Genomic DNA, 72,089 nt, shown 5'->3' with positions numbered 1-72,089 from the left:
GTGATCACTGGTTAGGGAGATCACTGACTCAATGTGATCACTGGTTAGGGAGATCACTGACTCAGTGTGATCCTGGTTAGGGAGATCACTGACTCAGTGTGATCACTGGTTAGGGAGATCACTGACTCAATGTGAACCTGGTTAGGGAGATCACTGACTCAGTGTGATCACTGGTTAGGGAGATCACTGACTCAATGTGAACCTGGTTAGGGAGATCACTGACTCAATGTGAACCTGGTTACGGAGATCACTGACTCAGTGTGATCCTGGTTAGGGAGATCACTGACTCAGTGTGATCCTGGTTAGGGAGATCACTGACTCGGTGTGATCACTGGTTAGGGAGATCACTGACTCAGTGTGATCCTGGTTAGGGAGATCACTGACTCAGTGTGATCACTGGTTAGGGAGATCACTGACTCAGTGTGAACCTGGTTAGGGAGATCACTGACTCAGTGTGATCACTGGTTAGGGAGATCACTGACTCAATGTGATCACTGGTTAGGGAGATCACTGACTCGGTGTGATCCTGGTTACGGAGATCACTGACTCAGTGTGAACCTGGTTAGGGAGATCACTGACTCGGTGTGATCCTGGTTACGGAGATCACTGACTCAGTGTGATCCTGGTTAGGGAGATCACTGACTCAATGTGAACCTGGTTAGGGAGATCTCTGACTCAGTGTGATCACTGGTTAGGGAGATCACTGACTCAGTGTGATCACTGGTTAGGAAGATCACTGACTCAATGTGATCACTGGTTAGGGAGATCACTGACTCAGTGTGATCACTGGTTAGGAAGATCACTGACTCAATGTGATCACTGGTTAGGGAGATCACTGACTCAGTGTGATCACTGGTTAGGGAGATCACTGACTCAGTGTGATCACTGGTTAGGGAGATCACTGACTCAGTGTGATCACTGGTTAGGGAGATCACTGACTCAGTGTGATCCTGGTTAGGGAGATCACTGACTCAGTGTGATCACTGGTTAGGAAGATCACTGACTCAATGTGATCACTGGTTACGGAGATCACTGACTCAGTGTGATCACTGGTTAGGGAGATCACTGACTCATTGTGATCCTGGTTAGGGAGATCACTGACTCGGTGTGATCCTGGTTAGGGAGATCACTGACTCAGTGTGATCACTGGTTAGGGAGATCTCTGACTCAGTGTGATCCTGGTTAGGGAGATCACTGACTCAATGTGATCACTGGTTAGGGAGATCACTGACTCAGTGTGATCCTGGTTAGGGAGATCACTGACTCGGTGTGATCACTGGTTAGGGAGATCTCTGACTCAGTGTGATCACTGGTTAGGAAGATCACTGACTCAGTGTGATCCTGGTTAGGGAGATCACTGACTCGGTGTGATCCTGGTTAGGGAGATCACTGGCTCGGTGTGATCACTGGTTAGGGAGATCACTGACTCGGTGTGATCCTGGTTAGGGAGATCACTGACTCGGTGTGATCCTGGTTAGGGAGATCACTGACTCAGTGTGATCACTGGTTAGGGAGATCACTGACTCAGTGTGATCCTGGTTAGGGAGATCACTGACTCAGTATGAACCTGGTTAGGGAGATCACTGACTCAATGTGATCACTGGTTAGGGAGATCACTGACTCAGTGTGATCCTGGTTAGGGAGATCACTGACTCAGTATGAACCTGGTTAGGGAGATCACTGACTCAATGTGATCACTGGTTAGGGAGATCACTGACTCAGTGTGATCCTGGTTAGGGAGATCACTGACTCAGTATGAACCTGGTTAGGGAGATCACTGACTCAGTATGAACCTGGTTAGGGAGATCACTGACTCAATGTGATCACTGGTTAGGGAGATCACTGACTCAGTGTGATCCTGGTTAGGGAGATCACTGACTCAATGTGATCACTGGTTAGGGAGATCACTGACTCAGTATGAACCTGACTGATAAGTGTGGCTGGAGTTGAAAAGTGTCATTTGTTATGGTGTTTTACAAATTAACAGCATCATTAAGTTTTAGCTAAACTATAGGGCTGAACCAGCAACATAGAGGCAAGGCATTAGGTCACAAACTGAAACATGAATGCCAGCTACCTTGGGACATTCAGGACTCTCAGGTCGCCAGAAAGATCATCAACCTTTGTTGGTATATGGCCATCCTTGGCAAAATGGGTGAAGATGCATGTAATTTGCTGAATACAACCACACACAGACCCGAATCTTACCACCGTTCACGCCAGCGGGCTTTTCTCATCCCACACAGTGAATGGAGATTTGGCTGGTCACCAAATTCTCTGACCTCGCTGCAGCAGGATCGTGGCGTGAACGGGTGGTAAGATTGCACCCATAGTGTTCTGGAGCTGGTATAGTCACCCCAGCACCTCACACAACCATTTCAGACACCAGAATTGATTGTTCAAATCAATTTTGGTCAGCGCTGGAGCACCAGGATTCAACAAAGACCTCTCTAAAACTGGTGAAATAGGTTAACTCAAAATATCTAACACAACTGTTCTGGCTCTACTAGTGATTCAGTCAAGAATTTAACTCAACGTCATATCATTGCAAGATACCTGCACCTGAATATGAATAAAATTATATGAAGTAAAATACAATCTGTGAAAGTAATTTTGAGAAAACTCAATAACCCTGTCTGCGATAGTAAACATGCTTCTGGGGAAAAAGATGATCTTAAACCCTAGTAGATCTAGGTACAGAAGATTCTAGAGTGCTCCAAATAAATAAGACATTAACAATGAAACTAGTTAATGATTACATTTTAGCAAAACAGAATAGCAAAGTAACTGAAAACAGGTTTGTAATATTGCACTATTCATGTACCCAGAATGGGGTCAGAATGATTAATTCCACAAACAGCTTGTTTTGTTGGTGCAAAGAACTGGGTAAAAGGTTGCAGCTGATTTGTTGCTTCAATCATGTAGATTCTGCATTTGATTTTTAAAGCTTGGCTTTGAGACAATCTGAAAGCTCTTGTCCACCATTGGAATGCTGAATACTTGGCTTTTCAATGATCGTTATTAACTCAACATGAAAATGTGATTGGAGAGTCCAAATTGTATTGAAAGGGTAATGTAATTGGAACGTGGCATGTTAATATGACGAAGGGTGACATGGTGGCACAATGGTTAGCACTACTGCCTCAGCACCATGGACCCACGTTCGATTCCCAGCTTGGGTCACTGTCTGTGTGGAGTCTGCACGTTCTCCCTGTGTCTATGTGGGTTTCCTCTGGGTGCTCTGGTTTCCTCCCACACTCTAAAAGACGTGCTGGTTAGGCGCGTTGCCCATGCTAAATTCTCCCTCAGTGTATGCGAATAGGTGCCGGAGCGTGGTGACTGGGAGATTTTCACAGTAACTTCATTGCATGTCAATGTAAGCCTACTTGTGACACTAATAAATAAACTTTAAACAATTGGAAATATGACAACCAATACACAATCCAATTTGGGAAGCCCTGTACTAGTCTCCCTCCCAATTCCCCTCATGCCCTCTCTGAGTTCATCTCGAGTGTGATGCCATCTCCTGCTCCCATGAACTCATTTCTAGAAAATGGTTGACTGGCCAGCCTCACTCCTGGACATGCATGCTAGCAGACATTATATGTTCCTTCTCCTCAGATACTGCCCCCTTTCTTTCAAAACTACTCTCAACGATCCCGCTCAACAATGGCAACAACTTCCATTTGTATTGTGTACGTTATAAGAAATCAGAGTGGGATTAGGCTATCTGGCCTCTCGAGCATGCTCTACTCTTCAATACAATAATGAACAGTCCCCCGTATAACTTCTGTAGATCAAAAATCTGTCTAACTCGACCCTGAGTACATTCAATGACCCAGCCTCCACTGCTCTCTCTGGCAGCGAATTTCAAAGACTAACGACACACTGAGAGAAGCAATTTCTCATCATCTCAATCTCAAATAGGAGACTCCTGAATTTGAAACTGTGTCCACCCTAGTTCTAGATTCTCACATGAGTGAAAACAACCCTTAGCACCTACACTGAGCTCCGGCATCTACAACCCCCTCAGAATCTTTTATATTATAATAAGATTACCTCTCATTCTTCTAATCTGCAATACTCTAGTTGCATCTCATCAAGGTACAAGTGTAGCAAGGCTTCTCTTTATATTCCATCCTTCTTGCAATGGCAACATTCTATTTGCCTTCCCAATTAATTGCTGTACATGTCAGTTAGCCTTTGGTGATTCATATACAAGGACACCCAGGTCTCTCTGTACTGCAGCATTCTGTAGTCTCCATCCATTTAAGTAATATCCCAGAAAATCTCAGCAGGTCTGACAGCATCTGTGGAGAGAGAATACAGCCAACGTTTTGAATCTGGATGGCCCTTCGTCAGGGTTAGAGCAAAGAATTTCAGATGAGATTTATACTGTGAGGTAGTGGGTGATTGGGGGGGGGGGCTCTCAATTGGACAAAGGAAAAGTAAATAGTGATGATGAACGCTGAGAAAGGTGCTAAAAGTGTCTATTACGCGATTGGAATGTGTGAATGGCTGAACAGAGGTACAGATTGTTAAGGGACTAACTGAGGAATGTGGCAATTGCCCTGAAGGGCATCGTGTGTGTGTGTGTGTGTGTGTGTGTGTGTGTGTGTGTGTGTGTGTGTGTGTGTGTGTGTGTGTGTGTGTGTGTGGTGCGAGGGGGACAGCGGCGGGTTGGTTGTTGAAGACAAGCTGGAGAGCAAATCTGGAGAAGCGGAAGAAGGATAAAAAGTGATAAAAATAGATGACTGAAACAAAAGAGGAAAACAAAATAAGTGGAAATGGGGTGAAGGTAGAGGGGATGGCTCCCGCTCTGAAGTTGTTGAATTCAATGTTCAGTCCGGAAGTCCAATTGGAAGACGAGGTGCTGTTCCTCCAGTTTGCATTGGGGTTCGCTAGAACACTGCAAAGGGCCAAGGACGGACATGTGGAAAATAGAGCAGGCTGCTGTGTTGAAATGGCAAGCGACAGATAGGTCAGGGTGCAGCTTGCGGACAAACCGAAGGTGTTCTGCAAAGCCGTCACCCAGTCTACGATTATTCTCTCCAATGTAGAATAGACTGCATTGGGAGCAGTGAATGCAATAAACCACATTGAATGAGGTGCATATGAAGCCTACTTCACCTGAAAACAGTGTTTCAGTCTGGGATGGTGAGAAGGGCGGAGGAAAAGAGGCAAGTGCTAGACCTTCTGCAATTGCATGGGAAGGTGCTGTGGGAAGGGGTGTTGGGTGTGATGGAGGAGTGAGCCAGGTTGTCTCGGAAGAACAATCCTCATGGACAGGGAGAGTGACAGGAAGAAGTGGCATCATACTGGAGTTGGAGGAAATGGTAGAGGCTAGTGAGGTGAAAAGTGAGGACAAGGAGGACCATATCCTGGTTCTGGGAAACAGGGGACAGGGTGAGAGCAGTGGCCCAGGGAATGGGCCAGACACTATTGAGACTAATTGGCTCTATTCTCTTTCCACAGATGCGGTCAACCTGCTGAGATTTTCCAGCATTTTCTTCATTTTGTCTCAGATTCCAGCATTTGTAGTATTTTGCCTTTAAATAAGTTTCTGTTTTTCTATTTTTTCCTGTCAATGTGGATAACTTCACATTTGCCCACATTATACGCCGCCTGCCAAATTTTAGTCCACTCACTTAATCCAGCTACATATCTTTGCAGGCTCTGTGTAATCTCCTCATAACTTGCTTTCTTATCTATCTTTCTATCATCAGCAAATTTGGCTACAATACAATCTACCCCTTCATTAATACAAATCCGAAATAAGTGAGGCCCCAGCACAGATCCCTGTCACACTCCACTGGTTAGAATTGCCCATTTACCGTCACTCTCTCTTTCCTGTTAGTTGGCCAATCCTCTGTCCATGCAAATATATCACCAACACCTTTGATGTAGCATCTTATTGAATGCCTTTTAGAAATTAAAATACACTACATTGACTGGTTTCCTTTTATCCATTTTGCTTTTTACAGCCTTAAAGAACTCTCAGAAATTTGTCAAACAAAATTTCTCTTTCACCAAAACTATGTTGACTCTGTCTGATAATTTGATACCAAGTCATATTTCAAGAGATTGGATAAAATGACCAAACACTTGGTCAACAAGGGAGGTTTTAAGACATGTCTTAAAGGAAAAGAGAGGTGAAAAAATTTAGAAAGGGAATTCCAGAACCTAGGACCTTGGCAGCTGAAGGCACAGCTACCAGAGGTACAGCAATCATAACCGGGAATGCTTAAGAGGCCAGAATATGTGGATATCTTGTGAGCTGGTTTGCGGGGGTGGGGGGCGACATTGGAGGGAGACTTAAGGCTAGAGCAACTACCAGATTTGGAGAGGCTGTGAGCCATGAAACAATTGAAAAACAAGCATAAGAATTTTAAACCCAAAGCATTACTCAAAGGTAAGCCAATGTAGCTTAGCAAGTACAGGGGAAATGGGTGAGCTGAACTTTGTGGGTTTTAGGACCAGGCAGCAATGTTTTGGATGACCTCAAGTTTGTGAAGACTAAAAGCACTATTGACTAAACACAAATTTTTAAGCAAATTATACCTTCAACAAAACTATGTAAATACACTTTCTGGGTACAGATTACACTGTACTTTGAGCAGATAGTCAATTATTCCAGAATCAGTCCAGACAATTCTTAGCTTCTTGGAGTTTACTTCTGCTCTTTTTGTTTCTCAGCCGGGTAGCTCCTAAGCCTTGAACTGCTCTTATTGGTTTTGCCTCTCCCTCTAATTAAAGCTAGCTAAATCTTCTAGTGTCATTTTAATTCCTCACAAATTTGTTCTTTCCGATCTGAGTGTGAGCTCTCACCTGCATTCCTGCATGGTGAACCATAGCATCTCGCTGCTCATAGCTGCTCCTCCTCTCCTGGATTCTAGTGGACAAACCTGTTATATAGAGTGTTATTTCAAATAAGCCTGTAACCCAATTGCCCAACAGTGTCCTCTGTACTCTTTCCATCTCAATACCCACCACCACAGAAATGGCGGAGCACAAATACCTTGTATTCAGGTAGTGATGCTAAGGGGCCAGCCTTGAAATCTCAACTTTCTTTCACCTTGGAACTAAATGGACAATTTCAAGAACAACAATGTACAACCCAACATTACTGGAACTTTGGAGACTCATAATCTATCCACTCTCCCCCTGGTGTTTTGGGAAACTGCTGACTCCAAGCTTGTCTATATCAAGAGAACTGCAGCATCCAACCAAAGGACTAAGTTCCAGCATCATGTGAATATTTGTATTTTCTGTGCTAAAACCTGTGGCAAGGGTTTTTTATAGGGAAGTTTGTTTGATAGAAACATTTCATATATTTATTAAGGGTTATACAATATCATGGTTACTTTTCTTTCTTGTTTGTAATTGGCAAAAGTTATTGCTATAAGTTAACTATATTCTTAAACAAACTTTGTTTGATAAAAGCTCCTTAGTGGGTCAAGTGAATCAAAGTTGAAGTGAAACATCTCATGCTCACTGTCCAAATTCAAATTGCAAAATTTATGATTCAGGTAGACTGCACAACACACTTTGGAGTTTCTGACCTGAATTTGGGGCTCATCTGGGATTAAAATTTATATTTTTTTTATTGATTTGGGATTATTGAACTCAAGGACAGTGAGTGGTGTTTTGTTTTCCGTTGTACTCGAGTTTAAATAGGGACTGCCTTGTGGAATAATAGCTCCTTCAGAGGTTAGAAGTTCCTGGCTACGGAAGAAGTCCCATAGGGTGGTTTACAAAAGGTGACTAAAACAAAGCTTTTGAGATTGGCAAAAACATTGCAGTTGACATTGCCTGATGGTGTAAAGAAGGCGGAGATAATTGTGGTGATAGGACAGCATTTAAAATTGTCAGAAACAGTCAGAATCATTGGAAATGGCTAGAATTCAATTACAAATGAAACAGCTTGAACATGAAAAAGAATTAAAATAGTTGAATTAAAAAAAGAAAAAAATGAACCTGCTTGAATTGCAGGCAAGAGCCGAAGAAAAAGAGAATTTGAACTTCGGAAACTGGCAATAACAAGCGAATGTAGTAAAGGGAATAGTAGTTTGAGGATAGTGGTGAGGATGATGAGAAAAAGCAACAGCTTCATAGTCAAAGGCTTTGTGGGATCTATTTAAATGTGTCCAAGCATTGCCAAGGTTTTTCATTTCATTTGAGAAAGTGGCTAAACAAATGAAATGGCCACAGACCATGTGGGTATTACTGATTCAAACTAATTTGGTAGGTAAAGCTAGTGAGTTGCTTGCATCACTATCAGAGGAGGTATCTGGAATTATGATGAGGTGAAAAAATCCATCTTACGCGCACATGAGCTAGTGCCAGAAGCCTACTGACAACAGTAGGCTTCTAAGGAAAAAATATAGGATTCAAAACATAGGATCAAACAGTAATTTTGATAGGTAGACAAGGAATTGAAAATTGACGTGATGTATGAAGCCTTTAGAGAAAGGATTATTTTGGAGGAGTTTAAAAATTCACTTCCTGATGTAGTGAGAATTCATGTGGAAGAGCAGAGCGTTAAAACTGCGAGGTTAGCAGCAGAAATGGCAGATAATTATGAATTAGTTCATAAATCAAAGTTTGGTTTCTAACGTCGGTTACAGCCTGTGAGGGATAGAAATTGGGGAATAGAGAAATCCTCAGGTGGTAAACGTAAAGGAGTTCTTGTAGGAGATAATAAAGAGAGTGTACCTCAGGTTAAAAAAGAAATCCAGGAGCGTGGAAGAGAAATGAAAAGCCTCAGATATTTTCACTGTAATAAATTAGGCCATACAAAGTAGCAGTGTTGGTGGTTTAAGAAAAGCACTATGAAGACTGAGGTGGTAAAACAGGATAAGCCAGTGGGGTTTGTTAAAGTGGTATAGGGAAGTTTGTTTGATTGGAACATTTCATATGTTTATTAAGGGTTACATAATATCTTGATTTTTTTTCTTTCTTGTTTGTAATAGGTAAACATTATTGTATATGTTAACTGTATTCTTAAATAAACTTTGTTTGATAAAAGCTCCCTAGTGGGTCAGGTGAATCAAACTTGAAGTGAAACATCTCAAGCTCACCCTAGCCAAATTCACAGTGCAAAGCTTCTGGTTCAAGCAGGCTGCACAACACACTTTGGAGTTTCTGACCTGAATCATAATATTGTCTCCAAACATTGCAAGTTCTTACCTGTAAAACAGTCTGGCCTCTCTTTAATCTCAATCAATCAAACCACCAAGCTTGCTGTCAGGTAGACTTCAGCCTAGGTTGAATGACCACTTCCATTTTATCTGAAATGTAAAGAAACAGTCCCAAAACATCACACTATCCTACATTCTATTTTTGTCACAACTAATAGAGCAGATTTGAAGAAACAGTGGCATGAGTCTGAAGGATAAGCAGTTGGAAACAGGCCTTAAATAGTTACAGGAATACTTGGATTTGTGAGCAATTGGTGGAAAGGTTACTGCAAGAAATGATAGAACAAAACCCAAGGCTTGTTAAATTCAGAATGAGAGCAGAAAGCACTTGCACTTTTTGTTCTTCCTATTATTTTCACTATTGAGATGAGCAACCAGTTAAAAGATTCCGCTCGTTGAAATGAAAACTTCTCACATCATTAAAAACATCAACTTTCTTTGTGATATTAGTTAGCAAAGCTAAGCAGGAAAATCCCAAGAAAGTCGTGCAATGTTGTTCTGAGGAATCAGATGATCACAGAATCCTTACAGTGCAGAAGGCAGCCATTGGGCCCAAGAAGTCTGCACCAACCACAATCCCACCAGGCCCTATTCCCGTAACCCCACATATTTACTCTGCTAATCCTCCTGACACTAGGGTCAGTTTAGCATGGCCAAACCCGCACATCTTTGGACTGTGGGAGGAAACCGGAGCACCCGGAAGATACCCACGCAGACAGGGGGAGGATGTGCAAACTCCACACAGACAATAACTCAAGCCGGGAATCGAACCAGGGTCCCTGGCGCTGTGAGGCAGCAGCGCTAACCACTGTGCCACCGTAGCAATCTTAAAGTTCTTAATTTATTTTTTCATGTATGAATTATTTGATTAAATTCTAATTTGTTCATTTGAGACTTTCACCATTTTGGAAACATGAGACAAGTTTGGTAAAATAACTCACAAAATCTTTTAAGTTGTAAATTTATACCTGTTAAAGGCAAGGCAGATTAGCACATTCTGGCTCTTGCATTCCTGTTCGGCCTTGGTGCAGATAGCCACTCAATCTCTGCTCGCTCTCTCTACTTCCCTCTGGACAGGTGACATCCTCAAACACAACTGTCAAAATCAAAGAAATACTAGTAATCTTAAACCAAAAGCATGATTACCACTACAGCATATAACTATATAAATTTACAGCAGAAAAAGGCTATTTCAGCCTAGTTGGTCTATGTTGTTTAGCTCCAGAGCAGCCTCCAACCACCTGACTGCATCTTACCTTATATATATAACATCTTATCTATCCCTTCCTCTGTGATATGTTTATTTAACTTCCTTATCCTACATTGCATTTTGTAAGGATGCTTTTAAAGCATGGTTGACCAACCCTCTTGGATTGGACTGGACTCTGCAGGAATTGAACACCAATCTCCAAGACACTGCTGTCTGCAACCCTGGAGGAAAATCATCACGACATAATAGGCTACAAGATGAAGGCAGGTAAAATCACTGGCACCAATGCACCCCTCCCCGATGAGCTCAACATTTCAAATTCATTCTAAGCAAGAGATCAGTGAGAGCACGCCCTCCATCCTGGAAGCATCGGATGAATCTGTGTCTGAGGTCACATTGCTGACTTCAGAGCAGCCTTCTCAAAAGCCAACCCATGGAAAGCTACTGGCCCAGATGGGGTACCCAGATGAGCATTCAAGTCCTGAGTTGATCAACTGGCAGGGGTATTTGTGGACATCTTCAACCACCCTTTACACCAATCTGAGGTCCCTACCTGCTTCAAGAAGGTGCCTATCATCCCGGTACCAAAGAAAAGCCAGACAGTGTGCCTTTATGACTATTGCCCACTGGCTCTGACATCGATCATTATTAAGTACTTTGAAAGGTTCGTCTTGGCACAAATCAATTTCAGCCTCCCACACTGCCTGGAGCCACTACAGCTCACTTATCACCTCAACAGGTCCACAATAGATGCCATTTCCCTGGCCCTACACTAAACCCTGGAACACCTAGACAACAAAGATACTTATGTCACTCCTTTTTTGTAGACTACAGCTCAGCCTTTAACACCATTATTCCTAAGAGACTTGTCTTCAAACTCCGTGGTCTGGGGCCCAGTTCCTCCCTTTGCAACTGGATCCCAGACTTTCTAACCTATAGACCGCAGTCAGTAAAGATAGGCAACAACACCTCCTCCATGATTATCCTCAACATCAGTGTCCCACAAGGCTGTGTCCTCAGACCCCTACATATCTGACTGTATGGCCAAATTCCCCTCTAACTTGATTTTGAAGTTTGCTGATGACACCTCCAACAATGACGAGACAGAGTACAGGAAACAGAAAAAGAATTTGGCGAACTGGTGCGACAACAATAACTTCTCCCTCAATGTCAACAAAACAAAGGAGCTAGTAAGCGACTTTGGAAAGTGTAGTGGAGGGCATGCCCCTGACTACATCAATGGGGACGAAATGGAAGAGCCCTCCACGTTTTTAGGTGTCCAGATCACCAACAACCTGTCCTGGCCCCTCCATGTGGAAGCTAGTTGAGAAAGCATTGAGAAAGAATGCTTTCTATGGTGCATCTGTAAAAGTTGGTGAGATTGGTAGCCAACATGCTAAATTTCCTTAGCCTTAAGGAAGTGCGCAAAGGGAAATTTTGACAAATTTTACTTAATTTCCAAATTTTATTGGATTTCTTTTTGCCTGTACATTTTAAAGAATGAGCTGGGATACGATTACAGTTTGGCGCCGCTGACAGAGGGATTGAGGCCGGCTCTGCCGAGACCACTCCCTCTCAACCCGAGCAACTTGGCGCCGACTGATCACCGAACCACGCCTGCGCACTGCCACCACCACCGAACCACGCCTGCGCACTGCCGCCGCCACCACCGAGCCGCTCCTGCGCATTGCCGCCGCCATCACCGGACTGCGCCCGCGCATTGCCGCCACTGAGCCACGCCTGCGCACTGCCGCCGCCATTTCGCGTCGGGGCTTTGGCGCGTTTGCCGCTAGCGGGTGTGGTAAGGGCGCATGCGCAGGCAGGAGCTGGGTCGGGTCGCATGGAGGCGGCGGCGCTTCGTCTTGAAGGTGGAGCAGCAGCGAGAAGCTTCCCTCACTCCTTCCCTTCCAGGCTGTCCTCAGGCTTCCTCACTCCTTCCCCAGGTCCTTTGAGAGGGAGGAAGCTTCTCCTGCAGCATTTACCCAGGGGTGATCAGCTGTGTGGAAAGATCAGAAGCACTGATTGGAGTGTGGGAGGTAGTTTGTTATCCTGTCTGTGTGAGTTTCTGCTGGGTGCTCCAGTTCCCTCCCAGAAAGACATGTTGGTTAGGTGCATTGGCCATGCTAAATTCTCCCTTAGTGTACCCAAACAGGTGCCAGAGTGGTATCTAGGGGATTTTCACAGCAACTTCATTGCAGTGTTAATGTGAGCCAACTTGTGACAGTAATACAATTCTCAGTCCAGATCCTTTATGAGTTTGTATACCTCTATCGAATCTCTCTTTTAATGTTCAGCTCTCTGAAGCTGAACTGGTATTTGAAGCAGTCCTTGTTACGCAGAGTTGCAGATTCATCAATCCCTGTGAAGTCTTTAGGCTCTGTTTTAAACTCCATCTGCCCAGCAGAGGTTGCTCTGGACAGTTAAAATTACTTTATCTTGCTGCCTGGCATTTTATTTCGGAAGTGGTTATCTAAAACAAGCAAAGATGTTAAATTGATACAAGTTAGTATACTAACACTGGACAAGAAATTTGTCAGTGACATTTTAATGAGGCCTGGCAGATAAAATCACAGAAGGACTCTAAATGCTGCTGCCATGCAGAGAATTTAATTTCTGGAAAATACTCCACCAGAGCAAAGCCCTGAATTTGCCCCCTTGCTCATCCTCAACTTTTCAAAAGTACTGGAAAATATCTCAGTTAAAACTGCAAAATGTTATCCAGGAAAATCTCGGATGTTCTGGGCTCTGGGTATCTTTGTAAGACACAGAAACTAGAAGCAGAAGTAGGCCATTCAGCCCTTCTAGCCTACTCTGCCATTCATTTTGATCACAGCTGATCATTGAATTCAGTATCCTGCCTTCTCAACCTCATATCCCTTGATCCCTTTAGCCCCAAGAGATGTATCTAATTTTTTCCTGAAATCTCAATGTTTTGCCCTCAACTAATTTCTGTGGTAGTGAATTCCACACATTACCCACTGTCTTGGTGAAGAGATTTCTCAAAAGACAGGAAAATCCTGTTAACAAAAGCAAAGCATTCAATGCTGTTTTGAATTAATCATTTGTAATGTCATTTGTTGTGGGAGTGTAAATCGGGTTTGAAAATTCCAATTTGTGAAAAAAATGAACTGTAAAATACATTGCATTTATATAACACATTTCAGAACGTCAGGACATTGGCTTTACAATCAGTAAAGTACTTCTGGAATGTTATTGTGAATGTTCAATGGCTTAAAGCAAATGCTTTGAGTAATTCACTTTTCTTTTTAAACAGACAACCATGACAGTAGAGGCTTTGGAATTGGGAACATTCACTAGAGTGAAGGTTGATGAAGTTGGCTGAACGTAAAATAAACATGAGAAAAATGGTGAAGTTGGGAGTTTGGAAACCGTGATGGAAAGTCAAATTTTATCCCATGAAACAACTTTATTTTTAACAAAGTCAGAAGAGGACATCATGCAATATTCGGTGGAACAAGGACTTTCTGACAAAATGCACATTATCACGTTACAGGTAGTGAATATGGATGAGCACATCCAGCCCAGCCTGACTGAGGTCAATTTGATGACAATGCATCAACAGGGGATTGCAATGATTCCACGTGGGCTCAGGCAGGCATTGGGCAGTGAGGGTGAGATCGTGCATACCCTTCCGCTCCCAGAAGGAGTGCAAGTTTTTAAGGTATGGAAGTTAGAAACCTGCTGCAAAAGGGGCCTTTAAACCTCAATTATTAGTCTTAAAACCCTAATTTTAAACACTATTTCAAAGACTCTTCTTGGGTGGAGGATATTTATATGAGATTGACTTGGCTCTAGAATGATATATTGACAATGGGATGTTCAGAAACGAATCAGCCAGTGCGCCAGATTGATAGGTGAACTAAGCAGCTCTGTGGTATTCCAGGACCTGATTGGTTAATTAAACAGCAGCCTTGCTTTCTAATTACTGGAAATGGGCATTCTACCCTTGCTCGAAATAATTCGCAACCCACTGCATTAATCAGTTGGGTAGTCTTAAATGGACAGTTAGCAGAAATCTTGATGGTGTTTTATGACTAAACTGTTTAGCTTTGGATTGGTTATCTCCACCAATGTCCCTATATACATTTGAAGATTGCTTTGGTTTCCCTTCACTCCAAAGAGTTAGGTACACTGGGTGTGACTTTACAGAGAATGAATATGTACTTTTAGCCTGTCTGGTCTCTCAGAAAACTGATAGCGTGAATTGAAACATTAGTTGAACACCCTGCCCAGTTTTACATTTCATTGAAGTCAGCAGGTGGGATGTAAAACCAATCCTGTATTGAAGAAACAAATGCTCTAATTCATAGGATCATAGAACCACAATAATATAGAATATTCAATCCATTGTGCCTGTACCGACTGCAATCCCACCCAGGCTCTATTCCCATAACCCCATGCATTTGCCCTGCTAATCCCCTGACACTAAGGGTCAATTTAGCCAATCATCCTAATCCGCACATTTTTTTGGAGTGTTAGAGGAAACCAGAGTATCCAGAGGAAACACATGCAAACATGGGGAGAATGTGCAGACTCCGCACAGATGGTGACCCGAGGCCGGAATTGAACCCAGGTCCCTGGTGCTGTGAGGCAGCAGTGTTAACCTTTGTACCACCGTTCCATGCTAATTGGGGAATTGTAACATTCTCACTAGCTTACCTAGAGATCTTTATATGTTGCAATGATTTCCATGTGTGTCTGTTACATTTAACCAAAAATGGTATCAAGGAGCTCCAGCAAAACTGGAGTCAATGGGAATCAGGGAGAAAACTGTCCACTTGTTGGAGCCATACCTGGCAGAAAAGAAGATGGGTGTGGTGATTGGTGGTCAGTGATTTCAGATCCAGGACATCACCATAAGAGTTCCTCAGGAGACTATCCTCAGCCCAACCATCTTCAGCTGCTTCATCAGTCACCTTTTTTCCGTCATAAGGTCAGAAGTGGGGATGTTTGCTGAAGTTTAACAGTGTCAAATGCAGCAAGACCTGAACAATATCTAGGCTTGGGCTGACAAGTGGCAAATAACATTTGCACCACGCAAGTGCCAGGCAATAGAACATAAGAAATAGGAGCAGGAGTAGGCCATCTAGCCCTTCGAGCCTGCCCCGCCATTCAATAAGATCATGGCTGATCTGTCATGGCTCAGTTCCACATTCCCGCCCTCTCCCCATAACCCTTAATCCCCTCGCTTATCAAAAACCCATCAACCCGCGTCTTAAAAATATTTAGTGAGGCAGCCTCCACCACTTCAACGGGCAGAGAATTCCAGAGATTCACCACCCTTTGAGTGAAGAAGTTCCTCCTCAACTCCGTTCTAAACCGCCCCCCCTTTATCTTGAGGCAGTGCCCCCTAGTCCTACTGTCCTTTCTGAGCGGGAAGAGTCTCTCCACATCTATCCTATCCATCCCATTCATCATCTTATACGTCTCAGTGAGATCTCCCCTCATTCTTCTAAACTCTAACGAGTACAAGCCTAGTTTATTCAGCCTCTCCTCATAGCTCAACCCTCTCAACTCCGGTATCAGCCTAGTAAACCTCCTCTGCACTCCCTCCAAGGCCAAAATATCCTTGCGTAAGTGCGGTGACCAAAACTGCACACAATACTCCAGCTGCATCCTCATCAGTGCCCTATACAGCTGCAGCAAGACCTCCCTACTTTTATATTCAATCCCCCTCGCTATGAAGGCCAGCATCCCATTAGCCTTCCTGACCACCTGCTGCACCTGCAGCTGGGGTTTTGCGACTCATGCACAAGGACCCCGAGGTCCCTCTGCACCGTCGCCTGCTGCAGTTTTTCGCCACATAAGTAATAGTCCTTCCTACCATTATTCCTACCAAAGTGGACTACCTCGCACTTGCCAACATTAAATTCCATTTGCCAGTTCCTGGCCCATTCGCCCAGCCTATCTAGATCCTTCTGCATACTCTCCACACCCTCCGCGCAATTTGCCGTTCCACCAATCTTGGTGTCATCAGCAAATTTCGACACCATACGCTCAGTTCCCTCCTCCAGATCATCTATATAAATGGTAAATAGCTGCGGCCCCAGCACCGACCCCTGGGGCACTCCACTAGTCACCAACCGCCAATCCGAATAGCACCCATTGACCCCCACTCTCTGCCTCCTATTTGACAACCAATCCTCTATCCACGCTAACACCCTACCCCCAACTCCATGCTCCCTTACCTTCTGCAATAACCTCTTGTGAGGTACGTTGTCAAACGCCTTCTGAAAATCAAGAAACACCACATCTACCGGCTCTCCTCTATCCACCGCCCTAGACACATCCTCATAGAACTCCAATAAATTTGTCAGACACGACTTCCCCTTAATGAAACCATGCTGCGCCTGCTCTATCAAGCAATTCCCGTCAAGATGCCTCGCTATTTCCTCCTTGATGACGGATTCTAACATTTTACCTACAACAGACGTTAAACTAACCGGCCTATAATTCCCTACCTTTTGCCTGCCACCCTTCTTAAACAACGGCGTAACATTAGCCATTTTCCAATCTTCCGGCACTTCCCCAGAATCCAGCGACGTTTGGAAAATAACCACCAAGGCATCCACTATCGCCTCCGCCATTCCTTTCAGAACCCTTGGATGCATTCCATCCGGTCCTGGGGACTTGTCCACAATCAGTCCCTCCAGTCTGTCGAGCACCGCCTCTCTAGTAACAATAATGTCATTGAGACCCTCCTGTCCTACCATCTTTCCATCGCTACAGCACAGCACAGGCCCTTCGGCCCTCAATGTTGCGCCAACCAATGGCACAAATCTAATGACCCTCTACCTAAACTATTTCAATGTTATCCATATACTTATCCACTGACCATTTGAATACCCTTAAAGTTGGCAAGTCCACAACTGCAGGCAGGGCATTCCATGCCCTTACTACCCTCTGAGTAAAGAACCTACCTCTGACATCCGTCCTATAATGATCACCCCTCAATTTAAAGCTATGTCCCCTCGTGTTAACCATCACCATCCGAGGAAAAAGGCTCTCACTGCCAACCCTATCTAATCCTCTGATCATCTTGTATGCCTCAATTAGATCATCTCTTAACCTTCCCCTCTCCATGGCAAAAATAACCTCAAGTCCCTCAGCCTTTCCTTATAAGACCATCCCACCATACCAGGCAACATCCTGGTAAACCCCCTCTGCACCCTTTCCAATGCTTCCACATCTTTCTTATAATGCGGTGACCAGAACTGTCCGCAATACTCCAAGTGCGGTCACACCAGAGTTTTGTACTGTTGCAACATGATCTCACGGCTCCGAAATTCTATCCCTCCACCAATAAAAGCTAACACACTGTATGCCTTCTTAACAATCTGGGTGCCAACTTTCAGGGATCTACGCACATGTACACCGAGATCTCTCTGCTCGTCAACACTACCAAGTGCCCTTCCATTAGCCCTATATTCTGTACTCCTGTTACTGTTTCCAAAGTGAATCACCTCACACTTTTCTGCATTAAACTCCATCTGCCACCTCTCGGCCCAGCTCTGCAGCTTATCTATGTCCCTCTGCAAATTAACATCCACCCTCACGGTCTACAACGCCTCCGACTTCGGTGTCGTCCGCAAATTTACTAACCCATCCTTCTACACCCTCATCTAGGTCATTTATAAAAATGACAAACAGCAGTGGCCCCAAAACAGATCCCTGTGGTACACCACTTGTAACTGAACTCCAGGTTGAATATTTCTCATCAACCACCACCCTCTGTCTTCTATCAGCTAGCCAATTCCTGATCCAAACTGCTAAATCACCCTCGATCCCATGCATCCATATTTTCTGCAGTAGCCTACCATGGGGAACCTTATCAAATGTTTTGCTAAAATCCATATACACCATCTTCTGATCATCTTCAACAAGAGAGGATGCAGCCGCTGCTCCTTGACACTGAATGATATTACCATCACTGAATCCTCCACTATCAACATCGTGGGGGTCCCATTGAGCAGAGATTGAACTGGACTTATCATATAAATGCTGTGGTTACCAGAGCAGATCAGAGGCTAGGAATACTGTGCTGAATAACTCACCTGACTCCCCAAAGTCTGTCCACGATTCAAAAGGCACAGGTCAGGAGTGTGATGGGATACATTCCACTTGTCTGGATGAGTACAGCACCAATGACCATCCAGGACAAAGTAGCCTGCTTGGTTGTGCTCCTTACACAAAAAATTAACTCTCTCCACCACCAAATTACATTGGCAGCTGTGTGTACCATTTACAAGATGCACTGCAGGAACTCAAAAGTTCCTTAGGCAGCATCTTCCAAACCCACAACTGCTGCCATTTAGAAGGATAAGGTCAGCAGATACTTGGGAACACCACCATCTGAAGGTTCCCTCCAAGTCACTCACCATCCTGACTTGGAAATATATCACCGTTCCTTCACTGCCACTGGGTCGAAATCCTGGAACTCCCTTCAGAACAGCATTGTGTGTGTATGCATGTCACATGGATTGCAACGGTTGAAGAAGACAGTTCACCACCATTTTCTCTATGGTTAATAGGGATGAGCATTAAATGTGGCCTATCCAGCGATGCCCACATCCCAGGAATGAATTTTTAAAAATATCCAGTGAAACAAGCCAAAATCTCACAATTGCAGATGTGCTCTACATTAGCATCGTGAATGGGAACAGTTTACTCACTAACATTAAAGTTGTCTTAAAAATGCACCCTAAAGATTTAATGCTCTGTGTCCATTGTGGAATTAAGGTCATCCTACTGGGTTTTTTTAAATTTCAGAACCTCTGGCTCTCCCTGTTACTCTAAACAAAAACTGGTCCGGTCAAGACAAAATGTTTCCATTGGAAATGAAACTTGAATCCAATTTTCCTGTCCTCTGATCACCTTAGTGTTAAGTGTGCATTTTGCAGACAGGAAAATTGGCTTGGGCAAGTGTGATCACTGCACCAAATTCAGCACTTAAATAACATAAGTGACAGGAAAGTGGGTGCTGCAGCAAACTTTAAACTGTTGGCTGCTCTTTGTGGCAGCAGCAAAAATATCTTTAATCCTTGTGTTTGCTGCAGTGTCTGAATCAGTAATGATAATGAATGAATGAAGCAACAAGTTGCATATTGACAGATACTCCAATCCCAATGTGAAGGATCAGTTCAGCATTGCCTAACCGCTAGTCTATCACAGTTCTAGAAAACGCAGGATTAAAAAAAATAATAGTTTCGCTGTATTTAAATTTTAGTGATACCACTGAAAGCATTACAGCCAGAATTCTCCGATGTCATACGCCCTGCCGGCAAGAATGAAGAATTTGGCGCTCAGCCAAATCTCCATTCACAGCAGCATGACTGGAGAATCCCCACCTACATTAAAATTCATGTGCTTTTATAAAACGAACATTTTGTGCGTATGAGGCTCCCTCCTTATCAGTGAGGCATTCAAAAACAATGCTTCAGATTATTTTGAAGTTACTTTGTCAGTGGTTGTGATAGCCCAACTTTTTTTTCAGCTAACATCATCATAGATATTTGTGTCCTGGAGTGTATGGCTCCAATATTTTGATCATGCCTTTTTGCCAACAGGTTTGCCAACACGTGGCCTTCTCCAAATTTAAGATGTCTACCGTGTCCTGTGATAATGAGTGCTAAGATGTTGCAGGGTCACTTTCTCTCCTCCAGGGAAAATTGGAGAATACCTCAAGCCTTGTACATTAACACAAAGTTGTACATGTACAATGCCTTTAGCATTAAAAAGACACAAAGCAATTCATAAAAGTTGCTACACAATGAATACTAAGCCATGGAGGGAAAGATTAGAAGCCCAGCGAAGAAGATGGCTTTTGAGTAAGCATTTCAAGGTGAAAAGGAAAGTGTTGAAGGAGAGGGTGAGGCAGGCAAGCAAACTATGAGAGCCACCTGTGATGGACAAACTTTACTGAAAGCCAGAGTTGGAGGACCAAAGTGCACACTACACACTGTCACATTTAAATGTAACAACTTAACCTTTTAATAAAAGTGCAAACACATGAAGCACTATAGTGGGTTCAGGCAAGGAATAGGAAATAATTTCAGTATTGCTGAACGCACTGAGTAGAAATTTTTAAAAAATAAATAAGAAAGGGAAATACAATCATTTTAATTACTTTCTAGCCAATAATTTATATTACAAGCAACATATGCAGCTGTATTTGAAGGTTAAAAAAAAATTGTGTTAAGTAAATAATCAGACTTGAGGGGATATTTGATTCAAAGCATTATTAATTCATAAACATATTTCCCCATGAATCACAAATGTACCATGAATAGCAAAAGATAAATATTGAGTAACAGCGTAAAAGAGATTTCCATTTTGGAACATGCACTGGTTTGTGTTTGACATACACAAGATATATTACGGAGTGTAATGGTTTGGACAGTTTGAGCACTGGTGGCAAATAGTTAGCACTGCTGCCTCAGTGCCAAGGACCCACGTTCAATTTTGGTCTCAGATGACTTTGTGGAGTTTGCACATTTGTTCTGTGTCTGTGGATTTCCTCCAGGTGCTCCGGTTTCCTCCCATACTCCAAAGATATGTGGGTTAGGTGGATTGGCCATACTAAATTGTCCCTCAGCGTCAGGGGATTAACAGGGTAAATACGTGGGGTTACGGAGATAGGGTCCAGGCGGGATTGTTGTCGGTGCAGCCTCAATGGGCCGAATGTCCTCCTGCGCTGTAGGGATGCTATGATTCTATTCTGTAAATACTCACGTCAGGTTGTCTGATTAGTTAGGTGCAATACCAGCAAGGACAAGGAAGAAGTCTATCTTCCTTAGACATCTGTACTGTTTGCTGATGACATATGCTAAAGTTACAGTTGAATTTGTATTTGTATTCCTGTTTTAACCTTTATGTTATAACATTTTTGTTATTAGGTAGGGCCAAATGGAGAGATGCAGAGCATTGAGAGAGTGGAACTGGATGCAGCTACTGCTGGGACAGAATACTTAGGCACAATTGTAGATCAAGACCATGATACTCTTGTCAAAAAGGAGAAAAGTAGTCTGCAGTGTAACATACAAATTGGCAACAATACAGATTTGACTACTTGTGACTGTAGAGAGAGGCAGCTGGAAGGGCAAAGAGCAGATGTGACTGGTGAAAAAAATATTGATCCCGCCATAACAACCAGACTTACCAAAATTAAAAAGAAAGGTCAGTGCTTGTTATTGTTTGAGCGTATATATATTTTTATATTTGAAGCTTGAGAGAACTTCTTTCAGAGGCAATTTCTGTAATTGAATCAGAATCGTCTACTTTCCCCTGTCAGACACTAATGACCGCAGCTCCTGCACATTCCCATGTTAGAGCCAGCCTCCCTTTATCCTGACCCTACACCACTGGCAACAGCAATTGGGACAAAACTATCTAGGTAAAATGCAGGTTGGAAGGGCCAAACATGAAATAATAACTTAGCTGATGACCCATTATATGATCAACTCCATCACCTCACTGACCATTTTACAAAGCACCAAAGAATGATTGGCTTAAGTTACAAACAAAACAAAGGATATGTCTTAAGGATGTATATTGAAATCTTACCCCAAGTTATGAACAGGGATGAGTTTTAATTCTTGAATTTAACCTCTACAGTTAGGACTTTCTACAGATGTGATTGATAATCACTTATTTTAAACAAAAGAGAAAATCCCAGAAAATCTCTGCAGGTTTGGCAGTGGAGCGAAAAGAGCTGGTGTTTCGCGTCCAGGTGAGCCATTGTCAAAGCTAAAAGGCATAGAAAGTGGGAGATATTTATATTGTAGGGAGAGGGAATGAAAGATGAGTCATAGCCACAAAAACAAGGGGAAAGGCTAAGAGGTGCTAATGGCAGTCCGGGGGTGAAGGTGTGAATGGCCAAACAGTAGAGAAGCTGAAATCAGCGGGTAAGCTGTGATGGGGGAGATGTGGTGGGAGAGAAGTAAAATTGAGAAAAAGGGAGAAATGGGAAGCAAAGGATGAGAAAAGAAAAGGGATAAAATAGGGTGAAAAAGTGGGGAAAAGAAAATTTAAGCATGACAAAAAAAGGGGAACAGTTAAAAATTAAATAGAATGAAAACAAAGGGGCCAAGGTGAGGTAGAGCTAATCATCTGAAGTTGTTGAATTTGATGTTGAGATTGGAAGAATGTAACGTGTCCAGCTGGAAAATTAGATATTCCTCCAAATGGGTTGAGCTTTATTGGAACATTGCAGCAGTAAGAAGTCTCACAACACCAGGTTAAAATCCAACAGGTTTATTTGTAGCAAAAGCCACTAGCTTTTGGAGGGCTGCTCCTTCATCAGGTAAGAACGTTGCAGCAGGCCAAGGACACATTGGCTGACCTAAACTGCAGTGCTATGTGCTGATAGCACTCATGGATTATGCAAGTACAATAAAGATGAATGTACTGCCCTGTCTCTCTCTTTCTGTTATACTATCAAGAATAGTTTTGTGATCTTGAAAGGCACAGGGTTAAATTCCTTGATAGACTAAAATGTTTATAACGTCACAAGCTCAAGGTGTGGATCTAGTCTGCTGCTACAAATTGTCCATCTAAGGAGAATTGTATCCTGAAAAGCAGCCTCACTGCTGCACTTAAATGGAACCTGATGTGATTCTGGTGAATCTCTTGTTTAGCTACATCTTGTACGCTCCAGCAAGTGATATGTAAGGCTAATTACCTAAGGAAGGTTCCACTAAGTTTACGAGTATAGCATGTTATCCGGCTTTTGATTTAACCACCTTGCAAGCATTCCAGTTTAATGAGACAAACAAGGGCTGTAATTTAACAATTTCTTCACTTAATACTTCTGGTACCAACTCAAAGATAAACACTTCCAACTCATCTACTCTTTTATTGAACTTTTAACTCTTAACTGCACATTAGCTGACTGTCAACTTTAATTACTTAACTGAAAATAGATACTATCAAGTTTTGGAAAACCCTAGCCAAGAAATATCCTGAATGTTGACCTATTTTTTTCTTTGAAGCATCCTTCAGGGTACATTTCTTATGATGGTTATTCTCGAGTTATCACTGGCAAACAAAGGCTGCAATGCCATTTATCTACAAATCCTCCATTTGCCTCCAGAAGATTCTCTGTCATCCAGCCAACTGTGTAACCGGAAACCTATCACATGGCTCGAACATCCAATGAAATTACTTGCAAGTGGACATGGACTTGGGGGTAGGGTGTTAGCGTGGATAGAGGACTGGTTGTCAAATAGGAGGCAGAGAGTGGGGGTCAATGGGTGCTATTCGGATTGGCGGTTGGTGACTCGTGGAGTGCCCCAGGGATCGGTGCTGGGGCCTCAGCTGTTTACCATTTATATAGATGATCTGGAGGAGGGAACCGAGTGTATGGTGTCGAAATTTGCTGATGACACCAAGATTGGTGGAACGGCAAATTGTGCGGAGGGTGTGGAGAGTCTGCAGAAGGATCTAGATAGACTGGGCGAATGGGCCAGGAACTGGCAAATGGAATTTAATGTTGGCAAGTGTGAGGTGGTCCACTTTGGTAGGAATAATGGTAGGAAGGATTATTACTTACGTGGAGAAAAACTGCAGCAGGTGACAGTGCAGAGGGACCTCGGGGTCCTTGTGCATGAGTCGCAAAAACCCAGCTTGCAGGTGCAGCAGGTGGTCAGGAAGGCGAATGGGATGCTGGCCTTCATAGCGAGGGGGATTGAATATAAAAGTAGGGAGGTCTTGTTGCGGCTGTATGGGGCATTGGTGAACATAAGAACATAAGAACATAAGAAATAGGAGCAGGAGTAGGCCATCTAGCCCTTCGAGCCTGCCCCGCCATTCAATAAGATCATGGCTGATCTGTTGTGGCTCAGTTCCACTTTCCCGCCCTCTCCCCATAACCCTTAATCCCCTCTCTTATCAAGAACCCATCAACCCGCTTCTTAAAAATATTTAGCGAGGCAGCCTCCACCACTTCAACGGGCAGAGAATTCCAGAGATTCACCACCCTTTGAGTGAAGAAGTTCCTCCTCAACTCCGTTCTAAACCGCCTCCCCTTTATCTTGAGGCTGTGCCCCCTAGTCCTACTGTCTTTTTTGAGCGGGAAGAGTCTCTCCACCTCTATCCTATCCATCCCATTCATCATCTTATACGTCTCAATGAGATCTCCCCTCATTCTTCTAAACTCTAACGAGTACAAGCCTAGTTTATTCAGCCTCTCCTCATAGCTCAATCCCCTCAACTCCGGTATCAGCCTAGTAAACCTCCTCTGCACTCCCTCCAGGGCCAAAATATCCTTGCGCAGGTGCGGCGCCCAAAACTGCACACAGTACTCCAGCTTCGGCCTCACCAATGCCCTATACAGCTGCAGCAAGACCTCCCTACTTTTATATTCAATCCCCCTCGCTATGAAGGCCAGCATCCCATTCACCTTCCTGACCACCTGCTGCACCTGCAAGCTGGGTTTTTGCGACTCATGCACAAGGACCCCGAGGTCCCTCTGCACCGTCGCCTGCTGCAGTTTTTCGCCACGTAAGTAATAGTCCTTCCTACCATTCTTCCTACCAAAGTGGACCACCTCACACTTGCCAACATTAAATTCCATTTGCCATTTCCTGGCCCATTCGCCCAGCCTATCTAGATCCTTCTGCAGACTCTCCACACCCTCCGCACAATTTGCCTTTCCCCCAATCTTGGTGTCATCAGCAAATTTCGACACCCTGCACTCGGTTCCCTCCTCCAGATCATCTATATAAATGGTAAATAGCTGAGGCCCCAGCACCGACCCCTGGGGCACCCCACTAGTCACCAACCGCCAATCCGAATAGCACCCATTGACCCCCACTCTCTGCCTCCTATTTGACAACCAATCCTCTATCCACGCTAACACCCTACCCCCAACTCCATGTCCCCTGACCTTCTGCAATAACCTCTTGTGAGGTACCTTGTCAAACGCCTTCTGAAAATCCAGAAAGACCACATCCACCGGCTCTCCTCTATCCACTGCCCTAGACACATCCTCATAGAACTCCAGTAAATTTGTCAGACACGACTTCCCTTTAATGAAACCGTGTTGCGTCCGCCCTATCAAGCAATTCCCTTCAAGATGCCTCGCAATTTCCTCCTTAATGACGGATTCTAACATTTTACCTACCACAGACGTTAAACTAACCGGCTGTGTGCGGTTTTGGGCGCCGTACTTACGCAAGGATATTTTGGCCTTGGAGGGAGTGCAGAGGAGGTTTACTAGGCTGATGTCGGAGTTGAGGGGGTTGAGCTATGAGGAGAGGCTGAATAAACTAGGCTCGTACTCGTTAGAGTTTAGAAGAATGAGGGGAGATCTCATTGAGACGTATAGGATGATGAATGGAACGGATAGGATAGAGGTGGAGAGACTCTTCCTGCTCAGAAAGGACAGTAGGACTAGGGGGCACAGCCTCAAGATAAAGGGGGGTGCGGTTTAGAACAGAGTTGAGGAGGAACTTCTTCACTCAAAGGGTGGTGAATCTCTGGAATTCTCTGCCCGTTGAGGTGGTGGATGCTGCCTCGCTAAATATTTTTAAGACGCGGGTTGATGGGCTTTTGATAAGAGAGGGGATTAAGGGTTATGGGGAGAGGGCGGGAATGTGGAACTGAGCTACGACAGATCAGCCATGATCTTATTGAATGGCGGGGTAGGCTCGAAGGGCTAGATGGCCTACTCCTGCTCCTATTTCTTATGTTCTTATGTTCTAATGCCATTACGCTTAGTTCATTTGACACATTCCACACATAACAGTAAATCGAAGCTCAATGTCTGGGTCAAATGTAAGAAACTTCCGTTATCTGGGAAGCTACGGATCACAACTGCCAGACCAGAGAAACTTTATGACTTGAATCTGGTTTTAATTATAAGTTGCCCAAAACTTCCAGCATGCTTAACTCTTAGCCAGAAAAGCCATTTTAAAGTCACTATTGCCATTATTGTTGTTAAATTATTGTTGTAGTTATTCTTCTCCGTCCACAAGCACAACAAAGAAGTCCTAAATAAGCTTAACCCAGAGCTAGGCAATGGACATCATTTTGGTCAAAGTAAGAATTATATTTTGAATGTGTGATGTGGACACTGGAGGGATTTACAGGATCAGGTTCACAGAATCTCACAACCTCAAATGGCTAAAGCTAACGGGATGCTGGATTTTTGTCGGAAATGGGACAGCAACTGAAATTGAATGTACCTAAAGCTTTAGCAAATCCATGGTTTAAGCAGTGTGCATATTTGGGCTACACAGTATAGGAACAGTGTTGAAGTCAGTGGTAGTGCAATGCCATTTCACAAATTGCTGCTTGGTATGAGAAAATACAAATGTAAAGAAAGGCACTAAATATTTGAATTGTTTTCATTAGAACAAAGGTGATTTGATCAAGGTGTTTACAACTCTGAAGGAATGGGAAAGAGTAGGTGGAAAGTGACTGATTCAGGGCTTTAGAATAATAGATCATGGATGTAGGTTTAACAAGTGAATGTTGGTGTCATTTTGTCAATTGGAGACCAACAGAAAAAATTCTGAAAAATCTCATCAGGTCTGACAGCATCTATAAGGAGAGAAAAGAGCTGATGTTTCAAGACCAGATGACCCTTTGTCAAAGCTAATGGATGCTGATTTTGTCGGAAATGATCCAGCAAATGAAGTAGCTGTACCATTTGACAAAGAGTGCCATCCGCAAGATACAAGTTACAATAGCTCAACACCATCTAGAGCAAAGCAGCCAGCTTGATTGATATCCAGTACCTCAACCCCGCCACCACCGCTTGATACAGTGTACATCTACAAGATGCATTGCAGCAAATTACCAGGGCTCCTTCGACGGCACCTTCCAAACCAGTGACCTTTACCATCTAGAACGACAAGGGCAGCAGTTGAATGGAAACACCACCAACTGCAAGTTAACCTCCAAGTCCATGCTAACATGAAAATACATCGCTGATCCTTCACTGTCTCTGGGTCACATTGCCAGAACTCCTTCCGAAGCAGCACTGTGGGTGTACCTACGTCAAAGTGGACTGCAGCAGTTAAAGCTGATGGCTCACCAGCACCTTCTCAAGGGGCAATTAGGAATGTATAATTAAAATGCTGGCCTAGCCGGCGACACCTTTCTTCTCTGAACAAATGTAAAATAAGTTATTTGATTAAACATAGGCGGACCAGCTCCACCTCGGACACCTACCTGCTGGAAGGGTTGAAACCAGATTGGATAAAGTAAAGTTTATTTATTAGTCACAAGTAGGCTTACATTCGCACTGCAATGTAGTTACTGTGAAAATCCCCTAGCCACACTCCAGCGCCTTTTTCTGATACACTGAGGGAGATACACTCAACCAATCTCCACAGTTCATTAGGCGCATGGCCAATGCACCTAACCAACTGTGGGAGAAAACATGAACCCCCCCCCCCCCCCGGGGAAACATGCAAACATGGGGAGAATGTGCAAACTCCACACATACTGACCCAAGCCAGGAATTGAACCTGGGTCCCTGGTGCTGGAGGTAGCAGTGCTAACCACTGGACCACAGTGCTGCCCTTAACTTCCCTTCACATGTTCTCATTCTGTCCCCAAATCCAGCTATCTAGGCAGCAATCTGGAAGTATAAAGATCATTACCAGCAATGAGATCTCTTTTGCTTTACATTGCTAGCAGGCATGTTGCCTTCCAGGTATGACAATGTCCTCTCACCATAAATATTGGGACTAAACATCTGTAGGACTGTATGTAAGTCAGAGTCCTTTCTGCACTGCTGCTAACTAGCTGAGCAATGATTCAGACTGGGTCCTCACATAACACTCCCACAGGAGTGGCAGGTGGATATTAGTTGAAAGATGGAATCATACTTGCTCAGGTACAACAGGAATAGTGGCCCAATCCAATGGCAACGGAGAATAGGAGAAGGAGTGACCTATTGGTATTGTCGCTGGACTAGTAATCCAGAGAGCCAGGGTAATGCTCTGGGGACCCAGGTTCACATTCCACCATCTGTCATATGACTGGCCATCCATGAGGCACTATGGGTCATCAGCAGCAGCAGAATTGTATTGAGCCACAATCTATAATCTTGGCTTAGCATATCCCTCATTCAACCATGACCACTACTTCAGGGGATCAATGAAGAGTGTAATAGGAAGGAGGGCATGCCAGGAGCAGCACCAGTCGTACGTAAAATGAGCTGTCAACCTGGTGAAGCTACAACATGGCTGCTTGTTTGCCAATCCCACACCCAATAGCTCAGATCTAACCTCTGCAGTCCTGCCACATCCAATAATGAATGGTTAAACAACTTATTGGAAGAGGATGTAGGACAGTGGTTAGTATTGCTGAGTTCAATTCTGGCTGACTGATTGGAGTTTGCACGTTCTTCCATGTCTGCATGGGTTTCTTCCAGGTACTCAGGTTTCCACTGCAGAGCAAAGATGCGCAGGTCTGGTGGATTGGCCATGCTAAGTTGCCCAATCATTTCCCAAGATGTGTAGGTTAGGGGGATTAGCATGGTAGATGCATGAAGTTACGGGGATAGGTTGGGCGTTGGGTCTAGGTAAGATGCTCTATCGAAGAGTCAATGCAGACTCCTTGGACTGAATGGCCTTATCCTGCACAGTAAGGATTCTATGAACCTATGAATTAGCCAGGTTGCTCCATGTCTATGAATCCTCCCTTTTGACTACCATATGTAACCTCTACCCATATGCTTTATATCTAAGCATTAAGAAAAAAATCTGTTGAGTATTTTAGTAAAATAAATAATTATACCTTATGACTTCATATTAGGTAATTAAATCTATTTTTCTGCAGTACAGATGTCTCACTGAGAATTAATCCTCAGCTCAATGTTCAACCACGAGTACTGGTAAAATAGTGCAAAACTCTTTGGAGGTAATACGTTTTCGGGAGTTTTGATGTTGTTTTGAAAGGTGTGATAAAAATAAAATTGTTTATTCTTTGAAATGCTTTTTTTTGACAGATGTTCGGAAAACATTTCAGTGTAAACTGTGTTCATGTACCTTTCCACAAAGATCTAATCTAGACCGTCACATGCTAAGCCATACAAATGAGCGTCCACACAAGTGTCATCTTTGTGAAAAGGCTTTCCGAACTATCACACTTCTACAAAACCACATCAACACTCACACAGGTAGGTGTGCCGGTCATCTTTTATGTCTGCATGTGTTACTGAACTTTACTGACTGATTCAAAAACCAATTGTGGTAATGCAGCCTCTCCTTATGGCAGAAACTTATTTGCTCAAAGGTTGTTTCAGTTGACAAATCAGTACTACATCCCTATCTCTACTCTGTGGTTCATGTGAGCTTGGCTCCTACTTTTACTGACATAGAATTTATTCCTTTATCTTGGACTGTTCCACACAAGTTAGAGTGGTACGGTGGCACAGTGGTTAGCACACTGCTGCCTCACAGTGCCAGGGACTCAGGTTTGATTCCAGCCTTGAATGACTGTGTGGACTTAGTGCATTTTCCCCATTTCTCTGTCCTCCGGGTTCTCCGGTTTCCTCTCACACTCCAAAGATATGAAGGTTAGGTGGATTGGCCATGCTAAATTGCCCCTTTGTATCCAAGATATGCAGATTATGGGGATTAGTGGGGTAAATACATGGGGTTACGGGGATAGCGCCCGGGTGGGATGCTTTGTTGAAGAGTCAGTGCAGAGTCAATGGGCCAAATGGCCTCCTTCTGCACTGTAAGGATTCTATGATTCCATAAGTTAGCATTACTGCCTCACAACACCAGGGACCCGGGTTCAATTCTGGTCTTGGGTGACTGTGTGGAGTTTGCACATTCTCTCTGTGGGTTTTTCTGCATGCTCCGGTTTCCTCACACTCACGAAAGATCTGCAGGTTAGCTGGATTGGCCATGCTAAATTGCCTCTTGGTGTCAGGGATTAGCAAGGTACATACGTGGGGTTACCGGGATTTGGACCTGGGTGGCATTGTTGTCTGCAGGCTCGATGGGTGGAATGGCTCCTTGTACTGTCGGGATTCTGTGATTCTAAATCATTGTAATTCAGTAGGTAGCTGAGTCAGAAGTTTCTGTGTTTCATGTCCAGTTAATTTCCAGCCCCCGAACTGACTTTTACAACGTGGGTTATACCCTAAAGATCCCTCTTTCCAGCCAAAGCTAGGCAAGTCTTCCAGCTTCGTTAAACCTTCACAACCCTGATCTCCTCAATCCGAAGGCAAGCTCAAACTCACATTCTGTGTGGTGAACAGTAGAGACTTTTGGGTGCCTTTTGCTCTCTCTGATTTTTGCAGACTAATTCTGAGGTTCAGTGATATTTTCAGGGAAATCTGCAATTCGATCCAACACTAGCTTCCTAAGGACCCATCCCCTCTCAAAGCGCACTTCCATGCAAAGTGAATTACATCGCCCTTGTATCCAGGTCGAAATAACAATTAGCCATCTTGGCCCCAAATATAAGATGAAAAGTATTGTGAGCCATGCATCTTACAATGTTCTCATCTGACTGCTTACATGAACTAATCATTTTCACCACTTCATCAGTGAGTACTGCTGAGGTAGTGGAGGAAATGGCTCCACACAAAGCATGGTGTCTTGGATGTTGTGACTGTCACTTCCAGATAGCATGCTGTGCTCCCGAATACTGACCGTCATGCTTAGTCACACATTTTAGCCAGGACAGTGCAGGAGGAACCGGGTCAAGGGTTAACCGTTTGGATGGATCCTGATAAATGAATGACAAGAGTGCAAGTGGATAGGCTAAGGACTGTGACACTCTTTATCATACGTTCACTGATACATAGCATATTAATACCAGGCAATGATGCCAATAAAATGACTTTTCCAAAAAGCTGGGACCGTAAATGGACTTCCTCACAGATTAACCGTTTTGAAGGACCACTTGTTATGTCCACATGAGTTGCCTAACTCATGCTGGGCTGCCTCATAGCCCACACAATTCCCTGGGACATCCCACCCGTGGCTCCCATTATACCCCCATCCCCCTCGTACCAAAAATACTGAAATGCTTCGCAGCGCTGGGAATTAACCCGACTCTGCACACCCAATCTGAGATTGAAAACTCAGGCCTGAGAGGCTATCCACTCTCAGCACAGCTGCTGTGGTCACTGTTACTAGTGTGATGAATATCTTGCACCTTCTTTCCAGTGAAAGAACCTGGGCCTCCCTTTAACAACCAAGCCACCCAGTCTTATAGTCAGCATACATACCCCACCCAGAAGGGAAGAAACAGTAAAACAGGGAAGTAAGAATACTGGCCTAAAATTGTACAAATGTAAAACAGGGAAGGAAGTAAAGCGGTCTGACCTGTTTTTTCCCTTCTGTGCATTCATTTCTCCATCTTGCCCTAAATAGAAGATGCTGACCTGAAACAAAGTAATCTTGCATTTGTAACATAAGTGTATAATTTTTTTTTTGTTTTTATTCCAATTCAATCAAATCAAGTCCAATTCAGAGTCTCAACAAGTTGAGACATTCCTGATCCAAGCTGACAAGACAGGGCTCTCGCCTCCTGTCTTGGGCTTGATCTACGTGATCCAAACTGATTGGAGTAGGTATAACTCCTCCCCCAAGGCTTGATCTCATTTGCATCTTAGCCAAAAGGCCGAGATGCCGCTTTTAAAAATTGCTTCGAATGAAGCTAAAATGCAACCTAATGACTTCAACCAAGCACAGCACGTCGATACTACACTTGATCTTAGCCAAAAGGCCAAGAAGCGACTAAAGTTGGTAATTGCAGAGCAAAGGAGCAAATCGGCACTTTAACCTCTTTTTAACCTACTTAAAATGAAAGCGTTAATCTGACTATACCTTTTTATTTAGGTACCAGACCACATAAGTGTCCTGACTGTGCTATGGCCTTTGTTACAAGTGGTGAAGTAGTGCGACACAGACGCTACAAGCATACCCATGAAAAACCCTTCAAATGCTCAATTTGTGATTATGCTAGTGTAGAGGTGAGTGTAGTACTGTGTATGTGTCGGGTTACCCTGGGGCAGTGCTAATGACCCAAACCCAGAAATCCACATTTTAAGTTTAAAGTTCATTTATTAGTGTCACAACTGGGTTACATTAACACTGCAGTTAAGTTACTATGAAAATCCCCTGGTCACCACACTCTGGCGCCTGCTAGGGTGCAGTGAGAGAGGATTTAGCATGGCCAATGCACCTAACCAGCACCTCTTTCAGACTGTGGGAGGAAACCAGAGCACTCGTAGGAAACCCACGCCGACACGGGGAGAACAATTCCCTGTGCAGACTCCACACAGACAGCCACCGAAGCCGGGAACCGAACCTGGGTCCCTGGCACTGTGAGGCAGCGTTGCTAACTGTTGTGCAATGGTGCTGCCCTGTGTAGCACAATTCATGAGCATCCAACTGTGTGAAGTCAGGCTGAAGCCAGGAAAAAAAATAGAAGCATTAAGTATGAGTTCAAATCCAGCAAAGACTGATAAAGTCACTCTCTCCTTTACTTGTTTCCCAAGGTCCTGATTTTTTGCCAATTTGCCATTTCTATCCGTCAAGTGCTACCTTCCAATTAACATTAATAAGAGTCACTTTTATGTAGGATTAAGTGTTGTAGCTTGATGATTTACCAAAAACTGCAATCTGTAAACTGCAAACTGCAACTGCAAAACTGCAGCAGGCGGCGGTGCAGAGGGACCTCGGGGTCCTTGTGCATGAGTCGCAAAAACCCAGCTTGCAGGTGCAGCAGGTGGTCAGGAAGGCGAATGGGATGCTGGCCTTCATAGCGAGGGGGATTGAATATAAAAGTAGGGAGGTCTTGCTGCAGCTGTATAGGGCATTGGTGAGGCCGCAGCTGGAGTACTGTGTGCAGTTTTGGGCGCCGCACCTGCGCAAGGATATTTTGGCCTTGGAGGGAGTGCAGAGGAGGTTTACTAGGCTGATACTGGAGTTGAGGGGGTTGAGCTGTGAGGAGACGCTGAATAAACTCGGCTTGTACTCGTTAGAGTTTAGAAGAATGAGGGGAGATCCCATTGAGACGTATAAGATGATGAATGGGATGGATAGGATAGAGGTGGAGAGACTCTTCCCGCTCAAAAAAGACAGTAGGACTAGGGGGCACAGCCTCAAGATAAAGGGGAGGCGGTTTAGAACGGAGTTGAGGAGGAACTTCTTCACTCAAAGGGTGGTGAATCTCTGGAATTCTCTGCCCGTTGAAGTGGTGGAGGCTGCCTCGCTAAATATTTTTAAGAAGCTGGTTGATGGGTTCTTGATAAGCGAGGGGATTAAGGGTTATGGGGAGAGGGCGGGAATGTGGAACTGAGCCACGACAGATCAGCCATGATCTTATTGAATGGCGGGGCAGGCTCGAAGGGCTAGATGGCCTACTCCTGCTCCTATTTCTTATGTTCTTATGTTTTGCAGGCATATTTCATAAACAGAACGGTGATTTATTTTTCATGATACTATGATTACCCCAAAGAGGTAATGGATGAACAAAATTTCAAGTTTAAATATTTCATGATAATCTGGTATATCTGTGTGGGATCTTCTGTATTAATTGGATTTCTGTGGAAAATCACGAAGTGTGCAATTTGGGAAATTTGACTTTGGAACAAGAAAGCCACGTGGATGCCCCTTTCATATTGCTACCAAAAAATTATAACCCGAAAACTGTTCGAAACATTGAGGCTTTTATATTTACAGTTGTGGCTTCAAACTTTTAATTTGCCCTGAGATGGCGGGAGGGTTAAAAACTGTTTCAGATATGCCCAAGGTAAAAGTTGTGATCGTGTTTTTAATAAATAATGTCTCGTTGTGCCTTCAAAACTAACCAGAGATCAAGATTTGTCATTTAATGAAGTATAAAAGCTAAAGCCCTCATGACAATATCTGAAGAAGATCCAAGCTTCATTAAAATTGATCTGAATTGTGCTTAAAATCATCTAAACTCTCTGAATTGCATATCTTTTGTACCGTTCCCTGGGTAGCTTGGTGACACACTGCTGCCTCACAGCACCAGGGGCTCAGGCTGGATTCCTGACTTGGGTCAGTCTCTGTGTGGAGTTCGCATGTTCTCCCCGTGTCTGTGTGGATTTCCTCTGGGTGCCCTGGTTTTCCTCCCACAATCAGAAAGACGTGCTAATTAGGTGCTCTTTCTATGCTAAATTCTCCCTCAGTGTACCCGAACACTTGTTCTTAAGAGTGTGGCAACGAGGGGATTTTCACAGTAACTTGATTGCAGTGTTAATGTAAGCCTACTTGTGACGTTAATAAATAAACTTTAAACTTTATATTGGAGGCAGAAACCACATACGTTGCAACTTTATGATATCAGTATTGCATTTCCAGACCTGATTTTATTTAAGGAGGGATGTAAATGCGTTGGAGCAGTTCAGAGAAGGTTTACCTATCATGGATTGGTTATCTTATGAGGAAAAGTTGGACAGACTAGACTAGTATCTGCTGGAGTTTAGAGAAGTAAGAGATAACTTGATTAAAACAAATAAAATCCTGAGGGGTCTTGACATGTTGGATGTGGAGAGGACATTTCCTCTTGCGGGAGAGTCTAGAACTAGGGTTCACTTGTAAAACAAGGGGCGGGAATCTCTGGCTACGCACATCCCAAGATTGGAAATCCCTGCACGACTTCAACGGATCTTTGAATTTTCTGTCTTGCCTGTTACAATTCCTGCGGCAGGTGAGATGGGAGAATTTCAGCCAAAGGGTCGCCCGTTTGAGGTGAAGTTCTTTCACTGAGAGTGGTGAGTGTCTGCAACTCTCTTCCTGAAAGACTGGTGGAAGCAGAATCTTTGAATAGTTTTCAGGCAGAGCTAGATAGGTTTTTGGTCATCAAGGGGGTGGTAGATAATCACAGATTGGTGGGATGCAGTTTTGAGATTACTATCAGATCAACCATGATCCTACTAAATGGAGGACCAGGTTCCAGGGACTGAATAGCTTATTCCTGCTCTTTGTTCTTAAGTATTAAGTGAAGGAAGACTAAGGTTGGATCAGAGGTATTATCTGTGAGTTAGATAAGTAAGGCCCATATAGAAATTAGCATGCTCATCGCTCAACTGAAGTGTGCCAAGAGATAAAGAATTATTGCACTGAAAATGGGAATGACCTGAGTCATAGGTTGATGGAATAAAAAGATAAGAATGTGAAACATTTCCTATAACTGATAAAGAAAGAACAACTTGCATTTATTACGTATCAGGGCATATAAGTTGACTCAGTATTAAGATGTGCCTTTTTCTTGGCACCAGCGTGTAAGTCAACTTCACCAGTACATGCACATTTATGGCTATACTTGCATTAGGAGTCAGCCTCAATTTTGCAGCTCAAAATACATGTTTAAATTTGTGCCTGCCTGGTAGGTTAGTGTAGGAGATAAAGCAGGCATTGGTGGCAGTATTCCCAAGGAAGTATGCGGGAGTTTAAGATGCTCTCAATAGAGCAGATCCGTGCATGGCTTGGCAAGGGATAAACAGAAATGGGTCCTCCTGCAAAATGAATGACGTACGAAGCTGCTTTAAAGTTAAAAGCTAACTTGTCAACTAACTGTGCTGCAGCGAGGGGAATTGGTGTTGGTGAAAAACTGTTGTGAGAATGGAAGAACAAGGAATCTGCCCTGAAGAATGTGCTGATGACCAACTGCACCACGCGAGCAGGGAAAACCCACCTGGCTAATCTTGAGAAACATGCATTGGAGTGGGTCCTTGAAAATTGTCAGAATGGTAACACTGTCACCAGAAATGAAATGCATTTTTATGCACTTAAGAACATCAAATCCAACCCCAACACCAACAAATATTTCAGAGCAACAGCTAGTTGGTGTAGCTTTGCTTTATAAAACAAATACAATCAGCGTTTATCTTATTGAATGACAGAGCAGGCTCGATTGGGCTGAATGGCCTACTCCCATGTCTACTGTTGTGGCAGAAGACCAGAGTTGCACAGAGATTACCAAAAGACTTCAGCGAAAATGACCAGTTTCCAGCGGTTGATCATCCGAGTGAGACTAAAACCAGAGTGTTCATTACATCACATTGGCAACGTGGATGTACTGCCTATGAAATTCGATAAGCCCAGCAATCTGAGTTGTGAAGTGGAAATGTTTGAAAACAGTTCTAGTGAAAATCACAGGACACGTCAAGACAAGTTAGATTCATGGTGGTACGAGCCTGCATGGCCAACAGGGCAAAATTAAAGCCAGCCATAATTTTGAAACTTAAAACTGCATTGAAAGTCAAGTTCCCTTAAGGAGTTTTTGTGCATTCCCATGACAAATGGTTAAATGGATGAGATTGGGGTGAAATAGTGGATTGATGGTGTGGAATAGGCATCCCAGTGACCTACAGAAAGAACGGTAGCACAGCTTATTAATGTGGGCAATGTTCAGATTCCATATAACTAATGAGATCAAGATGTGCTTGCCAGGAACAGACCCACATTGCAGTTACAGCAGAGGGTGTAATGTCTGTAGTTCAATCTTTGGATGTGTGGCTCCACAGGCTATACAAAAATCATGTTCTCAGCGTATGCAACAAGGGGATAGTTGACAGAACAAACTTTCACAAAGAGTGGGAATATGCATGCGGTCCCACTTGATGGTTTATATAGTTTTGTCATAATTTGCAGTCCTATTACTCGTAAAGTGTCGTCAGATTGTTAAAATCTTCAGAATGTCCAATTCAATGAATGGAGAGGAAGATAGTTAATTCTGAACCCAAAAGCATCAGATCGGGTCCAGAGAGGCATCCTTAAAATGATGCTATAAGCAAAATGACTCTGAATGAATTTGATGAACTCTTTGTGCTGGAAGCTGAAAACAATGGGGGTGATTTCCCAAAATAGAATCTAACTGTCTAATGGGCAGGAAGTGGGGAGGTTTTCCCACTCATTTTTTGGGTCAGCTGAGCTTTATGGCACACGTCACAAAAAAATGCCGCAGGAAGGTAGCGACCTGCTGGACACTGGGTGGGAAACTGAATTTTTGAGCCCTGCTTACATTTCCCTCCCCGCTATACTGATCTGCAGCATAATAAGGTGGGAATCTGTTTTAGATATATCCAAAGTAAAAGTAGTGATCGTGCTTCTAACAAATAATGTGCCTTCAAATCTAACCAAAGATGAAGATCTCTCATTTAATGTAGTATAAAAGCAAAAGCCCACATGGCTGTGCCTGAAGGAGATCCGAGCTTCATTATAATTGATCTAAATTGCACTTAAAATCGTCTAAGCTCTCTAAATTGCATAACTTCTGTACCTTTCCCTGGGTGCATGGTGGCACAGCACCAGGGACTTGTGTTCGATTAATGGCTTGGGACACTGTCTGTGTTGGAACATAAGAAATAGGAGCAGGAGTAGGCCATCTAGCCCTTCGAGCCTGCCCCGCCATTCAATAAGATCATGGCTGATCTGTCGTGGCTCAGTTCCACTTTCCCGCCTTCTCCCCATAACCCTTAATCCCCTTGCCTATCAAAAACCTATCTACCCGCGCCTTAAATATATTTAGCGAGGCAGCCTCCACCACTTCAACGGGCAGAGAATTCCAGAGATTCACCACCCTTTGAGTGAAGAAGTTCCTCCTCAACTCCGTTCTAAACCGCCCCCCCTTTATCTTGAGGCTGTGCTCTCTAGTCCTACTGTCCTTCCTGAGCGGGAAGAGCCTCTCCACCTCTATCCTATCCGTCCCATTCATCATCTTATATGTCTCAATGAGATCTCCCCTCATTCTTCTAAACTCTAACGAGTACAAGCCTAGTTTATTCAGCCTCTCCTCATAGTTCAACCCCCTCAACTCCGGTATCAGCCTAGTAAACCTCCTCTGCACTCCCTCCAAGGCCAAAATATCCTTGTGTAAGTGCGGCGACCAAAACTGCACACAGTACTCCAGCTGCGACCTCACCAGTGCCCTGTACAGTTGCAGCAAGACCTCCCTACTTTTATATTCAATCTCCCTCGCTATGAAGGCCAGCATCCCATTCACCTTCCTGACCACCTGCTGCACCTGCAAGCTGGGTTTTTGCGACTCATGCACAAGGACCCCGAGGTCCCTCTGCACCGTCGCATGCTGCAGTTTTTCGCCATGTAAGTAATAGTCCTTCCTACCATTATTCCTACCAAAGTGGACAACTTCACACTTGCCAACATTAAATTCCATTTGCCAGTTCCTGGCCCATTCGCCCAGCCTATCTAGATCCTTCTGCAGACTCTCCACATCCTCCGCACAATTTGCCGTTCCACCAATCTTGGTGTCATCAGCAAATTTCGACACCATACACTCGGTTCCTTCCTCCAGATCATCTATATAAATGGTAAATAGCTGAGGTCCCAGCACCGATCCCTGGGGCACCCCACTAGTCATCAACTGCCAATCCGAATAGCACCCATTGACCCCCACTCTCTGCCTCCTATTTGACAGCCAATCCCCTATCCACGCTAACACCCTACCCCCAACTCCATGCCCCCTAACGTTCTATAATAACCTCTTGTGCGGCACCTTATCAAACGCCTTCTGAAAATCGAGAAACACCACATCTACTGGCTCTCCTCTATCCACCACCCTAGACACATCCTCATAGAATTCCAATAAATTCGTCAGACACGACTTCCCCTTAACGAAACCGTGCTGCGTCTGCTCTATCAAACAGTTCTCCTCAAGGTGCCTCACTATTTTCTCCTTGATCACGGATTCGAGCATTTTACCTACAACAGATGTTAAACTAACTGGCCTATAATTCCCTGCCTTTTGCCTGCTACCCTTCTTAAACAACGGCGTAGCATTAGCCGTTTCCCAATCTTCCGGCACTTCCCCGGAATCCAGCGAGGTTTGGAAAATAATCATCAAGGCATCCACTATCACCTCCACCATTTCTTTCAGAACCCTTGGATGCATTCCATCCGGTCCTGAGGACTTGTCCACAATCAGTCTCTCCATCTGTTGAGTTTGCACATTCTCCCCATGTCTGGATTTCCTCTGGGCACTCTAGTTTCCTCTCAGTTGGAAAGATGTGCTAATTAAGTACATTGGCCATGCTAAATTCTCCCTCAGTGTACCCAAACAGGCACTGGAGTATGGCAACTAGGGGATTGCATCCGACATAGCATTGCAATCCGACATAATTTCTGTAACAAAATGATGGATATGTTAATTACTTTGTCTCCTTAAATTCAGGAAGAAATCAGTATTCAGTTGATTCAAACAATTCTTATACTGCAGAAGAAATTCACTTAAAAACCCCGGGAAATCATACATCTGGAGATTAGACTGGATGAGTGGGAAATTCAGAGCAACACTATTCATGAAAAAAATAGAAGAGCAAGAAAGGTTGTGCATAATGGGACTGAAGGGTAGTAACAAGAGAATGGTTGCTTATATGGTGACCAGCTATTTCTTGCATGCTGCCTAGGAGTGCGAAAGAGAGAAATGTTTGAGCCTCTCCTTTTCCAGAACAATGCTCACATTTTGAGTTTTGTATGAGAGAGAAAATGAAGAACTGCCCTGCTTAGAGACACCTTCAGGTGTGGGAGGGGTGTTGGAATTGCATTTAAAGTGAAAGTAGATTCACAAGACAGGAATGTCAGAGGTTAAGGGAATGGGCAAAGACCTGGCAAATGGGGTATTTTGTGGGGAAATGCGAAATTGTTCATTTTGGCAGGAAGATTAAAAAATAAGCATATTATCTAGCTGGTGAGAGATTGCAGAGCTCTGAAGTGCAGAGGGATCAAAATGTCCTAGTGTATTAATAACAAAAGGCTAGTATTCAGGTACAGCAAGCAGGAATGTTATCATTTATTACAGGGGAACTTGAATACTAAAGAAAGGAGTTTAGTCTTCGGTTATACAGGGCAGTAGTGAGACCACATTAGCGGTACTGTCTAAAGTATTGGTCACCTTATTTAAGGAAGGATGTAAATGCGTTAGAGCAGCTCAGAGAAGGTTTACCAGACTACTACCTTGAAAGGATTGGTTGTCTTATGAGGAAAAAGTTGAACGGGCAATGCTTGTATCTGCTAGAGTTTAGAGAGGTAAAAGGTGACTTGGTAAAACAAATAAATTCCTGAGGGGTTTTGACATGTTGGATGTGGAGAGGACATTTCCTCTGTGGGAGAATCTAGAACTAGGGGTCACTGTTTAAAAATAAGGGATGGGATGCCCCAAGAACGGAAATTCCCACCTGAGTTAAACAGACCTTTGAATTGTGAACTGGAAAAGTTCGAAAACAGTTCTAGTGAAAACCTTAGGACATGTCAAGTCAAGCAAGATTCATGGTGGTATGAGCCTGCAGGTGTGGTAATTTTGAAATGTAAACCTACATTGAAACTCAAGTTCCCTTAAGGAGTTTTTGTGCATGCCCATGACAAATGGTTAGACGGATGAGGATGGAGTGAAATTATGGATTGATAGTGTGAAATAGGCATCCCAGTGACCTACAGAAAGAACGGTAGCACAGCTTATTAATGTGGGCAATGTTCAGATTCCGTATAACTAATGAGATCAAGATGTGCTTGCCAAGAACACACCCACATTGCAGTTACAGCAGAGGGTGTAATGTCTGTAGTTCAAACTTTGGATGTGTGGCTTCACAGGCCATACAAAGATCATGTTCTCAGCAAATGCAATAGGGGCATAATTGATAGAGAGCAACCTTTCACGAAGGGTGGGAATATACATGCGGTCCCAAACAATATTTTATATGGTTTTATCACAATTTTGCAGCGTTATTATGCCACAAAGTGTCATCAGATTGGTAAAAGCTTTAGAATATCCAATTCAATGAGTGGAGAGGAAGGTAGTCAATTGTTGGGGGATAATTCTGAAACCAAAAGCACCATATTGGACCCTGAGAGGCATCCTCATGATGACATAAGTGACGCTGGATGAATTTGATTAACTCTTTGTGCAGGATGCTGAAAACAATGGAGGCAATTTTCCTAAAAATAATCAAAGTGTCCAATGGGTGAGAAGTTGTGAGATTTTTCCACCCGTATTTTGGCCGAGCTGAGTTTCATGGTCTCTGATTTGGTCAAAAGACAAGCACAGGAAGAGTGTGACCTGCCAGACATTGGGTAGGGATCAGATTTTTGGGTCCTGCTTACATTTACCGCCGCGCTTTACTGGTCATGTAGTGTAACCAGGTGAGAAGTTATGTTTGTGGTTCAAATTATGTTTGCAGAATCATTCAGTTAAATAAAATTTGATGCATTGATTTAATTTGAACTGTTAAGTGTTTTTTCACATGTCAAAACGGTGGCCAACAACACCCACATCATAATTCATGTTTTATACGCTGTATAATTCATCCCCCATTTTTGGAAGGATATTTTAATGTTCCAAGGTCAGTTTATAATCTGCGATCTACATTACGTTTTTCGTGACTTTTGAATGTTCCAAATATTTTAGAACCTGTGGAATTCTTTTAAAGTGTAGTCACTGCTGCTTCTGTCAGGGGGCAGAACAGACGGTTTGCATGCTGGAAGCTCCCATCAACAGCAGTGATATAAATGTACTTTTGATTGAAGAATAGATATTACATAGGACACCAGGGGAATTTGAAACAAAAACAAAATGCTGGAAAATCTCAACAGATCTAACAGCATCTGTGGAGAGAGGATAGAGCCAGTGTTTCGAATCTGGATGACCCTTCGTCAGAGCATCCACAGTAATTTGCTTTTAACCAGGAGAATCTCCTTGCTCTTCTTTGCAGAGAGCTATGGAATATTTTACATCCACCTGAGGGGACAGGTGTGGCTTCCACTTAATGTTTCTTCTGAAAATAGTAATTAATAGGTATCCATAACACATTGCTTTGGAATACCAAAGTTATAGGGAGCGATTGGTCAGGCTAGGGCTTTATTCCTTGGAATGTAGAGGAATGAGAGGTCGCCTTGAGGTGTGTAAAATCATGAGGGGCATGGATAGGATGAATGCACATAATTTTTTTCCCAGGGAAGGGGAATTGAAAACTAGAGGGCGTAGATTTAAGGTGAGAGGGGAAGGGGACCTGAGGGACAACTTCTTCACACAGAGGGTGGTGTGTATATGGAATGAGCTGTCAGAGAAGGTGGTTGGGGCAGATACAATTGCAACATTTAAAAAGCATTTGGATAAGTACATGGATGGGAAAGGATTAGAGGTTATGGGCCAAATGTGGGCAATTGTGACCAGCTGGGAGGGCATCGTGGTCAGCATGGACTGGTAGGGCCGAAGAGCCAGTTTCTATGGTGTATTGATCTGACGATATAATGGTAATTTGTTCAAAGGTGCTCAATATCAGACCTTATCTAAAGTTTTGAGATGTACTAATAATGGTAAGTTAATCAAAGTATTAAAAGCCATATATATGTGCAGTATAAATCAGTCCAGTTCCTTATCAGACTTGGCCATGTATTCAGATTTTCCTGCAGACTGGACAGATGTTTTTATAGCCATCAGCAGTTGTGCTGATAATCAAAATGAAAATAATAGCACCACAGTTTCTTTGTGACACCCATTGGTTTAAAACATTAGGCATGCATTTTTGATTCAATTGAAAAAAGGGCACTTATGACCATCAAATGGATCAGTGGATCAAGTTTGTGACATTATGGTTTCAATTCCACACCTTAATTATTAGTTTATTTTGTAAACCATAGATCATACCGCACTGTATTTTTCATGTTTTATCCTTTTTAGGTGAGTAAACTGAAGCGCCACATCCGTTCTCACACAGGGGAGCGGCCATTCCCATGTACATTTTGCAGCTATGCTAGCAGAGATACATATAAGCTGAAACGTCACATGAGAACTCACTCAGGTATGCTAAGAACATTATAGCAATTGTTCCCAGTGATTATAATTTTATATAGAGCATTGCATAGAAATTTCTACGTTAGTATTACAACTGGGTAGCTCCGGCCCTCCCTCCCTCACCCCCAGCTTACCCTTGACACCAGGAGTAGTCACAGTGTGTTCCAAAATGTCTGTGCAAAGCTACTATTATGCTCACTTTTTCTTGTGTATTAAAGCTTATTTATTAGTGTCACAAGCAAGGATATATTAACACTGCAATGAAGTTATTGTGAAAATACCCTACTGCCGTGCCTGTTTGGGTACACTGACGAAGAATTTAGCATGGCCAAAGCCCCGAACCAGCACATCTTTTGGACTGTGGAAGGAAACCCACACAGACATGGGGAGAATGTGCAAACTCCCCACAATGACCCAAGCTGGGAATCAAACCCAGGTCTCTGGTGCTGTGAGGCACCAGTGCTGACCACTGTGCCACCATATGGAATGCAATGTAATTCAATTCTAATTAGTTTGTAATTAATGGGCTATATTTAAGACCTGTGATTTCTGATACTTTGTAGGTGAGAAGCCTTACAAATGCCACGTGTGCCAGGCTAATTTCACACAGAGTGGGACAATGAAAATGCACATCCGGCAGAAGCACACGGACAATGTGCCTAAGTACCATTGTCCTCACTGTGACGCCATTATTGCCAGAAAGAGTGATTTGGGTAAGGTCCATTGGACAGAAATAGTTTTGGAAGCTGAGATAGTGGAAATAGAAGATCTAACAATGCATTTATAACACTTCCAACTATTTGGCGGCAGCATTTTGTTCTGTAAGCCACTGTAAAATAATCAATCTTCAGTCTGAATAGGCTGATAACTTCCCATGCAATGACTGAATTTTGTTAAAATCGGCAAGCTCCTGGTAAGAACCTACAGTACAGAAGGAGGCCATTTAGTCCATCGAGTCTGTACCGATCACAGTCCCACCCAGGCCCTATTTCTGCAACCTACGCATTTCCCCTGCTAATCCTCCTGATACTAGGGGTAATTATTCATGGCCAATCAACCTAATCTGCTCATCTTTGGACTCTGGGAAGAAATCAGAGAGCCCAGAGGAAATCCATGCAGACATGGGGAGAATGTGTAAACGTCACAGACAGTGGCTCGAGGTTGAAATTGAACCTGGAACCCTGGCACTGTGAGGCAGAATTTCCAGCTGGAAGTTGCTGTTGCCAAATCACACAACTGCTGGCAGATCCCCTTAATTTTACAGCTCATGACTAATCAATCCACTGCGCTGGTTGGCTTGTTCAGGATGGCTGACTACCCCTAGGAACTGCTGGCCAGTCAGGAATAGTGGCCAAGCTGAGGCCCTGCAGCCTACAGAATGTAGGCTGGAGATAATTCATAAAAATTAAAATGACTGCTTGTAGAGGGGAAATTCCTGCAAGAAAACAGCTGGATCCAGACAGACAGGTGGGAACTGTAAGAGTGAGTCTCACTTGCATTGAGAGCTGTTTTCTGGGTGAACAGAAATGAGTGACTCAATACCAAATGATGTGAAACATTAATCTTTATTAAACAACTGTCATTGATTAAAAGAAAAGGACAGAAAGATAACTTTATTAAAAGAAAGAAACTTTAAAGGAGTAACGACAATTTTACACGCATGCCGTAAATACTATATTACAAATACATACAAGTACCTATTATATTTCAAATGGTTTAAGACAGCTCTCTAAAATAGTAAGACGACCAAATTCACAACTCCAGCCTGTGGTCTGCCATTCACCTTGGCATTTCAGAAGCTGTTGATATGTTCAATCTCACCCTCAGCTTTAACACCAGATGGGGTACCTGGACAAGCACTCAGGTCTTGCTGGCGGGGGTATTTGCAGACATTTTCAACCTCTTTACACCAATCTGAGGTCACTACCTGCTTCAAGAGGACGACCATCATCCTGGTACCAAAGAGGAGCCAAGCAGTGTGCTTTGATGATTATCATCCAGAGGCTCTGACATCCATCATTATGAAATGTTTCGAAGGTTAGTCATGGCAAAATCAATCCTACCTCCCAGACTGCCTGGATCCACCACAGTTTGCCTATCCCCACAACAGGTCGTCATCTCCCTGCCCCACACTCAACCCTGGAACATCTAGATAATAAAGATACCTATGTCAGACTCTTATACAACAGCTCAGCCTTTAACACCATTATTCCTAGAGACTCATCTCCAAACTTCATGGCCTGGGGCTCAGCTCCTCTCTCTGCAACTGGATCCAAGACTTCCTCACCCACAGAGAGCAGTCAATTAGGAAAGACAACAACTCCACTTCCAGGATCATCCTCAACATTGGTGTTCTGCAAGGCAGTGTCCTCAGCCAGTAACTACCTCTGGCTGTATGGCCAAATTCCCCTCCAACTTAATTTTCAAGTTTGCTGATACCACCATTGTGGGTCAGATCTCAAACAATGATGAGACATAGTATAGGAAAGAGACAGAAAATCTGATGAACTGATGCGACGACAATAATCTCCCCTCAATATCTACAAAACAAAGGAAATAGTCATCGACTTCAGGAAGTATAGTGGGGAACAAAATACAAATGGTTGAGAGCTTCAAGTTTTTAGGTGTCCAGATCAGCAGCAATCTACCATGGTCCCTCCATGCGGATGCTATATTTAAGAAAGCCCACCAATGCCTCTACTTTCTCAGGAGAAAAAGGAAATTTGGCATGTCAGCTACAACTCTCACCAACATCTACAAATGCACCATAGAAAGCATGCTGAAAAGATGTTACCCCTTGCAGGGGAAATCTAGAAGTAGGGAGCACAGTTTAAAAATAATATTTGTGTCACATTGGATAGAAATAGGGAACTTCTCGTTCAGGGATTGTTAATCTTTGGCATTCTCTATCTCTGAGATCAGTGGAGGCTGGGTCATTGAATATATTTATGACGAAGTTAAACAAATGATTGATCTACACATGGTTGAGGGCAATGTGAGGCAGACAGGACAGTGGATTTTGACCGCAATCAGATGATTATTTATAGCGGAACAGGCACGAAGGGCTAACTGTGCTACTCATCCTCCAAGTTCTTATGTTTCTATGTTCATAATTATTAGGGAGAAAATACAGCTATTCAGCAGTTGTGTACTTCACTCTCTCAATCTCTAGAAAACCAGACAAAGACTCTTAGAGTGTCAGTCAAGGCATTTATTACAAACTACAGTAGGAACTGGTCCCAGTTCTCCAACTAGTGGTTCACCAGGGAGAGCCCCAATTCAAGAATTCTACAGATGTTTATAGTTAAGATCCAATTACAAGAAATTAGCACAAAGCAGTCAAAGATGTACATTTGCATAGACAAATATGTGCCAACAAGTATATCATGTGTAACGTAAGGGTATATTTATCCAATTCTAACTTGTGCATGTCTACCTAATTAAAATATCACCAAGTATGTATTTTTTTCTTCGTTATTATGAAATTATCTTTCGAACCAGTGGTATATCAACTCCCCCATCCCATTGTCTCTTGTTAGAAGACACTAACAAGCTGCAGCCATACATAATTCTTGACACTTATCTGGATCTGATTTAATCAAGACCTGAGGTTTTATTTCATAGCATTCCTTGTATGACTGAATCTAGCAACTTGGAGCTTATGTGATTTTTCAACTTATGTGATTATTAACCCTTTTAATAATCTATCCCAATATCATTTGAAAATTCCCAAGAATGATAAAGGTTCAATCTTACTATTTACAGCCTTCTTAAAATTGTCACTTGTATCTGCAATCTTTCAGGTGTCCATCTACGAAAGCAGCATTCCTACACAAGCTCCGGCATGAAATGTCGTTACTGCGAGGCTACATTCCATGAGCGCTATGCACTTATCCAGCACCAAAAGACCCATAGGAATGAGAAACGCTTCAAGTGTGACCAGTGTGATTATGCATGTAAACAGGTACACTGCTGAAGTGTTTGAAGGTACCGTTTACTCCAAATTTATATGTAACGCTTAACTTAATAAAACAATTTCAGGATCCTGAACCAATTTCTGAATATTCGGTTGCTGATACCATGGACTGGCGGTCAGTATTATCAATTCAGAATGCTGCAAGTTTAGCCAGAAAAGAAATCTGAACCCTTTTTGAGGGAGGCTGTGATCCATTGTGTTTTGTCAGACCATTCAACTGCAGGGGTTTTACAAGCAAGTACGATTCTATTCTCACCTGACAGCCTCCCCTGACATATAAATACGTATGCTGGCGGGATGATGAAAAGGAGCAGGAGCACAATTAATTGAGACTTTTCCTCTCCGCTCGAGGGCTATTGGAGGAAGCCTGACATTTATCCTGCTGACTACAGAAGGGTACTAATGGTAAAGTTGGTAAATTATATTGGATCTTTTGTACGCAGAAGTACTTCACAAAAGTCGCAGACTGGGTTTTATGCTTCTGTAGCCTTGATCAAGATTTGTAATGTGTACACCTTTTGTTGATTATATTATTGTTCCTGTTCACACATGTGGTTTTATACTATCCTTTCACATTTCCCCCTTCTCAGTTTGAAGCTATGCCTTAATTTAGTTTTGAAAACTTATTGAAACTGATTGTTGAGCTCCATCTGCAGGCCACGTCAATTTTCCAATTGAAAAATTTAAATGTTCGGAAAGCAGGAGGAGGTATCGGTGTGTATAAAGAATGTATATGCCAGCTCTTTCTAGACCACCACGGATTACAGTGCAAAAGGAGGCCATTTGGCCCATCAAGCCTGCACCAACAACAATCCCACCCCAGCCCTACCCCCGTAACCCCATGTATTTACCCTGCTAGCCCCCCCAACCCTAAGGGACAATTTATGTTGCCAATCCACCTGACCCACACATCTTTGATTGTGGGAGGAGTACCTGAAGGAAACTCACAGACACGGGGAGAATGTGTAAATTCCACACAGAGTGACCCGAGTCCAGAATTGAACCTGAGCCCTTGGCGCTGTAAGACATCAATGCCAACCACTGTGCTGCCCTAATGCTGTGGTGGTGTCAGCAACCTTAACTACTTTTGGAGCTCCAACAACTCTGTGTGCAAAGAAAACTCTACTACCTCTCAGTGATGGTTGAGTTGTCTCTGAATCCTCAACAAGAAGCAATATCCTTTCAATGTTCACCCTGTCAAAACCGATTTTCAATTTAAAATAAACTTCTTTTCTAGCCTTTTTACTCCAATGGAAATAGTTGTTGCATCTGAAATTTTTCCTCATAACTCATTAAAACAACTGCTTAGCCTGCTGACATGTTGTTGGTCCAGGTTCGATAGGCCAAATGGCCTCTTTTGCACTGTAATCTATGGTGGTCTAGCAAAGAGCCGGCATACACGTAAACTGATAACTCCTTCTGCTTTATGAACATTTAAGGTTTTTACATAAGAACATAAGAAATAGGAGCAGGAGTAGGCCATCCAGCCCTTCGAGCCTGCCCCGCCATTCAGTAAGATCATGGCTGATCTGTCGTTGCTCAGTTCCACTTTCCCACCCTCTCCCCATAACCCTTAATCCCCTCTCCTATCAAAAACCCATCAACCCGCGTCTTAAAAATATTTAGCGAGGCAGCCTCCACCACTTCAACGGGCAGAGAATTCCAGAGATTCACCACCCTTTGAGTGAAGAAGTTCCTCCTCAACTCCGTTCTAAACCGCCCCCCCTTTATCTTGAGGCTGTGCCCCCTAGTCCTACTGTCTTTTTTGAGCGGGAACAGTCTTTCCACCTCTATCCTATCCATCCCATTCATCATCTTATACATCTCAATGAGATCTCCTCTCATTCTTCTAAACTCTAACGAGTACAAGCCTAGTTTATTCAGCCTCTCCTCATAGCTCAACCCCCTCAACTCCGGTATCAGCCTAGTAAACCTCCTCTGCACTCCCTCCAAGGCCAAAATATCTTTGCGCAGGTGCGGCGCCCAAAAATGCACACAGTACTCCAGTTGTGGCCTCACCAATGCCCTATACAGCTGCAGCAAGACCTCCCTACTTTTATATTCAATCCCCCTCGCTATGAAGGCCAGCATCCCATTCGCCTTCCTGACCACCTGTTGCACCTGCAAGCTGGGTTTTTGCGACTCATGCACAAGGACCCCGAGGTCCCTCTGCGCCGTCGCCTGCTGCAGTTTTTCGCCACGTAAGTAATAGTCCTTCCTACCATTCTTCCTACCAAAGTGGACCACCTCACACTTGCCAACATTAAATTTCATTTGCCATTTCCTGGCCCATTCGCCCAGCCTATCTAGATCCTTCTGCAGACTCTCCACACCCTCCGCACAATTTGCCGTTCCCCCAATCTTGGTGTCATCAGCAAATTTCGACACTCTACACTCGGTTCCCTCCTCCAGATCATCTATATAAATGGTAAAAAGCTGAGGCCCCAGCACCGACCCCTGGGGCACTCCACTAGTCACCATCCGCCAATCCGAATAGCACCCGTTGACCCCCACTCTCTGCCTCCTATTTGACAACCAATCCTCTATCCACGCTAACACCCTACCCCCAACTCCATGTCCCTCGACCTTCTGCAATAACCTCTTGTGAGGTACTTTGTCAAACGCCTTCTGAAAATCTAGAAAGACCACATCCACCGGCTCTCCTCTATCCACCGCCCTAGACACCTCCTCATAGAACTCCAGTAAATTTGTCAGACACGACTTCCCTTTAATGAAACCGTGCTGCGTCTGCTCTATCAAGCAATTCCCTTCAAGATGCCTCGCAATTTCCTCCTTAATGACAGATTCTAACATTTTACCTACCACAGACGTTAAACTAACCGGCCTATAATTCCCCGCCTTTTGCCTGGCACCCTTCTTAAACAACGGCGTAACATTAGCCGTTTTCCAATCATCCGGCACTTCCCCGGAATCCAGCGACGTTTGGAAAATAACCACCAAGGCATCCACTATCACCTCCGCCATTTCTTTCAGAACCCTCGGATGCATTCCATCCGGTCCTGGGGACTTGTCCACAATCAGCCCCTCCAGTCTGTCGAGCACCGCCTTTCTAGTAACAGTAATGTCATTAAGACCCTCCAGTCCTACCACCTTTCCATCACTAACACCCGGCAAATTATTCACGTCCTCCTCCGTGAAGACAGAAACAAAAAAGTTATTCAATACCTTAGCCATATCCCCATCCCCTACCACTAGGTTCCCTTTCTCATCCTCTAAAGGACCAACATTCACCCTAGCCAGCCTCTTCCTTTTTATATATTTATAAAAACTCTTGCTATCCTTTTTTATATTAAGCGCTAGCCTAGCTTCATAGTTTCTCCTACCCTTCCTTATCAACTTCTTTGTCAATCTTTGTTGACATTTAAACCTCTCCCAATCCTCTTCTCGCCCACTACTCTTAGCTACTCTAAATTCCTCCGCTTTTAGTTTAACACTTTCCTTCACCTCCTTCGTTATCCACGGCTTATTACCTCTCCTCCTGCTATCCTTTTTGACCATCGGAATAAATTTCCGTTGAGCACCAAGAAAGATCTCCTTAAAGATCCTCCACTGCTCCTCAACAGACTCTCCCTCCAACGCGCTCTCCCAGTCCACATTCGCCAATTCTTCTCTCATCCTACCGTACTCCCCTCTATTCAAACAAAGGACACGTGTCCGGGAACCCACTTTCTCCTCCTCCATCTGCACCAGAAACTCCACCATACAATGATCACTCTCCCCAAGAGGATCCTTCACCACAAGATCCCTAATTTTACCCGCTTCATTACATAGCACCAGATCCAAGATAGCTCGCTCCCTCGTCGGCTCCAACACACACTGTTCGAGGAAACTATCCCGGCAGCATTCCAAGAACTCTTCCTCGAGCCCCCCACGTCCAACATGGGTCGACCAATCAATATGCAGATTGAAATCCCCCATAACTACGGCCGTCCCATTCCTGCACGCCGCACTTATTTGCGCGTTAACAGCCCGCCCCATCTCCAGATCATTATTCGGGGGCCTATAGACGACACCCACCAGCGTCTTTCTCCCTTTGCTGTTCCTAATCTCCACCCACAACGATTCCACCCTCTGCTCCTTGGCTCCAATATCATCCCTTGCTACCACCGTGATGCTATCCTTAATCAGCAGAGCTACGCCCCCCCCCTTTTCCCTCCTGCCTATCCTTCCTAAACACTTGATAGCCCTGTACATTCAGCTCCCAGTCCCTGTCACCCTGCAGCCATGTCTCTGTAATGGCCACCAGATCGTATCCATTTGTGTCGATCTGCGCCATCAGCTCATCCACTTTATTCCGAATGCTTCGTGCATTCAGATAAAGTGCTTTCATCCCAGCCTTCACCTGGACCCTATTTGCCGCAACACCACCAACTATACTCACGCCCCCTACTCCCTCTATTATTGGGACATCCTCGGCCTCTTCCCTTACATGTACACTCTCCTTAACTTTAAACCTCGTAAGGTCACCTACCCTCGCACCCTCCCCCCCCCTAATTAGTTTAAAGCCCTGTCTACAGTCCTCTTTACTCGATTCGCCAGCACTCTGGTCCCAGCACGGTTCAGACCAACCCCATCCCGCCCGAACAGGTCCCACCTACCCCAATACTGGTGCCAATGCCCCATAAATTCAAACCCATTCTTCCCACACCAATCCCTGAGGCACCCATTCACTTCCTTAATCCTGTCAACCCTACGCCCATCTGCACACGGTTCAGGCAGTAGCCCAGAGACAACCACCTTGTCGGTTCTACTTTTTAATTCCATTCCCAGGGAAACACTTGACATGGCCTGCAGTGAAAAGAGTTAAAAACATAAATCATGGAAATACCAAACAGATTTTAGCACATATCTCAGAAACCTTTCGGATGTGCGGTGCCTGCAGTGATACCTTGAAGTGGATTGCTGTCTGAGCAAATTAAGGATCTTCATCTCTTAACAATGTTATCCTATTTCCATCAATTCCTGTTTTAGTCCACATTTCCAGCACTCAGCTTACTTTATTTTCTGTCAACCAATTTGATTTAGTACCAGTCAGTTGCTAGCAATCACCGTGTTTTATTTTGTGCACAGAAACGTCACATGGTAATGCATAAGCGTATCCACACCGGGGAAAAGCCTTTCAGCTGCTCCCAGTGCGATAAGAGGTTCAGACAGAAGCAACTGCTGGATTTGCATTTCAAGAAGCATCATAATCCCAGTTTCATCCCAGAAGCATACATTTGCACCTGGTGCTATAAGAGCTTCACTCGCAAGGTACCTGCTTGTGTTTTGCCTTTGTTATAGTGTCATGTCAGACAGTTTGCAGTGCACAGATCTACGGAAAAACAGCCCCTCTTTAATTTGATTTGATTTATTATTGTCACATGCATCAGCATACGGTGAAAAATATTGTTTCTTGTGTGCTATACAGACCAAAGCATACCATTCATAGAGAAGGAAACGAGAGATTAGTGTTTCACTTATAGCTAGGGTGTAGAGAAAGATCAACTTAATGCAAGGTAAGTCCATTCAAAAGTCTGATGGCAGCAGGGAAGAAGCTGTTCTTGAGTCAGTTGGTACGTGACGTCAGACTTTTGTATCTTTTTTCTGACGGAAGAAGGTGGAAGAAAGAATGTATTTGTGTCCTCAAATGGGAGCATCAACTGAATGAGGGGTCCAGCACCTCACTGGCACACAGTGTTCACCTGAATGCAGAAACCCACATGTGGACACCAAACTCATCATTATCAGTTCCATTATGCAGTATTCTGTGATGCTTCACAATAATTGAAAGAGAAGAAACACTGGATCCCCACAGGTCTTGCAAGGTATAATTTCATACCCCTGACAGGTTACTGTACAATTTGGATATGTGAGAAATAATGAGACAGCACTCAAAGCTCAAAGACGGCACAAATGTTTTTACTAGCTTTGAACAATACAGTATATCTTTTATAATACATCTGTTAACAACAAACCTGCTAGTGTCAGGGACATTATAAGAAATCATACAAATGATCACCCAGAGAGGTCAACCTCTTGCCATTTATACCTTCTATCAACTGACTGGACTATTTTAGCTAAATTATCTTTACAATGACCTTAATCCTCTTCTTTCCAAGGTGGGCAGGATGTTTCATTGGCAAGATCATATTGTCCTTTCAAAATCAACCTTAAGCTACAATTATCCAGTGAGGCATCCAGTTCTTTGTTCAAACCATAATATTAGACACTTCTTTGACAATGAGCATATGTTTGAGCCTTTCAATAATTTTCCATCCCTGTTTGGCTCTTGCCTTTGCTTTCAAGATCTTTATTACTCCTCTTGCCTGGTCTCACACACATTTTATGATCATTGGACACTAAGACAATTCGAACCTCTTTCTGAGTTGTAGTCTCTCTGCATTCTCATGGGCAGAATTCTCCCATGCAGATCATTGGCGGCTGGTGTGGGACAGAATTTGGTGGGGATCCAAAATTCAGTTTCACACCAGTGTGAAATGACAGCGTGATACCGCCTGTCATGGCAGATGGGGATTTTCGGTATAGGTCAGCATGATTTATATCCCTCTGATGGAATGCAGATTTGGGCCTGATCAGAATCTGCTCCCCCATGCCCAATTCTCCATAACATCAGTGGGAAAATGTGCCAGTTCAGAACACATCTGGGCTAATGTTGTGTATAAAAGCCAAGACTTACCTTAAAGTTTATTTATTAGTGTCGCAAGTAGGTTTACATTAATACTGCAATGAAATTACTGTGAAAATCCCCTAATCGCCACATTCTGGTGCCTGTTCGAGTATCACTGAGGGAGAATTTAGCATGGCAAATGCACCTAATCAGCACATCTTTCAGACTGTGGGAGAAAACTGGAGCAGACTCAGGGGAGAACATGCAGACTCCATAGACAGTCACCCAAGCCAAGAATTAAACCCAGTCCCTGGGATTATGAGGCAGCAGTGTTAACCATTATGCCTTGGTCAGCTTGTGGACATCCGGCCTCCACCTACTGGACCCTGAATCTGTGGCACCACATGCAACACAGGGTGGGTGAAGCTTCATCCACATGGGTCTTAAACTAAGCAGCTTCCAAACAATGGGTGTTCTCCATGGAGCAACCTCGCTCAAAATTTTGAGCCTTCTTCCAGGACTTTGCATGGGATCGAATTTTCTTCTAGGACCTTTTTCCTTTGACTTCGCCACGTGTTTGGACTTCTGCCAGAGACTTCTATACGGGATCAGATCCTAGAACAACAGGCTGGAAGGCAGCATGAGGTAGTGTTGGATGGTCAAGGCCCTTTGGGGAGGTCCTTAAAGAAAGCTAGGAGAGGACTGAAGATGTGGTAGGGATGTGAAGGCTTAGAAAGAGGCATTAGTATTTGTGCATGCTGGAAAAGGTATTACAGGGATGTAGTTTGGCAGCAGAGGGAATGGAATTGGAGGTTGGGAAGGGCCATATTGTCTGCCAGGCCTGGCTAGAGGAAGGGATTATGTCCAGATGTTGGAGGTGTATGAGGGTGTGAGGTGGAGGTTATGTCCAAGTATGTGAAAGGGGCTCACAGGGAGGCTGTCAGTGGAGTCAGTTGTTGACTGTGGGGAACAAACTCAAGAACAAGGAAAAGTACAGCACAGGAACAGACTCCATCGGCCCTCCAAGTCTGTGCCGAACATGATGCTCAAACTAAATTTTAAAAATCTCGGCTCTTACCTGATCCATATCCCTCTATTCCATCCTTATTCACATATCCATCCAGATGGCTCTTAAATGTTGTTAATGGGTCTTCTTCCACCGCCTCCTCTGGCAGCATGTCCAGGCACCCACTACTCTCTGCATGAAAAACATTCCTCCACTCATCACCCTTAAACTTTTCCCCTCTCCCTTGAAGCTGTGCCTCCTTGTAATTGACTCTTCCACCCTGGGAAAAAGCCTCTGACTATCCACCCTGTCTATTTCTCATAATTTTGTAGACCTCTATTAGGTCTCCCTTCAGTCTCAGTCTTTCCAGTGAAAACAATCCTAGTTTAGTCAACCTCGCCTCCTAGACAACACGCTTAAGACTAGGCAACATCCTAGTGAACCTTCTTTGCACTCTCTCCAATGCTTCCATGTTCTTCTAGTAGTGTGGTGACCAGAACTGCATGCAATACTCCAAATGCAACCTAACAAGGTTTTATATAGCGACAAAGTGATGCCCCAATTCTTAAACTCAGTGCCTCAGCTGATGCAGGCAAGAATGCCGTATGCCTTCTTAATCATCTTGGCCATCTGTTTGCCATTTTCAAGGAACTGTGGACTTGTACACCCAGATCCCTCTGTATGTTAATGTTCCTAAGGGCTCTCCCATTTACAGCACAATTCACACCTAAATTTAATCCTCCAAAATGCATCACCTCGCATTTGTTCAAATTAAACTCCATCTGCCATTTCTGTGCCCAAGCATCCAATCTATCTATATCAAGTTGTATTCTCTGATAATCCTTCGCACCATCAGCAATTCCACTAATCTTTGTGTCATCCACCAACTTATTAATCAGGACATCTACAAATTTCTCCAGATCATTTATATAAACTACAAATAGCAGAGCTCCTAGCACTGAACCCTGTGGAACACCACTAGCTACAAACTTCCATTCTGAAAAACACTCTTCCACCCCTATCTCTGTTTTCTGTAACCAAAGTAAAAAGTCTGACAACACCAGGTTTTAGTCCAACCTATTTATATCAAGCCAGTTCTGTATCCATCTAGCCAGCCCACCCTGAAATTTTAGTTTTTGTACCAGCCTGCCGTGTGGGACCCTGTCAAACCTTGCTGAAGTCTATATAAACTACATCCGCAGCTCTTCCCTCATCAATTTTCATTGTTACCTCTTCAAAAAAACTCAAATTGGTGAGACTTTGCTCATGTCTTCGTTAGAATCATAGAATCCCTACAGTGCAGAAGGAGGCCATTTGGTCCATTTGAGCCTGCAGTGACAACAATCCCAACCCTGTAACCCCACATATTTACCCCGCCACTCCCCCTGACACTAAGGGTCAATTTACCACAGCCAATCCAACTAACCCACACATCTTTGGAGTGTGGGAGGAAACTGCAGCACCCAGAGGAAACCCATGCAGACATGGGGAAGACATGCAAACTCGACACCGTGATCCAAGGCCAGAATTGAATTTGGGTCTTTGCCGCTATGAGGCAGCAATGCTAACCATTGTGCCACCCATTGTACGAACAAAGTTTGTTTCTTACTTATTGTCCTGATTGTGGATGACAGTGGGAATGAAGAATAAGTGACCTGTGTGATTTGAATAAATCTATCTTCCTTTATCAGAATGTCATGAAGAAACATGCTGAGAAGTGTGAGAATGTAATGTCACAAGATGTAAATGTAAAGGTGATGGCGAAGAAAAGTAAGAGCAAGGCAATGGAGTCCAAAAAGAAGGCTGAAGAAAAAGGAGGTATGTTTTATTAAAACTGAAGACAAAAATCATTATTTAAAGTTGCTGCTACAAATAATTAATCAGGTTTATTGAAGATAAAGTAAAGTGCTTTCTTGGAGTTTAAAGGGAAGAAGTAAGGAGTGGTTGCATTGAAGCATCAAGTTCTGACAGGGCAAAGCTGTTTCCCCTGACGGCTGGAGAGTAAAGAACTAGGAGTTACTGCCTCAGAATAAAGGGCTAATATTTTGAAGTGAGATGAGGGGAAATGGCAGGTCTGTCATATGAGGAGAGACTCAGGCAGTTAGGATCATATTCACTGGAGTTTAGAAGAGAGGGGATGTCATAGAAACTTATAAAATTCTCACAGGGTTGGTAAGGTAGATTTAGAAAGAATGTTCCCAAATGAGGGGGCGGGGAGAGTCCAGAACTATGGGTCATAGTTTGAGGATAAAGAATAAGTCTTTTAGAACTGAGGTGAGACAAAATTTCTTCATCCAGAGAGTGGTGAATGCATGGAATTTCAAGAAATTAGTATAGCTCTTGGGGCTAAAGGGATCAAGGGATTTGGAGGGAAGTGGGGATCAAGATACTGAATTTAATGATCAGCCATGATTGTGAAGAATGACAGAGCAGTCTCAAAGGGCGAATGGACTACTTCTAGTTTCTATTTTTCTGATTACTCAGAGAGCTCCAAATCTTTGGAACTCTGTACTCCAGTGGGCTGCATTTGATAGGTAATCTTGCACATTCAGTCCAATGACGAATACATTTTTGGATTCTAATGGAACCAAAGAATACGGGAATCAGGTGGGAAGGTGTTGTTAAGATTGTGTGGATCAGTCATGATCTTATGAAATGACTGAGCAGGCCTGAGTGGCCAGGTGACCGCTTACTAATGGTTGATGTTGTTTGAATGTTCTTGCTGTTGTAAAATTGCTCATGTAGCTCTCAATCCTACTGCACTACATTCTGTGTTGCAGTGCCCAGAAATCACCCTTTGTTAGCACAGGTATTGCCTCCACAGTTTTGGTATTTAAGTGAGAGAATCTTTTTACTGTAGCAATATCTTATTGTATGTATCCCTCCATTAGTCCATCTGTTGCTGGAGCCTTTTTTTGTGTCTTTATTAACTCCAGTGGTGGCTATTCAGAAGTACTCCTGATTAGCCTTCCATTTTCTGTTCTTTATAAACTGTGAACATATCCAAACCTTTCCTACCTGAATCCTAGATCACATCAAGTCCATCTTAAGCTTCTGCTTATTGAAATACAATAACTTCCCGTCCAGCAGTGCAGAATATTTTAGTGATCAAGTCTCGCGTCACCTCACCTTTTGCTGTCTCTGGAACCTTCATCAACTTTACAACCCTCAGAGATCTCTGCTCTCCTCCATTTCTACACTCATGCAGATCCCTAATTTCCTTCCCACCACTAAATTTTAGAAGGAAATTCCAGAGCTTTGGGAACAGCATTTAGTAATTTCCTTCTCAGATCTTTCCACCTACTACACTTCCTTTAAGTCATTCCTTCAAACTAACAGTTTTCAATAAGATTTTGGTCATCTGTCCTTGTATTTTTTTACGTGGAACAGTGGCAAATCATGCACCTTAGAACGGCCTTTACTACCTTAAAGGTGTTGTACAAAGGCACTTTGTTGTGCATAAATCTCTCTTAATTTTTATCCAGAGTTGCACAAAATAAATTTCTTTTCTCCTTTTGTTAGTCCCTCCAAAATGAGATTCAGTAAGAAGTCTCACAACACCAAGTTAAAGTCCAACAGGTTTATTTGGTAGCGTGAGCTTTCGGAGCGCTTCACCAGGCAGTGCTCCGAAAGCTTGTGCTATCAAATAAACGTTTTGGACTTTAACCTCATGTTGTGAGGCTTCTTACTATGCCCACCCCATTCTAATGCCGACATCTCCACAAAATGAGGTTACCCTGAGCTTCAGAGTCTGTGGAAAAAGTAGGACTTGTCTTGTGTGTTGCCAAAGGCTTAGCTCCAGTCGTGTCTTCAGCAAATGCGTAATCATGGAATCCCTACAGTGCAGAAGGAGGCCTTTTGGCCGATTGAGTCTGCACCAACGCTTATCCAGGCTTACCCTGTAACCCCATGTATTTGCCCTGCTAGTCCCCTTAACCTACATATCTTGGGACACTAAGGGCAATTTAGCATGACCAATTAACTTAATCTGCGTATCTTTTGACAGCGGGAGGAAATCAGAGCACCCGAAGAAACCTGTGCAGACACAGAGAAAATGTGCAAACTCCACACAGATAGTCACCCGAGGCCGGAATTGAATCTGGGTCCCTGGTGATGTGAAGAAGCGATGCTTACCGCTGTGCTGCTCTTAATCATTCGCTTGGGCTACCCCAGATCTGTTGTGTCCATAATACCAAGACAGCGAAAAGTGTACAGCCAACTCCGCACTGCAATTAATAGCATAAAATCAAGCCAAGACAGTCAGTTTATCCAGAGATAAGACAATGACTAAGCCCAGGAGTGATAACTCCTGATTTCTGAAAATTTTATGTGTGTAATCTAGTGAGAATTCCTAACAGACACATCCCTAATAGTTGCTCCATGTACATAGTTTGCAGACCTTCAAACTTTTAACTGAGGGAAGACATGACAAGGGCATTCCTTAAATATTAGAGTTTTGATTGGAAAGGATAAGATTAACAATAATAACGTAGTGTTGGCTTCGGGTGTTAGATTTCAACTTAAGTTCTCCCTGGACCATAATTATCTTCCAACTGTGCTTTTTTTTAAACTACTTCGCTATTTGAAAAGAGAGAGGTTAATGTGAGCCAACTAATTCCAGTGTAGGAAACCATAGTAACATCTTAAAGTGGTAAAATTTCCCATGGCACAAGGAGCATTATCAAACAAAATTTGTGACAGAACCACAGTGATATTTGGAAAGGTGATCAGCTTTGTAAAAGAGAGATTTTAAGGAGTTTCTTAAAGGAAGAAATGGAAGGTAGAGAAGCAGACGGATTTAGGGACAGAGTACCAGACTCTCAATCTCAGCACATAAAGGGCTGGAGCTATGAAAATTGGGAATGCACAAGTTACCACAGAGTTGTAGAAGTGACAGAGGTTACACAGTCAAGGAGGGATTTGAATGAGAAGATGACACCAACAAAACATCACTTTGTTGGTCTCTATAAAAATCTCTGGACATCATTTGGAGACAATTGAAGCTGTCTTCTGAAAAAAATCACCGAAGCACATCTCTCTGCCTCTCCATCTCTCTCTTTTCCCCTTTAAGCTGGGAAGTTGTTGGGATTAAAGTCCATAGCTCCCTGAAAGTGGCCACAAATGTTGATAAGGTGGTAAAGAAGACAGATGGCATGTCTACCTTCATTAGTTGGGGTACTGAGTACAACAGCCAGGATGTGATGTTGCAGCTTTGTAAAATGTTGGTTAGGCTGTACTTAAGAGAATTGCATTCAATTTTGGTCGCACAATACAGGAAGGATGTGGAGGCTTTGGAGAGGGTGCAGAAGAAGTTTACCAAGATGCTGCCTGGATTAGAAGGTATGAGTTAAAAGGAGAGGCTGGGCAAACTACGGCTGTGGGGAGAGCTGATAGAAGTCAGTAAAATCATGAGAGGCATAGCGAGAGTTGACACTCATAGGGTTTTCCTAGAGTTGAAATGTCTGATACAAGCAAATTACTGTAGATGCTGGGATCTGAAATCAAAAGAAAAAATGCTGGAAAATTTCAGCAGGCCAGGCAGCATCTGTAAGGAGAGAAAAGAGCTGACGTTTCAAGTCCAAATGACCCTTTGTCAAAGATAAGAGGCATAGAAAATGGGAGAAATTTATTCTGGAGGGTGAAGGAATGAAGGATGAGTTAGAGCCACAGAAACAAGGGGAAAGGCTGCTAATGGTTGTCCATAGAGAGAATGGAAGGTGTGAATGGCCAAATGACAGAGAAGCTGAAATGAGAGGATAAGCTGTGACAGCTGAAGATGTAGGGGGAGGGGGGAGATGGGTGGGAGAGAGGTAAAATTGAGAAAAAGAGGGAAAGGGGAAGCCAAGGGAAGGAAGGGAGGGGTAAGAAAATAAAAAAGACAATAAAGAAATAAAAGATACAGTATAGTTAAAAATTAAATAAAATGAAAACAAAGGGGTCAAGATGAGGTAGAGGTAATCATCTGAGGTTGTTGAATTCGATGTTGAGACCAGAAGGCTGTAAAGTGCCGAGCTGGAAAATGAGAGGCTGTTCCTACAGTTTGCGTTGAACTTCCCTGGAACATTGCAGCAGGCCAAGGATAGACATGTGAGCACGGGAGCAGGATTGTGTGTTAAAATGGCAAGCAACTGGAAGGTTAGGGTCCTGATTGCACACAGAGCAAAGGTGCTCAGCAAAGCGATCACCCAGTCTACGTTTTGTCTCTCTGATATAGAGGAGACCACATTGGGAGCAGCAAATGCAATACATCAAATTGAAAGAGGTGCACGTGAAACACTGCTTAACTTAGAATGAGTGTTTTGGACCTTGGTTGGTAAGCATGGAAAAGATAAAGGGGCAGGGTGTTACATCTTCTGCGATTGCGTGGGAAGGTGCCACAGGTGATGGGAGAGGAATTGGGTATAGTTGGGTGTTGTCTGCAGAGGTTATCCTGGAAGGAATGGTCTCTGCCAAATGCTGACAGAGGGAATAAAGGGAAGATGTGTTTGGTGGTGGTATCACGCTGGAGTTGGTGAAAGTGACAGAGGATTATGCTTTGCATGTGGAGGCTGGTGGGGTGAAATATGAGAACAAGGGGGACTGTACCTTGTTCTGGGAGGGAGGGAAGGGGGTGAGGGTCATGGTGTGGGAGATGGACCACATGCTGTTGAGGGCCCCGTTGACGTTGTAGATGAGAAACCACGTTTGAAAAAAAAGAAGCACATACTAAAACTACCACTTTGGAAAGTGGAATCATCGGAACAGATGCAACGGAGGCAAAGGAGCTGAGAGGAAGGAATGGAGTCCTTACAACATTTAGGGTGAGAAGAGCTGTAGACCACGTAGCTGTGGGAGTCAGTGGGCTTGTAATGGATATTGATAGATAGTCTATTGCCAGAAATGGAGACAGAAAGGACAAGGGAAGGGAAATGTCTGAGATGGACCAGGGGAAGGCAAGGGGTGGAAACTGGAAGCAAAGTTAATGAATTTTTTCACGTCCGGACGAGAGCCTGAAGCGGCACCAAAATAGTCACCGATGTACCGGTAAAGGAGTTGTGGGAGGCGACCTGAGTAGGCCTGGAACAAGGAATGTTCCACTACCCCAGGGGTCCGTGCTGGGGCCTCAGCTATTTACCATTTATATAGATGATCTGGAGGAGGGAACCGAGTGTAGGGTGTCGAAATTTGCTGATGACACCAAGATTGGTGGAACGGCAAATTGCGCGGAGGGTGTGGAGAGTCTGCAGAAGGATCTAGATAGGCTGGGCGAATGGGCCAGGAAATGGCAAATGGAATTTAATGTTGGCAAGTGCGAGGTGGTCCACTTTGGCAGGAATAATGGTAGGAAGGACTGTTACTTAGGGGCTGAAAAACTGCAGTAGGCGACGGTGCAGAGGGACCTTGGGGTCTTTGTGCATGAGTCGCAAAAACCCAGCCTGCAGGTGCAGCAGGTGGTCAGGAAGGCTAATGGGTTGCTGGCCTTCATAGCAAGGGGGATTGAATATAAAAGTAGGGAGGTCTTGCTGCAGCTGTATAGGGCATTGGTGAGGTCGCAGCTGGAGTACTGTGTGCAGTTTTGGTCGCCGTACTTACGCAAGGATATTTTGGCCTTGGAGGGAGTGCAGAGGAGGTTTACTAGGCTGATACCGGAGTTGAGGGGGTTAAGCTATGAGGAGAGGCTGAATAAACTAGGCTTGTACTCGTTAGAGTTTAGAAGAATGAGGGGAGATCTCATTGAGACGTATATGATGATGAATGGGATGGATAGGATAGAGGTGGAGAGGCTCTTCCCACTCAGAAAGGACAGTAGGACTAGGGGGCACAGCCTCAAGATAAAGGGGGGGCGGTTTAGAACGGAGTTGAGGAGGAACTTCTTCACTCAAAGGGTGGTGAATCTCTGGAATTCTCTGCCCGTTGAAGTGGTGGAGGCTGCCTCGCTAAATATTTTTAAGACGTGGGTTGATGAGTTTTTGGTAAGAGAGGGGATTAAGGGTTATGGGGAGAGGGCGGGAATGTGGAACTGAGCCACGACAGATCAGCCATGATCTTATTGAATGGCGGGGCAGGCTCGAAGGGCTGGATGGCCTACTCCTCCTATTTCTTATGTTATGTTCTTATGCCCCATAGGACCCTTTGTGGGTTTGTGGTCGGTGCAGACTCGATGGACTGAAAGGCCTCTTTCTGCACTGTAGGGTTCTATGATTGACCCATGCGGGTACCCATTGCTACACCTTTGATTTAGAGAAAGTGGGATGAGTAAAAGAGAAGTTGTTGAGAGATAGAACGAGTTCAGCAGGCGGAGGAGAGTGGTGGTGGATAGGAATTGTGCAGGCCTCTTTTCGAGAAAGAAGCGAAGAGCTCTCAGGCCGTCCTGGTGTGGGATGGAGGTGTAGAGAGATTGCACATCCAGGGTGAATAGGAGGCGGTTAGGGCTTGTAAGTTGTGTTAACACTAGGAGGCATGCAATTATGATGAGAAGGGGAAAGTTCAAAGGAGATGTGAGGAGAAAGTTTTTTACACAATGTGGTAGATGTCTGGAATGCGCTGCCAGGGAGAGTGGTGGAGGCAGATACGATAGGGACGTTTAAGGGGCTTTTAGATAAGCACATGAATATGCAAAAAATAGAGGGATATTGACCAAGGTAGGCAGAAGGGATTAGTTTCATTTGGCGTCATGTTTGGCATGACATTGTGGGCTGAAGGGCCTGTTCCTGCTGTATTATTCTATGTTCTATGTCTTTAAAAATTGCTAGCTAGCCATGCATCATGCTATCCATACGTATTTCTGGGCTTGAGCTTGAAATCAATCAATGGCGCACTGAGCTTTGGACCGTACACTGCAATCATTCAGATGAAAAGTCAGCACTGGGTGCATAGATTTCTTGCCTCACTCCAACAGGACAAAGGATACTCATGCTGCACAGTCCTCATGCCTGCTAAAGGGCCGAATCAAATTTCTAACCCCTTGAGTATGAAGTGGATAAAGGGAGTGTGAAGTCTCCCCTTCACCCTCCTGCTCTGCTTTTCAGTGGACTGAGGGGTTCTGATGGACTTTGATTTGGCATTGAAAGGTTTAAGTTTTTTTTAGGAATAGTATAAGGGCTTTAGACCTTCTAAGTACAGATGGGATTTTCCAGCCACGCTTGCTCCAAGACAGGAAAATCCCGCCAAAGGTCAGTAGACCGTTGCATGGTCCACGTGCCGCTCGCTGTGATTACTGTGGCAGGGTGGGAAAATTCTGCCCTGTATCTTTCAATCCATTCTTTCTGTAGATGTAAAATATCTTTTGCCCCCAAAAAATTTAATAGCTTTCCTAGTGTCTGTCCATCAAGTTTACAAGTCTTATGTACAAAAGTTCCAGCTGATTTATTTTCTAATCCTTATCATTTGAATTTTTATCTGTTGTATCTGAATTTTGAACGCGTCTTGAGGTCCAGGACAATGAGGAGAAATTTCTGAGCTTAGGGCTGTGTGTGGATTTGATGATTGATCTGTTTAATTTGTAATGTGCTCAAATGTGGGGTTTCTGCTTAATTACAGATGAGCATCCAGTTCAGCAAAAGACTGAACAACCTATTGAAATAACTAATGACCTTCACATCAAGAAGGACATCACATCACCAACTGAAAAGACTGTGGTTAGAATGAAGAAAATGGTTAAAGGAAAATCAGGTAGAGAACTTCAAATTATATATGCAGTCTCTTGAAATATATATTGAACCTCTTGAAAAGAGGCCTGAACAATTCCCATCCACCACCAAAAGGGTCTTTTAAGAGACTTTTGGATAAGTATATGGGACTCAGTAAGATAGAGGGTTATAGGTAAGCCTAGTAGGTAGGGACATGTTAGGTGCAACTTGTGGGCCAAAGGGCCTGTTTGTGCTGTAATTTTTCTATGTTCTATGTACCACTCTTCTCCACCTGCTGAACTTGTTCCATCTCTCAACAACTTTCCATTAACTTAACCCACTTTCTCCAAATCAAAGGTGTAGCAACAGGTACCCGCATGGGTCCTAAGTATGGAGTCATAGAAGTTGTAGCTTATTTCCTATGTTAGCTGTCCCAACTAGAGCAATTACTCTAAACCTGCTCTCTCTTTTTTATTCCGTAATTAGCTCCCTTTCCAAGTAAATATCTAAATGCCACAATTTAGGTCACATTAATTGAAAACCCAGCATAATCAGATAGTCTACTGTTGTCAGTGTAGTTGCAGGATGGAAAGTTTGATAATTTTAGCTGGCACGTTCTCTAAAGATGCTTCCATTCACTTTATATATTTTACATGACTGACCTGCTTTATGCCTGTTTCTGGCATTGAATAGGATCCCCAGGCGCAGGTTAGCAGGCGAAGGAGAGGCAGAAAATCGGGCACAATGCCTGATGCATTCCTGATATCTAGCAGCCAGCCCCTGCCCCAATTGTATTCATGGTTTGGGAGGCTTTGGACTGTTCACCTGGGCCAATTGAGGCCCCACATTACGGCCACTGGAGGGCCTGTTTCCATTCCGTTGTAAATTTTCCTGTGGTGGACAATATATGAAGCCCAGCAGTTTCCACTAGTTAGGTTGGTGACAAGCAAGGGGGAGGCAATGGCCCACTGGTGTTGTCGTTAGACTATTAATCCAGAAGCTCAGTCAGTGTTCTTGGGATCCAGGTTCAAACCTCGCCATGGCAGCTGGTGGAATTCGAATTCAGTGAAAACATTTCTGGAATGAAGAAGCTATTGATGTCCATGAAATCAATTGTCAATTGTTGGAAAAACCTATCTGGGTCATTAATGCCCTGTAGGGAAGGAAATCAGACGTCCTTACCTAGTCTGGCCTACAAGTGACTCCAGAGCTACAGCGATGTGGTTGACTCTCAACTGCCCTGTGGACAAGGACAACTAGCCAGACAGCTTTACGTGTGTTCCATGAATGGATAAAGAAAAGGGAAGTGGGGGTACCTCTGAGAGGAGGGGAAAGAGTGTCAGAGAAAAGGAAGAAAAATGTTAGAGGAAGAGAAGGCTTCAGATAGGGAGAGCCCTCACTCCCCCTCACCAGGGTCTGCCAGCCTAGTCCAGAAATACCCCTCCCACTTAGCTTCCCATCCAGCTCCAGCAATGATTGCTGTTGGGGACAGGATGCAATCCTAACAGTGGCCACTGATGTAGGGAGCAGAAAGCCAATTTCCCTCTTTTTGTCTGTCTCTTAATTCTCCTCCTCATTTTCTCTGAATCTTGAACTTTCCTTTTTTTATTTTTCTGCTTCACTTATTTTGCTTGCTTCCTTTTCTACTGACTACCCTCTCACTTTCTCTTCTCTGTCTCTAGCTCTGGTCTCCCATTTTCTGACATTCTTTTGCTCTCTCTTCTTCTTTTGGTTCTTCCTCACAGTCTCTGATTTTTTTCCACTTCATTCTCTGATCTTTTTTCCCCTCTTTCGGACCTGCTCATTCCTCTTCGAATTTTTCTTTCTTCCCTCTGACTTTATCTCTCCCATCTCTCTGTTTCACTATTCTTCTTTCTCTGGGACTTTCTCTTGAGTTCCTCTCTGATAAATTTTAAAGTTTATTTATTAGGGTCACAAGTAGGCTTACATTAACACTGCAATGCAGTTACTGTGAAAATCCCCTCATTGCCACATTGCGGCGCCTGTTCGGGTACACTGAGGGAGAATTTAGCATAGCCAATACACCTAACCAGCAAGTCTTTCAGACTGTGGGAGGAAACCCTGAGCATCCGGAGGAAATCCATACAGACAAGGGGAGAACTTGCAGACTCCACACAGTGACTCAAGCCGGGAATCAAACCCAGGTCCCTGGCACTGTGAGGCAGCAGTGCTAACCACATGGCCTCTGCTGTCTGAAGTTTTCTCTTCCTCTGACTTTTTCCCCGCCTCCTCTCTGATGTATCGTCTTTCTCTGACTACCTTTTCTTATTTACAGGGGATGTTTCCAACCACACAATCGAGATCGTCCAGGTTGGGAGCAGCAAGGAGCTAGCCTCAGTGAACAGTCAGTCCAAAAAAGAGATTACCCCTGAGATGATCCTGAAAGGCATGGTCCTGTAAGGAGCCACCTCCTTTCCACTTGTCATTTCAGTTTCTTCACAAACAGTTAAGTTGGTGATTCTATGAAAAAGGTCGTCAAGAGTAGGAAAGAAGCTTCAAAAAGATTATTGCAACTTTTTATATCTAAAGAATTGATATAGGATAATTGATTCTCAAGTTAGCAGATTCAACACATTAAAATAAGGGACAAAATTGTTTAACAGTGAAAAACACCTGTACAAAGAAAATTAAGTCAGAATTTGTAAAACAATGCAGAGCACCACTTGAAAACGTGAATTGTGTTACCTTTTATACTTCTATGTTGTTTTCATTCTTAGCTGTTAATTGAATAATGTAAATAACTTGTGTGTTCTAATTTCCTCACTTCTGAGTGTGTGTTTCTGGAGCACAGACCATTCCTAGCCAATTGTCCAGCAAAAGTTGCATTTGCTTCAGAATGCAAGCAATGTTCCCTTTGTTAGATTTTTTAGATTTAAATTTATTAAATTCAGTAAGGAAAGGGGAGGCAGTGTTTATAACCATTCCTGTTAAAAGTATGTTTTGTAAACTGGTGCCTGTGTGAGAATTGCAGAGACAGTTTGCAAAGAATTAGCATGGTTGCCAGGTTTCAGAAATAGAATAGAAATTAGATTCTCATTGTTCTCACTGTTGATGAGTTTCTGGTGTCAGTAAAGGATTCAACTGGCTATGGGAGTGAGCAGCTAAGCTGAACACCACCAGTCTTTGCTGGGTTAGTTTCAATGGGTATTCTAGTTAGGGAATGGGAATCAAGCAGGTTCCTGATGCTAAACATTATTCCGAATTCATGTGCATGGCTGGCAGCTGAGGAATGGATTGGCAGAACTGTGATGTGGTGCTGTCAGTGAACAAACTAATTTTTAGGAGATAACTCTACATATAAGTCCTCTTGAACATTATCCCATTGAATAGTCCATGACGATTCTGAGAGCGACAGCAAAGGCATGGCTAGCGATCTGGAAGATTCCCATAGAAATTCACATCCTGTTAGTGTCCAGTCTCAGACATGCAGATTTGGCACATGGGCAAGTTCTCGGCATATGGCAAATGCCACAGACTGTACCAGCATAAGGAGTCATAGTTTTCAGCAGTGAAAATGGAAGAAGTGATTGAGGAATATAAAAGGAATATAAGAGCATGTTATTTGAGACTGTGAATGGTATCAGTTCACCTGCCTGGACTAGTACTTATTTCCCAGTGCGGTTTCCTGGAGCTGATGAGCTGCTGGGACCATGATGGATGTTTGTGATACTTGTTCTAAACGGGCTTGCTGAGATTTAATTCAGAGTAAAGTATGAGTGATATCTATTAGGTTGTGACAGAGCAATCTAGTGTAACAGAACCAAGTTGGCAACAGTTTAGTTAGAGGCTCTAATTCCTTTAACATTCACCATTCATGTTAGGTTCATCTCTCACCATTCTTCCTTCCAGTATTTAGCTGTCAAGCCATTGAGCTTGTAGTTATCTTCAATTTTCCAGTGCCACATAGACCACAAATACATCATGGAAACTTGTTTCAGTTTGCTTCAGGTCTCACCTTTTTTAATCTCTTGGGGAGACTTTAACCTCACAAGTGATTTGTGTCCAGTCCTTCTGCTCCAATTTTCTCACTTGACTCTGCAGCACAAACTCAGGAGACCATTGCAAGTTGCAGAGCCCAGCTTCATTTGAAAACAGTCCACCCTTTACAGCTTCAACTGAGATGTAACAGGAACTAGCAGACGGTGAGATGATTGTTCGTGGTGCAGGAAATATTGCTTGATTCACTGGGCTTGTATTGTCACCAAGTACTTAATGGTCAGTAATCTTCAATAGTCATTTACACTGACACTTGGGTGCAATGTGGAGAGACTGTTAGACTTCCAGAGCTTTTTCCCTTGATTTGAGATGTTAAACCAAGATGCTAAATCTGCTACCTAAGGGACCCTCGTGGCACTTAATGAAGTGCAACAAGAGTTTTTCATGCTTCACAACACTTTCTTAAAAATTGGTTAAAACTGGGCAGCTTCTTTTCCCACCATCTCATCTCCCCCCGAACAAATTAACTGATCAGCCTGCTCCTTTACTGAATCTTTCTGTGTGCAAAATGGCAGTTTATCTTTTCTGGTTGGAGCACTTTGGGATGACTCTGAGAAATATGATGAAATAGGGTTAGACAAGTATAAGACCTTTATTGAATTGTGCTGTACAGCTTTGGGAAAAATGCATCAACCAAATACCATCCCTTGCATGTAAAATGACTCAAACTTTCCAAATTATCTAAGTTTATTTGCACAATTACCCAATCACAGAATTAACTTTGTAGAAGTATTGTCTTGGTTCGTAGAGATATCCAATGGACCTGTTTCCCAGTCCACCTGAATTTCTTCACCATCAACTTTGAAACTTGCTGTTTCTCACCCTTTGGTTTGCAGCTGATAGTTTTCAACAAGAAACATGTAGGAAATGTAAACTGTTTCTTGTTGCCTTGCTTGTTTTTACTGTACTTGTTATCCTTGGAATAATGTTGGAAGTTGCTAACTGTTTTTAAAACACAGATGTTGAAATTGATGGCAGTTTGTGCGTTCCTGTTTGTTCTTTTGGTTACACAGTAAAACTTTGAACATTGTTGGACTTTTTCTTGTTGTAACTGTATTGAAATGACTGCTTTCTGCACTTCTATTCATGTCATGTAGACACATGAATCCTGTGCACACTAAATATACAGTACACCTTGTCATGCCACACTCTCAGTTGTGTGTTTTTAGTTATTGAAAAGCATTTCCACTGTGACAATAATACCATACAGTTTGCTGGTAATAACATACAGTCAACTGGTGTGGTGTGGGGCTTCATACCACGCAGTCTGATGGTGTGGTTTCTGTGTTCATTTTCTTATATACACAAGTTTCCCAACTTAAAGGCAGTTTTGTTTCAGTGTGGTGGTAAATTAAGGACTTTCCCTGATGGAGCTACCACCATTTTGGGCGGCACGGTAGCACAGTGGTTAGCACTGCTGCCTCACAGCTCCAGGGACCCGGATTCAATTCCCGGCTTGGATCACTGCCTGTGTGGAGTTTGCACATTCTTCTCGTGTCTGCGTGGTTTCCTCCAGGTACTCTGGTTTCCTCCCACAGTCCAGAGATGTGCGGGTTAAGTTGATTGGCCATGCTAAAATTGCTCCTTATTGTCCTGAGATGTGTAGGTTAGAAGGATTAGGATGGATATGGGGGTAGCGCCTGAGTGGGCTTGTGGTCGGTGCAGACTCAATGGGCCAAATGGCCTCTTCTGCACTGTAGGGTTTCTATGATTTCTATTATTTTAATTTTATTGTGGTTACTGAGTCTTAAAATGAGCTACCAGTCACCGCCTCCCTCCTTGACTCTCCCTACCTGCTGCCTTTCCCACTCACTGGAGCAGCATGCAGGAGTTAATTTGGAGGACAAATGTAGCTGCCTCACTGAACAGTTTGCCAATGCTATTGGGAGGGTTTAACCTAATGCAGGGAGATGCAGTGGCATTGGAAACAAGAAACAAGGACGAGAAGTGTTACAACTTTGTACTTCTGCGCTGTAAGTGCTGCTGTAGGAAAGTAGGTGAGTACAAGAGAGAAAGAACAAAAGGAAATGGTAATGGGAAGGGAGGAGATACGGTGGGAAGAGGCTTGTGTGGATCATAAATGCTAGCACAGAAGGTATACATGAAAACCATTCTTGTTCCTCCTTACCTAAAATAATCCATTACAAATTGTCCTGCTTACATGTGGGCTGAATGCTGGCCGCCAGTTATTGTTGTGGGCAGTTTCGTCATTAAAATGGCATCATTGGGAAGCAACTTTACTTTTGAAACAAGCTGACAAGAAGTAAAAATAAGTTATGCAACCACCACCCCCCCCTCAAGCTTTTTCTGCATTACAATACAGTCATGGTTTATTTTCCATGTCCGACTGCCTGATACCTATATCCTTTGATTCACTGGGAGTTCAAAAATCTGTCAATCTCCTGCAGCCCATAGGAGTATCCAAACATTCACAACTGAGCCAAGAAATTTCTCCTCGTGTCAGTTCTAAATGATCAATCCCTTATTCTGATACTAATGCTTAAAAAAAACTTTCAGCATTTACCTCTGTCAGCTCCTCTCAGGATCTATATTTCAGCAGGGTGGCATGGTGGCACAGTGGTTAGCATGGCTGCCTCACAGTGCCAGGTACACAGGCTTGATTCCCGGCTTGAGTCACTGTCTCTGTGGAGTCTGCACATTCTCCCTGAGTGCGCATGGGTTTGCTCCCACCGTCCAAAGATATGCAGGTTGGGTTGATTGGCCATGCTAAATTGCCCTTTAGCATTGGGGGATTAGCTGGGTAAATACGTGGCCATTGGTGGGATTGTTATTGTCGATGCAGGTTCAACGGGCAGAATAGCTTTCCGCACTGTAGGGATTTCATGATCCCATGAATAAGATCATCTTTCAAGATTCTGAATTCTAGACATCCTAGAATTCATCCTACTCAACCTCATCATAGGACAGCCCTCGTCCTGTGTCTCTCAGATGGATGGCCTTGCTCTATCTTATTTGAGGCCAGTTAAAATGGTGGGAATGTTATTCCAACACTACCCCTGCTCCCCAGGCCAGTCTAAACCTGCCATCTTCAGTCTACAGCCTGAGTGCTGCAGTCAGGCTGGGGTTAATCTTTCTCTTGGTATTTTTGCTGAGTTGGGATCACTCTTATTTAGGCCACTGGGTGGTGCAGTCATACTTTGGAGAAGAACAGCTCTCAAACGAAGGCTGCAGAAAGAGCTGGGCGCTCTCAGCAAGAGGATCAGGCCACATTTGTCCAAAGAAACAGGCAAGTGAATGTTTGAGCTGTGGAATCCTCATCAGCCCTCAGGGTGATTTATTCTGACTGTTCCGTCCATCACACTAGTAGTTTAAAGCTACCTATCTTTAAATTGCATTTCATGATGAAACAACAACTTTAGAATGACAGAATTGAACTGAGAAAATAAGGGGATGTTAGGGAGTCTGCAAGAGTGGGCAATGCTGAATTGATCAGGAGCTGAAAGTTTTGATATCCTGACAGCGGGTTGAGACAGTAAGAAGTCTCACAACACCAGGTTAAAGTCCAACAGGTTTGTTTCGTAGTAAATGCCATTAGCTTTGAGATGCAGAGTTAAAGTCAGTGACGTGTTTGCAACATGTTGGTCTGTAGAGCGTTCCCACATTTCATAGAATCAGTGCAGTGCAGAGGCAGGCCATTCGGCC

The 72,089-nt window shown here is 43.6% G+C and overlaps 1 protein-coding gene and 1 non-coding gene across 2 annotated transcripts; one reads left to right on the top strand and one right to left on the bottom strand.

Annotated features, from left to right (window-relative positions):
- The first annotated feature begins 12,233 nt into the window (after positions 1–12,233).
- On the top strand, positions 12,234–69,466 carry LOC145354035 (transcriptional repressor CTCF-like). Its single transcript, XM_080205139.1, has 13 exons — positions 12,234–12,446; positions 13,685–14,092; positions 21,327–21,606; positions 29,393–29,563; positions 32,247–32,380; positions 43,075–43,195; positions 43,752–43,901; positions 45,016–45,225; positions 46,992–47,152; positions 52,256–52,438; positions 56,493–56,619; positions 64,321–64,452; positions 66,706–69,466. The coding sequence occupies exons 2-13, from the start codon at positions 13,805–13,807 to the stop codon at positions 66,828–66,830; spliced, it is 2,082 nt and encodes a 693-aa protein (XP_080061265.1). The 5' UTR covers positions 12,234–12,446; positions 13,685–13,804; the 3' UTR covers positions 66,831–69,466.
- Positions 31,947–32,145, bottom strand: LOC145354116 (U2 spliceosomal RNA). Its single transcript, XR_013888800.1, has one exon. It is a non-coding gene; the product is annotated as a U2 spliceosomal RNA (small nuclear RNA).
- Positions 69,467–72,089: the final 2,623 nt, after the last annotated feature.

This window comes from Carcharhinus amblyrhynchos, chromosome 16, assembly GCF_965287045.1.
Source record: "Carcharhinus amblyrhynchos chromosome 16, sCarAmb.v2.hapA, whole genome shotgun sequence".
Classification (NCBI taxonomy): domain Eukaryota; kingdom Metazoa; phylum Chordata; class Chondrichthyes; order Carcharhiniformes; family Carcharhinidae; genus Carcharhinus; species Carcharhinus amblyrhynchos.
Note: the sequence above shows the minus strand (reverse complement) of the source record. Positions and strands in the feature narration are given on the sequence as shown.

Bases quoted from the DNA above. Each gene is read 5' to 3' on its own strand.
- LOC145354035 (XM_080205139.1), top strand. From the start codon at position 13,805: ATGGAAAGTCAAATTTTATCCCATGAAACAACTTTATTTTTAACAAAG. The intron at 32,381-43,074 runs GTGAGTGTAGTA...TATCCTTTTTAG, and splicing joins GTGATTATGCTAGTGTAGAG to GTGAGTAAACTGAAGCGCCA. The intron at 43,196-43,751 runs GTATGCTAAGAA...GATACTTTGTAG, and splicing joins TCACATGAGAACTCACTCAG to GTGAGAAGCCTTACAAATGC.